Source organism: Triticum urartu, chromosome 5A (assembly GCF_056163025.1).
Source record: "Triticum urartu cultivar PI428250 chromosome 5A, HENAU_Tu73, whole genome shotgun sequence".
NCBI classification, from domain to species: Eukaryota; Viridiplantae; Streptophyta; class Magnoliopsida; order Poales; family Poaceae; genus Triticum; species Triticum urartu.
In genome coordinates this window covers 424,746,280-424,816,277 of record NC_141877.1, presented here as the reverse complement: position 1 = coordinate 424,816,277, position 69,998 = coordinate 424,746,280, and the positions used below count along the sequence as shown (strand labels likewise).

General features: G+C 46.8%; 6 protein-coding genes across 12 annotated transcripts; 4 read left to right on the top strand and 2 right to left on the bottom strand.

Moving 5' to 3' along the window:
* Nucleotides 1–27,008: 27,008 nt before the first annotated feature.
* Nucleotides 27,009–29,507, top strand: LOC125507074 (protein AUXIN RESPONSE 4). Its single transcript, XM_048671762.2, has 2 exons — nt 27,009–28,187; nt 28,846–29,507. The coding sequence occupies exons 1-2, from the start codon at nt 27,096–27,098 to the stop codon at nt 28,987–28,989; spliced, it is 1,236 nt and encodes a 411-aa protein (XP_048527719.2). The 5' UTR covers nt 27,009–27,095; the 3' UTR covers nt 28,990–29,507.
* A 2,123-nt stretch (nt 29,508–31,630) lies between these two features.
* On the top strand, nt 31,631–37,211 carry LOC125509393 (glutamate receptor 2.9-like). Of its 2 annotated transcripts, none has more exons than XM_087526291.1 (4): nt 31,631–32,047; nt 32,828–34,116; nt 34,987–35,694; nt 36,339–37,211. In XM_087526291.1, the coding sequence occupies exons 1-4, from the start codon at nt 31,726–31,728 to the stop codon at nt 36,951–36,953; spliced, it is 2,934 nt and encodes a 977-aa protein (XP_087382417.1). In that variant the 5' UTR covers nt 31,631–31,725; the 3' UTR covers nt 36,954–37,211. The 2 variants fall into 2 exon arrangements, with proteins under 2 accessions (XP_087382417.1, XP_087382418.1); XM_087526292.1 differs by lacking the exon at nt 31,631–32,047 and adding an exon at nt 32,198–32,382.
* A 387-nt stretch (nt 37,212–37,598) lies between these two features.
* LOC125509395 (glutamate receptor 2.8-like) lies at nt 37,599–41,796 on the top strand. The gene is made up of 3 exons (XM_048674361.2): nt 37,599–37,863; nt 37,960–39,269; nt 40,196–41,796. Exons 1-3 carry the CDS (start codon nt 37,599–37,601, stop codon nt 41,444–41,446), a joined length of 2,826 nt encoding a protein of 941 aa, XP_048530318.2. The 3' UTR covers nt 41,447–41,796.
* Nucleotides 41,797–44,911: 3,115 nt separating this feature from the next.
* Nucleotides 44,912–51,337, top strand: LOC125509391 (glutamate receptor 2.9). 3 transcript variants are annotated; one of them, XM_048674358.2, is made up of 4 exons: nt 44,912–45,467; nt 47,146–48,440; nt 49,296–49,997; nt 50,652–51,337. In XM_048674358.2, exons 1-4 carry the CDS (start codon nt 45,182–45,184, stop codon nt 50,994–50,996), a joined length of 2,628 nt encoding a protein of 875 aa, XP_048530315.2. In that variant the 5' UTR covers nt 44,912–45,181; the 3' UTR covers nt 50,997–51,337. The 3 variants fall into 3 exon arrangements, with proteins under 3 accessions (XP_048530315.2, XP_087382416.1, XP_087382415.1); XM_087526290.1 differs by lacking the exon at nt 44,912–45,467 and adding an exon at nt 46,068–46,806 and having other exon boundaries at nt 49,296–49,978; nt 50,652–50,807; XM_087526289.1 differs by lacking the exon at nt 44,912–45,467 and adding an exon at nt 46,275–46,806.
* Nucleotides 51,338–51,592: 255 nt separating this feature from the next.
* Nucleotides 51,593–53,011, bottom strand: LOC125556111 (transcription factor MYB36). Its single transcript, XM_048718901.2, has 2 exons — nt 52,647–53,011; nt 51,593–52,535 (listed from the first exon to the last, which is right to left on the bottom strand). Exons 1-2 carry the CDS (start codon nt 52,780–52,782, stop codon nt 51,742–51,744), a joined length of 930 nt encoding a protein of 309 aa, XP_048574858.1. The 5' UTR covers nt 52,783–53,011; the 3' UTR covers nt 51,593–51,741.
* Nucleotides 53,012–60,393: 7,382 nt separating this feature from the next.
* LOC125509388 (transcription initiation factor TFIID subunit 10) lies at nt 60,394–65,135 on the bottom strand. 4 transcript variants are annotated; one of them, XM_048674353.2, is made up of 7 exons: nt 64,804–65,131; nt 64,274–64,505; nt 64,137–64,201; nt 63,671–63,733; nt 63,471–63,528; nt 63,313–63,363; nt 60,394–60,676 (listed from the first exon to the last, which is right to left on the bottom strand). In XM_048674353.2, the coding sequence occupies exons 1-7, from the start codon at nt 65,118–65,120 to the stop codon at nt 60,596–60,598; spliced, it is 867 nt and encodes a 288-aa protein (XP_048530310.1). In that variant the 5' UTR covers nt 65,121–65,131; the 3' UTR covers nt 60,394–60,595. The 4 variants fall into 4 exon arrangements, with proteins under 4 accessions (XP_048530310.1, XP_048530312.1, XP_048530313.1 ...); XM_048674355.1 differs by having other exon boundaries at nt 64,274–64,479; nt 64,804–65,075; XM_048674356.1 differs by having other exon boundaries at nt 64,274–64,444; nt 64,804–65,067.
* Between the last annotated feature and the right edge of the window lie 4,863 nt (nt 65,136–69,998).

The following is a 69,998-nucleotide window of genomic DNA, read 5'->3' as shown; positions in this document are numbered from 1 at the left end:
CATGTCAAATATTTGCTTCTTCTTTCATGCAATCAAAATAGTTCACAATATGACCAATATTCACTAAGTATTTTTCATGTTAAAACCAAAATCTTTCGAGTACCCAAATTGCCTCTGGAAATTAATTAGTGTTCCAGCAGCATTTAAATATGCCATTCCCAATTTCCAAAATTCCTAGACAATTCCTCTTGCCTCCAAACTATTAGTGGTAATACCGAAAAAATGTCGAGGAATTAATGGGACAAGTTCCATATTTTTCCTAAATCCTTTTGAGGCTCAAATAAATCATTTCCTCTCTCTATTTTAATTTTAAAAAAGAGGAAAAGGTGAAAGAGGAAGAGGAAGAAGAGGTCCTAATCTATTGGCGCTATGGCCCATCTAGCAAAAGGGAAGGCTCAGCCCAACTCCCTTGACTCATCTCCCTCCTCGGTACAGGAGGCAGGGGTCGTGGCAGGCATCCCCCGGCCATGGTCGTGCCTTGCCACGCGTCGGCCATCCGCCAGCTCCTCCCCCTACATCTACCCAGACACCCCCCTCCCAGGAAACCCTAGTTCTCATCCCCTCCTTCATGCGCCGTTCTCTCGCGGACACACACACACGCACTGCCGACGCCATGGTCGATCTCGTCCTCATGGCCACCATGCTCCCCGACGCTTGGGAGGATGACCAGGAGCTTCACCGCCGTCATCTGCTTCGTCTACGTGCGTCGTATCGAGCGGGGCGTCCTCGTACGCTCGTCACAGCCGTCTTCTTCCCCGCCATGGCCACGGCGCCATCGCCGTCGATCTCCACCACCGGCGCCTCCCCGCGGTTCCGAGCACGTCCACGACCTCCCTCGTAGTGAGCCGCATCCATCCCCCTTCATTGCCGCTTTGATTTGTTGCCGTAGCCACCATCCCCGAGCTCGTCTCCCGTGTACGCGTACGTGCGTGCTTGGTGCCGCTGCTCTCTGTTTCTGTTGCTTCATGTTGCTACTGCTCTTGCGTTGGTCCTTGTGTTGCTGCTGCCCCGCTCGCCGCAAGATGCCGCCCTTACCCGCACCCAGCCCTGCGCACCTCGCCCCCGGTCACACTTGCCGTCGCCCCACGGCCTTCTACGCGTGCGTGCCCGCTGCGCCTGGCGCTGGCCGCCGCTCGCCCTGGCCGCGTCCAAGGCATGCCCCCGCAGCCGCTCGCGGCCCTACCTACTGCCTATAGCGCCACTGCTACTGCCGCTTATTGCTACCTGCTGCTCCCTGGCCATGGCCGATGCGGCCATGTGCTGCGCATGTGTGCGCACAAGCCGTGAGGCTGGTTGTGCCTCTGGCCGGCCATGTGCAAAGTAGTTTAGCGCTAATTGCTAGTTAGATTAGCTACTAGCCTATGGCAGGTGGACCCCCTCCTTTAAATATCCACTTAAAAAGAAAATGCTAAAATACGTGTGATGACACCTGGGTCCCACTGGTCCCATTGACCAGTCAAACTGCTGACTGGGATAACCCAGTCAATGACATTCGGGTCCCCTGGGCCTTTGACTAGTCAACTGTCTTAGTTGACTGCTGACTAGGCAGTCAACTGGACCCCACCTGCCAGCCACTAAAGCCGCTGCCGTGTACACTTCTCTGTGTACACTTAGCAATTACGTATTAATTTATTTTCGAATTAAAATAATTCCAGAAAATTAGAAAATCATTTAAAAATTTAAAAATTCATAGAGAATAATCCGTAAAAAGTTTTATACATGAAAGTTGCTCAGAGAAATCCAACGAATCCGAATACGCGGTCAGTTCATCTGTCACATGCCCCTAGCATGCTGAACATGGAACTTTCCCCCTCTTTTCCTCTATCCGGAATCCAACTAACGTTGGGAATTCATCCTCGGATGTTTATCCCCTCCGTCTGCAACGTGTAGTACTACGTTAGGGCAACCCTAGCTCTGCCTTTCGTCATGTTATGCCTTGTGATGCATTGTTTGCTCTGTATTTACTGTTTCTTCCCCCTCTTCTCTCTGGTAGACCCCGAGACAGATGTCGCCCCTGTGATCGACTACGTCGACGACGACCCCTCCTTGCCAGAGCAACCAGGCAAGCAAACCCTCCTTGAGCATTCCGATATCGCCCATTTCTTTCCCTCTCATGCTTGCATTAGAACTACTACTGCTTTATGTATGATCCTACTCTGATGCATAGCCTGTTTTTGTTACCTGCTTTCATACCTTGCTTATTCTAAACTGCTTAGTATATGTTGGTTAGAGATCCATCAGTGGCCCCCCACCTTGTCCTAGTTGCCCCGCTTTATGTTCGATGACTCGATCAACGTGATCGAAGACCAGGCCCCGACACTGCACATCACTTTCCCCTTAGTTGCTCGACACTACTGAGTTACTATCGAGTGCCGAGGGTGAGACCTCTTCAACACTTCTGATGTTAACCCTGTAGTGTAGCTATTTGGTCGTGGTCATCGAGGGTGATTTCCTCCTTAACCACTTCCGATACGACTCTGTCGTGCAACCCCTCAAGTGTGAACCTCGAGGGTGGTCCCTCTTACGTTCACCTTGATGATTACATTGAGTGTAATTCACCAGGGTGATTCCTCGGGTTTTCCCCTTGATGTGTGGACACACGGTTACTATGGTTACTATGACTTTATACTGAACCATGTTACTAAAGACGGGTCGACCCTGAGGGGTACCCGCGCGAGCTTAATTGCGAGTGATGTGGAGACGGGTTGACCTGGAGGGTGCCCGCGAGATAATTACGAGGCGTGGCCGGGCATTCCTAGCCCTTGCCGCAAGTCCTCGAGACGGGGCAACGGGGTCACATCTTTCGTGAGTCTCTGCTTGTTACCGCACGTTCCTAATCCACTACGGTTTGGATATTTGATCCGAGGGGCCTCTGGCCTGATAGCACTAACCATCACGTGGGCATAGTATGGGCGTTCTGCATCGTATGCATCAGCCGAAGCTTAATAGACATCAGCGACTGAGCGGCGCACGCCGGGTTGGACTGCATAAGAACTTGCCTTGTTGTAGGAGGTAGCTAGGTCTGCTCACCGGCCGCCCACGCAACGTGCAGGAGTTCCCGGGGAGCTGGCCCATGACCCCTGGGGGCATAGGTTTAGTCCGGCGTGCTGGCCTCTCTATTAAGCCTAGGTCGGGTTGCGGCGTATTGTTTGGCCGAGGCCGGGCATGACCCAGGAAAGTGTGTCCGGTCGGAGTTAATCGAGCGTGGTGGGTAAGTTGGTGCACCCTGCAGGGAAGAAAACATCTATGGATAGCCTGTCCTACGGCAACGGACACTTGGAGTTGTATCCCGATCGATACAACTAGAATTGGATACTTGAGATGAGACATGGAGATGAGACTTGGATATGAGATGATAACTGGATAGTATGGCTCTGGGATTGCTTTCTCGCAGGGAGTCGAGAAAGGATCTCTGGCCGAGGTTGATAACACTTCTACTACTTTACTTTATGCTACTCTACTCCCTCCTGTTGCTGCAAGATGGTGGTTTCCAGAAGATGCTAGTCTTCGATAGGTTAGGCTTTCCCCTTTCCTTCTGGCATTCTGCAGTTTAGTCCACAGATACAACCCTTTTCCTTTGATACATATGCATACTTAGTTTAGGTCTAATGTAAGTCTCGCGAGTACTTTGGATGAGTACTCACGGTTGCTTTGCTACCTCTTTTTCCCCATACCCGATTGTTGCGACTAGATGACGGATCCCAGGCGCCAGACGACACCACTGATGACTACTGCTATCCCGAGGATGCCTACTACTACGTGACGGCCGCTGACGACCTGGAGTAGTTAGGAGGCTCCCAGGCAGGAGGCCTTGCCTTTTCGATCGATGTTGTTTTTGTGCTAGCCTTCTTAAGGCAAACTTGTTTAACTCATGTCTGTACTCAGATATTATTGCTTCCGCTAACTCTTGTGTATTCAAGCTTATGTATTCGAGCCCTCGAGGCCCCTGGCTTGTAATATAAAGCTTGTATTTTTTTAATTTGTGTCTAGAGTTGTGTTGTGATATCTTCCCGTGAGTCCTTGATCTTGATCGTACACATTTGTGTGTATGATTAGTGTATGATTGAATCGAGGGCGTCACATCAATCCAGTAGGAGGCTACGCTCGAGTCCCTCGTACCTACACAAAAACAATAGCTCAATGCAACCAACACGCTTAGGGGTTGTCAATCCCTTCACGGTCACTTACGAAAGTGAGATTTGATAGAGTAAATAATATTTTTGGTATTTTTGGTATAAAGACGCAAAGTAAATAAAGTAAAATCAAAACAATAATAAAGTGATGGAGATTGATGAGAAAGAGACCCGGGGGCCATAGGTTTCACTAGTGGCTTCTCTCAAGAGCATAAGTATTCTACGGTGGGTGAACAAATTACTGTTGAGCAATTGAGAGAATTGAGCATAGTTATGAGAATATCTAGGTATGACCATGTATATAGGCATCACGTCCGAGACAAGTAGACCGAAACGATTCTGCATCTACTACTGTTACTCCACTCATCGACCGCTATCCAGCATATATCTAGAGTATTAAGTTAAAAACAGAGTAACGCCTTAAGCAAGATGACATGATGTAGAGGGATAATTTCATGCAATATGATAAAAAAACCATCTTATTATCCTTGATGGCAACAATACAATACGTGCCTTGCTGCCCCTTCTGTCACTGGGAAAGGACACCGCAAGATTGAACCCAAAGCTAAGCACTTCTCCCATGGCAAGAACAACCAATCTAGTAGGCCAAACCAAACTGATAATTCGAAGAGACTTGCAAAGATAACCAATCATACATAAAAGAATTCAGAGAAGATTCAAATATTATTCATAGATAGACTTGATCATAAACCCATAATTCATCGGTCTCAACAAACACACTGCAAAAAGAAGATTACATCAAATAGATCTCCACAAGAGAGGGGGAGAACATTGTATTGAGATTCAAAAAGAGAGAAGAAGCCATCTAGCTACTAGCTATGGACCCGTAGGTCTGAAGTAAACTACTCACACTTCATCGGAGGGCTTGGATGATGATGTAGAAGCACTCCGTGATCGATGCCCCCTCCGGCGGAGCTCCGGAACAGGCCCCAAGATGGGATCTCATGGATACAGAAAGTTGCGCGCGGTGGAATTAGGTTTTTGACTCCGTCCCCGATCGTTTTGGGGTACGTGGATATATATAGGAGGAAGAAGTACGTCGGTGGAGCTTCGAGGGGCCCACGAGGTAGGGCGCGCGCTAGAGGGGGCGCCCCTACCCTCGTGACCACCTCGTGGCTTCCTTGACGGAGGGTCCAAGTCTCCTGGATCTTATCTGATGAGAAAATCACATTTCCGAAGGTTTTATTCCGTTTGGACTCCGTTTGATATTCCTTTTCTTCGAAACCCTAAAACAGGCAAAAAACAGCAATTCTGGGCCGAGCCTCCTGTTAATAGGTTAGTCCCAAAAATAGTATAAAAGTAGAAAATAAAGCCCAATAATGTCTAAAACAGTAGATAATATAGCATGGAGCAATCAAAAATTATAGATACGTTGGAGACGTATCAAGATGCTGCAGCTGCACCCAGCTACACAGCCGAGGGATATTCTGAACACAAGTTTTGTGTCAAAACATATACGACAACAATGGCTGTCTCGGTGATGTGGGCTATTTGGTCTAATCGAAACAAGTATGACCATGAGGATATTAAGTATCAACCAGCGAAATCTATGCAAATCATCCATGAGGTGTTAGCAGTGCGAAATCAGATGCACTAGTTCAAAACTAGGTGCAAGCAAGATGGACTCCACCGGAAGCTGGATGGACGAAGATCAATGCTGATGGGGCCGTTGCAATGCACAACAGGGTAGCAGCCACAGTGGTGGCATGGGAAGATCATGGTTCAGTTCTAGTGGGAAGGGTAACGAAGTACGAATCTATAAAGAACCCGATGGTGATCGAGTCTTTGGCTTGTAGGGACGCCCTACCTCTTGCCTTAGCGAAGGGTCTCTCGCACGTGATCATAGAGATGGACTGCCAAAATTGTGCAATCAGTGAATAAAATGGAGGTGCTAAATCGGTAGTTGGTCAAGTGTTTAGGGAGATGAAAGTTGATCTCCATCGTTTACATGGGTTTAAGCTACAGTTTGTGAGTAGAGTAGCAAACTCGGTAGCTCATACTTGTGCTAGGGAGGCGCTGTCTTTGGAAGCGACCTCTTTGGATTTTGATGTAACTCATGTTTATCTTATTGACGTTGTACAATCGGATTTGATTCTACCTTCGTATGAATAAAGAGCCCTAAGGGTGGTTTCTCAAAAAGACTACTCTTGGAAGGATGCATTCTTCACGGAGCATGCTGCCCTCAAGCCCCCTGCCGGAACTCAATGGCTTACACTAAGAGGCTTCAACCAAATCTATCATGCCCCAGACAAAAATAATTTGTAGGTGCAATCTAGTGCCCCTTGAGTATTTTAGAAATTGTTGGACTAATCAATTGAGGGACTAATGTGTTTGCTAGTACACATAGAGTAAAATGGTCCTGGACTTATCGAGAAATTTGCTAAAACTTATGCAAAGGTTATCTGCGCTACAAAGAAGATTGTTGATCTATTGAGGAGCATAACGCCCTCCATGCGGCTATATCTCCCACGTGTCGAAGCACGACTTAGAGGCATAACCACATTGAAAGCAATGTCGCAAGTGAGGTAATCTTCACACAACCCATGTAATACAATAAGAGAAAGAGATACATAGTTGGCTTACAATCGCCACTTCACTCAATTACATGAATAAAGCATTACATCAACCAGATACAATCAAGGTCCGACTACGGAACCAAAATAAAAGAAGACTACCCCAAAAGCTACATAGATCCCCGATCGACCCCAACCGGGCTCCACTACTGATCAAATAGAACGAAACAACACAAAGGACAAGATCTTCATCGAACTCCTCCTTGAGCTTGGTTGCGTCACCTGCTCAGTAACATCGGCACCTGCAAACTGGTTTTGGAAGTAACTGTGAGTCACGGGGACTCAGCAATCTCACACCCTCGTGATCAAGACTATTTAAGCCTATAGGTAAGGTAAAGGTATGATGTGGAGCTGCAGCAAGCGACTAGCATATATGGTGGCTAAACATACGCAAATGAGAGCGAGAAGAGAAGGCAAAGCACGTTCGAGAAACTATGATCAAGAAGTGATCCTAAAACAACCTACGTCAAGCATAACTCCAACACCGTGTTCACTTCCCGGACTCCGCCGGAAAGAGACCATCATGGTTACACACGCGGTTGATGTATTTTAATTAAGGTCAACTTCAGGTTTTCTACAACCGGACATTAACAAATTCCCATCTGCCCATAACCGCGGGCACGGCTTTCGAAAGTTCAAACCCTACAGGGGTGTCCCAACTTAGCCCATCACAAGCTCTCACGGTCAATGAAGGATATTCTTCTAGCGGGAAGACTCGATCAGACTCGGAATCCTGGTTACAAGACATCCTCGACAATGGTAAAACAAGTCCAGCAAGACCACCCGATGCGCCGACATCCCGATAGGAGCTGCACATATCTCGTTCTCAGGGCACACCGGATAAGCTAAGCGTACAGGAGACAACGTAACCCAAGTTGCCAAGGGACGGCCCCGCACGGTGCTCTGGTTTGGACCAACACTTAGACAAGCACTGGCCCAGGGGTTTAAAAATAAAGATGACCCTCGGGATGCGCGACTCCCAAGGGAAAAAGGCTAGGTGGCGAATGGTAAAACCAAGGTTGGGCCTTGCTGGAGGAGTTTTATTCAAACCGAACTGTCAAGGGGTTCCCATTATAACCCAACCGCGTAAGGAACGCAAAATCCGGGAACATAACACCGATATGACGGAAACTAGGGCGGCAAGAGTGGAACAAAACACCAGGCATAAGGACGAGCCTTCAACCCTTTACCAAGTATATAGATGCATTAATTAAATAAGAGATATTGTGATATCCCAACAAAATATCCATGTTCCAACATGGAACAAGCTCCAATCTTCACCTGCAACTAACAACATTATAAGACGGGTTGAGCAAAGCGGTAACATAGCCAAACAATGGTTTGCTAGGACAAGGTGGATTAGAGGCTTGGTTTAACAATATGGGAGGCATGATAAGCAAGTGGTAGGTATCGTAGCATAGGCATAGCAAAAGAGCGAGCAACTAGCAAGCAAAGATAGAAGTGATTTCGAGGGTATGGTCATCTTGCCTGAAATCCTGCAAGGAAGAAGAACGAGTCCATGAAGAAGACAAACGGATGTAGTCGAACGGGTCCTCACAAACGCGACGTTACCGGAACCAACCCGAAGAAGCAACACCAGAAAGAAGCACACAACATAGTAAACAACCAACACATGAACATGGTATGATATGCGGGATGCGGTATGTGATGCATATGCATGATTTGCAAAGGAATGACTGAACCTGGCCTCAGCTTGGAAATCCAAGAGTGCCACTGTAAAGATGAGGTGATTTCGGTTGAAAACGATATAAAGATCACCGGAATCGGATGCACGGTTTGGAAATGACAAGCAAAACAAATATGGCACCGGTCTGTGATAAACAGCAAGTAGCCATCTAAATGCATCAAGATAAATATGCTACAGCACTCAAACATGGCAGGGATCCATTCAAGAAGCTTAACAAAAGATGTACACTGAGCTACGGCTAATTCGCTCAATAACAGGTTCAAACAAGCATGGCAAAAGTGCAAACGATAACAGATTTCAGACTTAGTGAAGTTAACACAAGTCTGGAATTTATCATCAGAAAAGCAATGTTTAGAGCACGAAAACTACATGCTACAGGAACTTAACATGGCAAAGCAAGGCATGGCATGAAGCTACTCAAAGAACTTAACAAAAGTCCCTTAGTGACCTTGAGCCAAAAGGGATCAGAGAATACAATTGCAAGCATGTGAACATAGCAAAAACATAAACAGATCTCAGACTTAGTGAAAAACTGGAGCATGCAAATCAGTTAACGAGTAGGCATGTTTAGGAGCTCGATGCACACACTACAGAGCATGGCATGACAAACTAAGCATACACCCATCAAGAAGACATGGCATAGAAGCTAGACATGTCAAGAACTACAACATAGCATGCACGGATCAATAGCAACATCCTCGGCAAAATCGCTAAACAAGTTAACAATCTGCCAGGAACATTTTATAGCAAAAGTAGAGCTTGTTTGACTCAAGCTAGGGTGCTCCATAAATGCAAACAAAGACATGGATGGATAGAGCATCACAATGTTAACAAAACATCCTTACTCATCATCCTCAAACGAGGCACGGATCACTAGGAAACAACATGAACATATGGCATAACGACAAAAACAGAACAAGGACTTAGTGAAATTCTAAGTCCCTGAAATCAGCATTACCGATTATGCTACTTTGCATGCTTGTGCTAGTCACCACAAATGTCACAAAAATACATGGAATACACCCCTGTAAAGATGGCATGGCATATAACAAAACACATGTAGAGCTCAGGATCAAATCATGCACACATTAAACATGGCAAAAATGACAAATAACTATTTGCTGAAACAGATCTGACAAATTCACCACATAGCCCTCTTCCAACAGCATTTCGGGCATCAATATGAGCTCAAATGAAAATGATGCAATAATATGAAATGATGTACTCGTCGAGACGTTTTCATATGCTACACGCGCAAATCGGAGTTACGGATGCAGAGATACAACATGATGAAGATTGCAAAAATTCTAGGGTTAGTAGGGAAAAAGTCAACCGTGGAGATTCTCAGATCCAGATGTGGATCTCGCCGTTAATGTAGCAGTTCGCCGGAGTTGGGTTGCCGGAGACGAGGGAGGTGGCCGGAGCAGTGAGGGAGAGGAAGGAGCTCGCCGGGGGGGCTCGGCGCCGGCGATGGCGGCGCATGGCGGCGACGGCGCCCGGCAGGGAGGCGTGGAGGTGCGGGACGGCGGTGGAGGACGGCGGACCGGCGTGGCGAGCCGGCGCGGTGGCGGTGGAAGGCGGACGACGACGGCGGCCGTCGCGGTGAGGAAGAGCGCGGGCGGCGCGGCCTCGGGCCTCGGGCGGCGGTGCGCTGGGCCGCGGGGGCCGGCTCCGGGCTCCCCGGGCCACGCGGTGAGAGAGGGCGTCCGAACCAATGGGAGGAGGACACATGGCGGCGGCGGGACAAGCCGGACATGTCCGGCGCCGGCGGGCGTTGTCCGGCGCGCCGAGGAAGAAGGAGGCTAGGGTTTCGTCCGCGGATTTTGGGGGAGGCCACATATTTATAGGTAGAGGGAGGTAGGAGAGTCCAAATGAGGTGCGGTTTTTGGCCACGTGATCGTGATCGAACGACCGAGATGATGGAGGAGGTTTAGGGTGGTTGTGGGCTAAATTGGAGGGGTGTTGGGCTGCAACACACACGAGGCCTTTTCGGTCCCCCGGTTAACCATTGGAGTATCAAACGAAGTCCAAATGGCGCGAAACTTGACAGGCGGTCTACCGGTAGTAAACCAAGGCCGCATGAAAAGTCTCGGTCCAATCCAGAAACGTTTAACACCCGCACACGAAAAGAGGTAGAAAGGGACACCGGGTGACATAGGAGCGCCGGATTGCAAAACGAACAACGGGGAAAATGCTCGGATGCATGGGACAAACATGTATGCAAATGAAATGCACATGATGGCATGATATGTAGTGCATGACATGCAAGCAATGACAACGCAACAACAGTGAATAACTGGAGGACACCTGGCACATCGGTCTCGGGGCGTTACAACACTCCACCACTACGAGAGGATCTCGTCCCGAGATCTAGAATGGCACCGGAGGAAAAAACGGAAGATAAAGAGAAGAGGTAAAACTAAGTTGCTTCTTTGACAAACGAGTGAAACCAAAGAACCTTGAAAAGGTTGAGCAAAATGAAAGAAAGAAAGCCATGGAGAAGAACAAAGTTGAAAGCACTCCGTTAAGACAGAGGAACAAGGAAGAACAAATTCGAACATCACTCCGGTTGAGAAGGGATGCAAGACTTGATAAAATGAAAAAGGTTGGGCAAAGGCGCACAACACTCCGGTTAAATGGATAAACCAGGAAAAGAACACGATCCTGACAGAACGAAAAGATGGGTTGAAGAGAGCAACATCACAAAGCCTCCGGAACAAAAGTAAGAATGGAATGGAATGAACTACGAGAAACAAGATCTTGAGGGAGCACGCTTACAACAAATGCTAGAACGGAGTTGTTGGAAAACCAACAACGAAAATAATAAGCTTGATATGGTCTTATGGAATACATCTCAAATTATGAGGTGACAACCTGCCACTCATGGGAAAAAGAATTGGATTGATAAGAACAAGGAGACGAGAAACTTATTCCACCGGGAGGATAAATGGAGAACTTGGATCATTTATAAGCACCATAATTAGCAACAATCCTTAGGGAAAGTTTTAGGTGAAATATAACCCAAGATAATTCCAATGAAGATATTGATGGATTTAAAATACCTCATTCTTAACAACGTGTGAATCATGAAACATGAACTCAAATTATCAAGAATGACATAATACCACCTCCAATGATACGGAAGAAAGAATTGCACTCCGGATAGCAAGATGAAGAAAACTTGAGCTTCTTAGCAAAGAATGTCGATGAACACTTCAAGAAGGAATTAAATCCTTGATGAATCCATCATGTAGAACCTTCATGAAGAACTCCGGTAATAAAAGAATGATCCAAAATAATTGAATGATGAAAAGAATAGGATTGAAGCCTTGCAATGATTTAGATAGAGATCTCCGTGATAATATAATTGAAAGAGGTTTGAACTCCGGGAAAAAGAGAAGATGAAACAAATGAAACCGAGAATTTGAAGGGCCTCCGAAATAAAGAATTAATCATTAGGATGAAACAAGAATAAGAATTAAATTATGCTTGTCCTTCATCAATTAAATTGATGATAAATAATGGATTTGGCACACTACTTATTCTCGTAGAAAGGATTAAGATAGATATAGCATAACTTGAGAACGTCTTTTTTTCAACAAGTTACCGGTAGGATTGGGAAGAACGAATGAATATATACGATAACGAATGACGAGAACTCTTGCACAAACCACCGTTAGGATTGACAACGAATAACTAGATGTTATAGCAAGGAAGAAAAATCCTGAATAGCCACCGTAAGAATTGGAAATGAACGAAGTAAAGGGGTGAATCACCGGTAAGAATTAGCAAATGAACGAAGATGTTTGAGAGAATTTAGATCCATGAGAACGAAGATATTACGAGCTGATTAGAGAGCGTAGTTGAATGACGCACCGGTAAGATTTTGAGTATGAGAGCTGAAAGCTGGAACGAATAAACCTGAATTTATGGACTCCGGATAATCAAACTGAGAAGACTCTTGAATTGCTCCGGATGGGTGAAAAGAATTCTCACAATCGAAAACAGTTATGAGAGGAAGGCAACAAGCTAGAATGACGAATCTTCGAGAGAACGGATAAGATATGGAGGAAAAACTCTTCTTCGGTCTTCAAAATCTGAGAATGACGACGAGAAACAGCACCATGAATTGTTGAGACACTCCGGAAGAATCAAAAGCAAAGAGGTTGAGCCACTGATGAAAGAATTTTGAAAGATCTTGGAGAAAGGCATTTGACTGATGATAATTCATACTTACGTCACACTTTAGAAGATTTGAGAAAAACTCCGGGAGAATAAGAAGAGTCAGGTAAGATCCTGGGAAAAGACCTGTGGGTTAGGGCCCACTCAAAAGATACACCGTAGAATGATTTAAAAGAGAGAAAGCACCGGTTGAATGGAACGAAAGCAGAGTCGAAACACGAATCTTCGAGATATCTTGAGCACTCCGGAACAAATGAATATCAAGCGGGGAATGATTATGAGGTGCACCGGCATAAGAAAAGCATTTGAAATACGGAAAAAGAATATGATCAACACTTAAATCTTGACTTGAATCCACCGGAGAAGAAAAGAATGAAGAATGACGAACGAGTAGAGCATCTTCAAGAGAACCACCGTGTAGGAACGTGAAGGAAAATTATGGAGAGACTTCCATCGATAGTTGGAAAAGAAATCTGGGTCCTCGAAGAAAAAGGGTGGGTGGGTGGGAAACCAAAGACAACTTGGAACGGATGAAGCAAACACCGTTGAGAAGAACTGATAATTGATGTTGCGAATGTTGAAGTGATCGGATCCACTAGAAGAGAAACACACCGGTGAAAAGGATTGACATGACAATCTCGATTGTCATGAAGGATTGGTATTCACATCGGAGTATGAGAACACCATTTGGGGAAGGTATGGAATCAACACTTGACATTGAAGCAACTCGAATACCACAACTCAAAACAAAACAAAGGATTGGCTTGCGGAATAAGCCGGAACAAACATATGATAGAGATTTCGTCCGAAGTTTTCATGGTGGGGCCTACACGGGCTCGATCGTACAGCACCATCATGTACAAGGCAGTGCACATGACATACGAAGCGTCCCTGAGTCGGCATAGCCAAGGACTCTTTAAGACACAACGAGACCACTGTAAAACCAACCGTGGATAGGCGGACCACTAGACGTCGAACCCCAATTTCATATCATACATCTGTCGGAAAGATATCATAAGAGCTACTTGAATTCCCACTTATAAACTCCCGAAATTTTCCGGTTATGCAATCAGGTGTTGGGGATACAGGGGAAGCATAATATCTCACCCAAAACTAACAAATCCTACATCCATTTGTATCCATCCTTCAACACATAACCAAGAAAACTTCGGAAATCATCAACCTCAACCTTCGAAAAGCATCCGTTATACGAGTTATGGCAATACTTCCGAACTCCCGCCCCAGTACTGGGTGGCGTCGAGGTTATCTCACCAACAACTGCATAAAAGAGATTTTCGATGTCGGCGAAACTAATCTCATGTATTCCAGAACTGCAACGATAAAATTGTGACGACAACACCTCGGAGCTCAACTCCCCGGGACGCTGCCACAACCCCTAAATGTCAGGAGGCACCAAGAACAATGTTCTCGTCACAAAACCATCGGAACGATTCCAAGATACCCACGTGATCCTAAATTTTTTTTAGTGAAATTTGAGAAGAGAAGAGTCAAAACTCTACGTCAGGATGCCTCACCAGAGCGACGAAGGGACTGAGGAGTAAAAAGAATTCCTAAACTCTCTGATGTATATAATTCCTAAATGACTCAAAACATTTCTAGACTCAATAATGCCAGCGATTCGATCAAGCAGGGGGCTCCTAAGGTCGGGGAAGGCTCTGATTACCAACTTATAACGCCCTCGATGTGGCTATATCTCCCACGTGTCGAAGCACGACTTAGAGGCATAACCGCATTGAAAGCAATGTCGCAAGTGAGGTAATCTTCACACAACCCATGTAATACAATAAGGGAAAGAGATACATAGTTGGCTTACAATCGCCACTTCACTCAATTACATGAATAAAGCATTACATCAACCAGACACAATCAAGGTCCGACTACGGAACCAAAATAAAAGAAGACTACCCCAAAAGCTACACAGATCCCCGATCGACCCCAACCGGGCTCCACTACTGATCAAATAGAACGAAACAACACAAAGGACAAGATCTTCATCGAGCTCCTTCTTGAGCTTGGTTGCGTCACCTTCTCGGTAACATCGGCACCTGCAAACTGGTTTTGGAAGTAACTGTGAGTCACGGGGACTCAGCAATCTCACACCCTCGCGATCAAGACTATTTAAGCCTATAGGTGAGGTAAAGGTATGATGTGGAGCTGCAGCAAGCGACTACCATATATGGTGGCTAAACATACGCAAATGAGAGCGAGAAGAGAAGGCAAAGCACGTTCGAGAAACTATGATCAAGAAGTGATCCTAAAACAACCTACGTCAAGCATAACTCCAACACCGTGTTCACTTCCCGGACTCCGCTGGAAAGAGACCATCACGGTTATACACGCGGTTGATGTATTTTAATTAAGGTCAACTTCAGGTTTTCTACAACCGGACATTAACAAATTCCCATCTGCCCATAACCGCGGGCACGGCTTTCGAAAGTTCAAACCCTGCAGGGGTGTCCCAACTTAGCCCATCACAAGCTCTCACGGTCAACGAAGGATATTCCTTCTAGCGGGAAGACCCGATCAGACTCGGAATCCCGGTTACAAGACATCCTCGACAATGGTAAAACAAGTCCAGCAAGACCACCCGATGCGCCGACATCCCGATAGGAGCTGCACATATCTCGTTCTCAGGGCACACCGGATAAGCTAAGCGTACGGGAGCCAACATAACCCAAGTTGCCAAGGGACAGCCCCGCACGGTGCTCTGGGTTGGACCAACACTTAGACAAGCACTGGCCCAGGGGTTTAAAACTAAAGATGACCCTCGGGATGCACGACTCCCAAGGGAAAAAGGCTAGGTGGCGAATGGTAAAACCAAGGTTGAGCCTTGCTGGAGGAGTTTTATTCAAAGCGAACTGTCAAGGGGTTCCCATTATAACCCAACCGCGTAAGGAACGCAAAATCCGGGAACATAACACCGATATGACGGAAACTAGGGCGGCAAGAGTGGAACAAAACACCAGGATAAGGCCGAGCCTTCCATCCTTTACTAAATATATAGATGCATTAATTAAATAAGAGATATTGTGATATCCCAACAAAATATCCATGTTCCAACATGGAACAAGCTCCAATCTTCACCTGCAACTAACAACGTTATAAGAGGGGCTGAGCAAAGTGGTAACATAGCCAAACAACGGTTTGCTAGGACAAGGTGGATTAGAGGCTTGGTTTAACAATATGGGAGGCATGATAAGCAAGTGGTAGGTATCGCAGCATAGGCATAGCAAAAGAGCGAGCAACTAGCAAGCAAAGATAGAAGTGATTTCGAGGGTATGGTCATCTTGCCTGAAATCCCGCAAGGAAGAAGAACGAGGCCATGAAGAAGACAAACAGACGTAGTCGAATGGGTCCTCACAAACGCGACGTTACCGGAACCAACCCGAAGAAGCAACACCGGAAATAAGCACACAACATAGTAAACAACCAACACATGAACATGGTATGATATGCGGGATGCGGTATGTGATGCATATGCATGATTTGCAAAGAAATGATTGAACCTGGCCTCAGCTTAGAAATCCAAGAGTGCCACTAGAAAGATGAGGTGATTTTGGTTGAAAACGATATAAAGATCACCGGAATCGGATGCACGGTTTGAAAATGGCAAGCAAAACAAATATGGCACCAGTCTGCGATAAACAGCAAGTAGCCATCTAAATGCATCAAGATAAATATGCTACAGCACTCAAACATGGCAGGGATCCATTCAAGAAGCTTAACAAAAGATGTACACTGTGCTACGGCTAATTCACTCAATAACAGGTTCAAACAAGCATGGCAAAAGTGCAAACGATAACAGATTTCAGACTTAGTGAAATTAACACAAGTCTGGAATTTATCATCAGAAAGCAATGTTTAGAGCATGAAAACTACATGCTACAGGAACTTAACATGGCAAAGCAAGGCATGGCATGAAGCTACTAAAAGCACTTAACAAAAGTCCCTTAGTGACCTTGAGCCAAAAGGGATCAGAGAATACAATTGCAAGCATGTGAACATAGCAAAAACATAAACAGATCTCAGACTTAGTGAAAAACTGGAGCATGCAAATCAATTAACGAGTAGGCATATTTACGAGCTCGATGCACACACTACAGAGCATGGCATGACAAACTAAGCATACACACATCAAGAAGACATGGCATAGAAGCTAGACATGGCAAAAACTACAACATAGCATGCACGGATCAATAGCAACATCCTCGGCAAAATCGCTAAACAAGTTAACAATCTGCCAGGAACATTTTATAGCAAAAGTAGAGCTCCATTTACTCAAGCTAGAGTGCTCCATAAATGCAAACAAAGACATGGATGGATAGAGCACCACAATGTTAACAAAACATCCTTACTGATCATCCACAAATGAGGCACGGATCACTAGGAAACAACATGAACATATGGCATAACGACAAAAACAGAACAAGGACTTAGTGAAATTCTAAGTCCCTGAAATCAGCATTACCGATTATGCTACTTTGCATGCTTGTGCTAGTCACCACAAATGTCACAAAAATACATGGCATAAACCCCTGTAAAGATGGCATGGCATATAACAAAACACATGTAGAGCTCAGGATCAAATCATGCACACATTAAACATGGCAAAAATGACAAATAGCTATTTGCTGAAACAGATCTGACAAATTCACCACATAGCCCTCTTCCAACAGCATTTCGGGCATCAAGATGAGCTCAAATAAAAATGATGCAATGAGATGAAATGATTTACTCATCGAGACGAACATTTTGATATGCTACACGCGTAAATCGGAGTTACGGATGCAGAGATACAACATGATGAAGATTGCAAAAATTCTAGGGTTAGTAGGGAAAAAGTCAACCGTGGAGATTCTCAGATCCAGATCTGGATCTCGCTGTTACTGTAGCAGTTTGCCGGAGTTGGGTTGCCGGAGACGAGGGAGGTGGCTGGAGCATTGAGGGAGAGGAAGGAGCTCGCCGGGGGGGCTCGGCGCCGGCGATGGCGGCGCATGGCGGCGGCGGCGCCCGGCAGGGAGGCGTGGAGGCGCGGGACGGCGGTGGAGGACGGCGGACCGGCGTGGCGAGCCGGCGCGGTGGCGGCGGAAGGCGGACGACGACGGTGGCCGTCGCGGTGAGGAAGAGCGCGGGCAGCGCGGCCTCGGGCGGCGGCGCGCTTGGCCGCGGGGGCCGGCTCCGGGCTCCCCGGGCCGCGCGGTGAGAGGGGGCGTCCGAACCAATGGGAGGAGGACACGTGGCTAATGTCTACTACACAACCTTCTTCTTGTAGACGTTGTTGGGCCTCCAAGTGCAGAGGTTTGTAGGACAGTAGCAAATTTCCCTCAAGTGGATGACCTAAGGTTTATCAATCCGTAGGAGGCATAGGATGAAGATGGTCTCTCTCAAGCAACCCTGCAACCAAATAACAAAGAGTCTCTTGTGTCCCCAACACACCCAATACAATGGTAAATTGTATAGGTGCAGCAGTTCGGCGAAGAGATAGTGAAACAAGTGGTATATGGATAGTAGATAAAGGTATTTGTAATCTGAAATAATAAGAACAGCAAGGTAGCAAGTGATAAACGTGAGCGTAAACGGTATTGCAATGTGTTGAAACAAGGCCTAGGGTTCATACTTTCGCTAGTGTAAGTTCCCTCAACAATACTAACATAATTGGATCATAAAACTATCCCTCAACATGCAACAAAGAGTCACTCCAAAGTCACTAATAGAGGAGAACGAACGAAGAGATTATGGTAGGGTACGAAACCACCTGAAAGTTATTCTTTCCAATCAATCCGTTGGGCTATTCATATAAGTATCAAAAACAGCCCTAGAGTTCGTACTAGAATAACACCTTAAGACACAAATCAACCAAAACCCTAATGTCACCTAGATACTCCAATGTCACCTCAAGTATCTGTGGGTATGATTATACGATATGCGTCACACAATCTCAGATTCATCTATTCAACCAACACAAAGGACCTCAAAGAGTGCCCCAAAGTTTCTACCGGAGAATCACGACAAAAACATGTGCCAACCCCTATGCATAGGTTCATGGGCGGAACCCGCAGGTTGATCACCAAAACATACATCAAGTGAATCACGTGATATCCCATTGTCACCACAGATATCCATGGCAAGACATACATCAAGTGTTCTCAAATCTTTAAAGACTCAATCCGATAAGATAACTTCAAAGGGGAAACTCAATTCATTACAAGAGAGAAGAGGGGGAGGAGAAACATAAGATCCAACTATAATAGCAAAGCTTGCGATACATCAAGATCATGCCAAATCAAGAACATGAGAGAGAGAGATCAAACACATAGCTACTGGTACATACCCTCAGCCCCGAGGGAGAACTACTCCCTCCTCGTCATGGAGAGCACCGGGATGATGAAGATGGCCACCGGTGAGGGATCCCCCCCTCCGGCAGGGTGCCGGATCAGGGTCCCGATTGACTTTTGGTGGCTACGGAGGCTTCTGGCGGCGGAACTCCCGATCTATTGTGTGTTCTGGAAGTTTTAGGGTATATGGAGTTATATAGGCAGAAGAAGCACGTCAGGGGAGCCACGGGGGCCCCACGAGGCAGGGGGCGCGCCCTAGGGGGGTGGGCGCGCCCCCCACCCTCGTGGTCAGCTCCCGTATCTTCTGACGTGGGGTCCAAGTCCATCAGGTGTGTTTCCTTCCAAAAATAACTTCTCTAGTTGATTTCGTTCCGTTTCGACTCCGTCTGATATTCCTTTTCTTCAAAACACTGAAATAGGCATAAAACAGCAAATCTGGGCTGGGCCTCCGGTTAATAGGTTAGTCCCAAAAATAATATAAAAGTGGATAATAAAGCCCAATATTGCCCAAAACAGTAGATAGTATAGCATGGAGCAATCAAAAATTATACATACGTTGGAGACGTATCAGTGGCGGCGGCAGGACAAGCCGGATATGTCCGGCGCCGGCGGACGTTGTCCGGCGCGCGGAGGAAGGAGGCTAGGGTTTCGTCCGCGAATTTCGGGGGAGGCCACATATTTATAGTAGAGGGAGGTAGGAGAGTCCAAATGAGGTGCGGTTTTCGGCCACGCGATCGTGATCGTACGACCGAGATGATGGAGGAGGTTTAGGTGGGTTTTGGGCCAAATTGGAGGGGTGTTGGGCTGCAACACACACGAGGCCTTTTCGGTCCCTCGGTTAACCGTTGGAGTATCAAACGAAGTCCAAATGGCGCGAAACTTGACAGGCGGTCTACCGGTAGTAAACCAAGGCCGCATGACAAGTCTCGGTCCAATCCGAAAACGTTTAACGCCCGCACACGAAAAGAGGTAGAAAGGGACACCGGGTGACATAGGAGCGCCGGATTGCAAAACGAACAACGGGGAAAATGCTCGGATGCATGGGACGAACATGTATGCAAATGAAATGCACATGATGACATGATATGCAGTGCATGACACGCAAGCAATGACAACGCAACAACAGCGAATAACTAGAGGACACCTGGCACATTGGTCTCGGGGCGTTACAACACTCCACCACTACGAGAGGATCTCGTCCCGAGATCTAGAATGGCACCGGAGGGAAAAACGGAAGATAAAGAGAAGAGGTAAAACTAAGTTGCTTCTTTGACAAACGAGTGAAACCAAAGAACCTTGAAAAGGTTGAGCAAAATGAAAGAAAGAAAGCCAGGCAGAAGAACAAAGTTGAAAGCACTCCGTTAAGACAGAGGAACAAGGAAGAACAAATTCGAACAGCACTCCGGTTGAGAAGGGATGCAAGACTTGATAAAATGAAAAAGGTTGGGCAAAGGCGCACAACACTCCGGTTAAATGGATAAACCAGGAAAAGAACACGATCCTGACAAAATGAAAAGATGGGTTGAAGAGAGCAACATCACAAAGCCTCCAGAACAAAAGTAAGAATGGAATGGAATGAACTACGAGAAACAAGATCTTGAGGGAGCACGCTTACAACAAATGCTAGAGCGGAGTCGTTGGAAAACCAACAACAAAAATAATAAGCTTGATATGGTCTTATGGAATACATCTCAAATTATGAGGTGACAACCTGCCACTCACGGGAAAAAGAATTGGATTGATAAGAACAAGGAGACGAGAAACTTATTCCACCGGGAGGATAAATGGAGAACTTGGATCATTTATAAGCACCATAATTAGCAACAATCCTTAGGGAAAGTTTTAGGTGAAATATAACCCAAGATAATTCCAATGAAGATATTGATGGATTTAAAATACCTCATTCTTAACAACGTGTGAATCATGAAACATGAACTCAAATTATCAAGAATGACATAATACCACCTCCAATGATACGGAAGAAAGAATTGCACTCCGGATAGCAAGATGAAGAAAACTTGAGCTTCTTAGCAAAGAATGTCGATGAACACTTCAAGAAGGAATTAAATCCTTGATGAATCCATCATGTAGAACCTTCATGAAGAACTCCGGTAATAAAAGAATGATCCAAAATAATTGAATGATGAAAAGAATAGGATTGAAGCCTTGCAATGATTTAGATAGAGATCTCCGTGATAATATAATTGAAAGAGGTTTGAACTCCGGGAAAAAGAGAAGATGAAACAAATGAAACCGAGAATTTGAAGGGCCTCCGAAATAAAGAATTAATCATTAGGATGAAACAAGAATAAGAATTAAATTATGCTTGTCCTTCATCAATTAAATTGATGATAAATAATGGATTTGGCACACTACTTATTCTCGTAGAAAGGATTAAGATAGATATAGCATAACTTGAGAACGTCTTTTTTTCAACAAGTTACCGGTAGGATTGGGAAGAACGAATGAATATATACGATAACGAATGACGAGAACTCTTGCACAAACCACCGTTAGGATTGACAACGAATAACTAGATGTTATAGCAAGGAAGAAAAATCCTGAATAGCCACCGTAAGAATTGGAAATGAACGAAGTAAAGGGGTGAATCACCGGTAAGAATTAGCAAATGAACGAAGATGTTTGAGAGAATTTAGATCCATGAGAACGAAGAGATTACGAGCTGATTAGAGAGCGTAGTTGAATGACGCACCGGTAAGATTTTGAGTATGAGAGCTGAAAGCTGGAATGAATAAACCTGAATTTATGGACTCCGGATAATCAAACTGAGAAGACTCTTGAATTGCTCCAGATGGGTGAAAAGAATTCTCACAATCGAAAACAGTTATGAGAGGAAGGCAACAAGCTAGAATGACGAATCTTCAAGAGAACGGATAAGATATGGAGGAAAAACTCTTCTTCGGTCTTCAAAATCTGAGAATGACGACGAGAAACAGCACCATGAATTGTTGAGACACTCCGGAAGAATCAAAAGCGAAGAGGTTGAGCCACTGATGAAAGAATTTTGAAAGATCTTGGAGAAAGGCATTTGACTGATGATAATTCATACTTACGTCACACTTTAGAAGATTTGAGAAAAACTCCGGGAGAATAAGAAGAGTTAGGTAAGATCCTGGGAAAAGACCTGTGGGTTAGGGCCCACTCAAAAGATACACCGTAGAACGATTTAAAAGAGAGAAAGCACCGGTTGAATGGAACGAAAGCAGAGTGGAAACACGAATCTTCGAGATATATTGAGCACTCCGGAACAAATGAATATCAAGCGGGGAATGATTATGAGGTGCACCGGCATAAGAAAAGCATTTGAAATACGGAAAAAGAATATGATCAACACTGAAATCTTGACTTGATTCCACCGGAGAAGAAAAGAATGAAGAATGACGAACGAGTAGAGCATCTTCAAGAGAACCACCGTGTAGGAACATGAAGGAAAAGAATGGAGAGACTTCCATCGATAAAATGGATAGTTGGAAAAGAAATCTGGGTCCTCGAAGAAAAAGGGTGGGTGGGTGGGAAAACAAAGACACCTTGGAACGGATGAAGGAAACACCGTTGAGAAGAAATGATAATTGATGTTGCGAATGTTGAAGTGATCGGATCTACTAGAAGAGAAACACACCGGTGAAAAGGATTGACATGGCAATCTCGATTATCATGAAGGATTGGTATTCACATCGGAGTATGAGAACACCATTTGGGGAAGGTATGGAATCAACACTTGACATTGAAGCAACTCGAATACCACAACTCAAAACAAAACAAAGGATTGGCTTGCGGAATAAGCCGGAACAAACATATGATAGAGATTTCGTCCGAAGTTTTCGTGGTGGGGCCTACACGGGCTCGATCGTACAACACCATCATGTACAAGGCAGTGCACATGACATACGAAGCGTCCCCGAGTCGGCATAGCCAAGGACTCTTTAAGACACAACGAGACCATTGTAAAACCAACCGTGGATAGGCGGACCACTAGACGTCGAACCCCAATTTCATATCATACATCTGTCGGAAAGATATCATAAGAGCTACTTGAATTCCCACTTATAAACTCCCGAAATTTTCCGGTTATGCAATCAGGTGTTGGGGATACAGGGGAAGCATAATATCTCACCCAAAACTAACAAATCCTACATCCAGCTGTATCCATCCTTCAACACATAACCAAGAAACCTTCGGAAATCATCTACCTCAACCTTCGAAAAGCATCTGTTAACCGTTGGAGTATCAAACGAAGTCCAAATGGCGCGAAACTTGACAGGCGGTCTACCGGTAGTAAACCAAGGCCGCATGACAAGTCTCGGTCCAATCCAAAAACGTTTAACGCCCGCACATGAAAAGAGGTAGAAAGGGACACCGGGTGACATAGGAGCGCCGGATTGCAAAACGAACAACGGGGAAAATGCTCGGATGCATGGGATGAACATGTATGCAAATGAAATGCACATGATGACATGATATGCAATGCATGACACACAAGCAATGACAACGCAACAACAACGAATAACTGGAGGACACCTGGCACATCGGTCTTGGGGCGTTACAAGGAGTTTGCTATTGAGAAGATTGCATGACGGAGACGGCCCCTAAAAATTATTGTGTGAGCAATTACTTTAGTGTGTTGTTCGAGGAACAATTAACGTAGTCCTTTTCGTAAATTCATTACTTTCTTTTGAGTCATAAGGCAACTGTACTATTAAGGAAGGTTCAAGATAGTCGAGATTTAGGTCTTTGTTGAATGTTCAATCATTAACCAATCTCCCAGTGAACTCAAGAGAAGTCTCTTAGTGTGTTGTGTTTTTTACTCGGAGTCAGAGACGATGTGTTTTCTGGGCTGCAAGAGAAAATCATGGGCAGTCGAGTCAACTTGTTTCTCAAGTAAAGTTGTCACGTGAGTTGAAATCCCCCCATTGGACACGTGTTGGTTGACCATTGTGTGGCGTAGGCCCCTATTGGTCATTTTACCCTCGTCATTGCTACGGCTATAAATAGCACCCCATCCCAACCTTCACTGGTTGGCTTCTCCATTTGAATTGACAAGAGTTTGTCTGAGTAACCCCTTTGTTGAGATATTTCGCCCAGAGAAAAAACCAGACCCCAAAGTGAAGTGATTGAACAATTGTAGAGAACTAAGTTTAGATTTAGCTTGTGCCTAATACTCTTGTGAGTTGCACACTCACTAGACAGTTAGGTATCAGGCTGAGCAACTGAGAGTTATAGTGGTGTGCCAAGGACTTTGTCTATGAAGGTTTGGAGATTGCCTTGAGGAATCTACCCGAGTAAATTGACTGGAGGTCGAGGAACTTACAGTCAAGGAGAATAAGATGGAGAGAGTTTTGCTCCTGTGTTCAATCACACGTCACTCCAACCAGACGTTGCACTTTGGCATAAGTGTAAACAGGTCAAACAAATAGCTTGTCGCCATCGAGCAACACTGGTTCTTTCTCTTTCTGTATTACTTTTGGTATGTACAGTTTGTTGGGTTATCCCTGTTGTGTTGTTTATCTGTGTTCAGTCCTTTGAGATAGAAGAACATTTACATTTGTGCCGCAATCATGTTTGTGTTTGTTTTCCATCTCATTGTACACAATGTGATGTGTCTCTATGTTCTCATGTTTTACATCTACTGCTACCTAATTATCCTTCTAGCTTTTGTTATGATAGATATCTCGTTGTAGTGCCTTTTTGTTTTTCATCTAGTCAATCCCTTCCTTTGTTATTCCTCTGCTTAGAATTGCCTTAGTCATTTTATTCTATTTGTGTTGTGTTGATAGATTTACTATCTCGGAGGAAATTACAAATATCCTACTCACCCCTCCTCTAGTCGATTCCTCATCCTACATAGTTACAACATCAATTGTAGCCGCCTCAATAGATTTAGATCCACCTCACACTACTACGAGCTCAAGGAAATCCACCTACAATACTACTGCTTCACTTGGTCTAATGAAAGGGTTAATCCAACCATTAGCAAGCTTGGCATCTTCTTTGCAATGAAGATCCATTGCCCCCTTCTCCTCACAAGCGTGCAACAAGGGGCCAAGGAAACCTAAATTCTTCAAGTTTGAAAATTTATTGATCAAGATGCCCGGCTTCTTGGACGTTGTCCAAAATGCTTGGAATGAGCCGTCGAGCCACATTGAGTCATGACAACTTCTCTTTCAAAGCTAGAACGACCGACAACTAAAAGCTCGAAGCAAAAACCCTTTTTCCAATGCCAAAGTTCATCTACATATGGCCCTTATGGCCATTCTTCATCTTGACATGTCAATGGTTACCGTTGTTTAATAACCATTTAGTATCTTCACCATCCACAAGGTTCACAACTTCATTAGAGACTATAACGATCCACTCAATAGCACATGACCTTATTTTTTTTATGCATAACAAGCTTGATGTCCTCAACTACAGAAGTGATTTAGTTCCCATGGTTTCGCTATCACTCTATGGTTTTTCTTTTTGTCTTTCTTCCACTTTTTACATTGCCACTTGATGTGTCCTTTTTCATGACATTGATCACACTCATTATCAACATACTTTCCTCGTAATTTGCTACTGCCTCTTTCTGCTCCTTTACTTGAAAACCTGCTCTTGCTTCTCCCCTGGATTGAGTGACTAACACTTATTAATGTGAGGAATAACTAGCTTCAGCTAACTTTCTAGAATCTTTATTTTGTATCCTTGTTACATTCATGAGATAATCTAGTTTATCTCATGATTTCCAAGTGAAAACTCCATTAGGCGCTGAATTGCAAAATATGGCGCTAAAGGTCTCCCGGTTGTCCGACAATGAGCTTAGTAGCAGCAAGGCCTCACTTTAACTTTAAGCGTAACTCATAGTAAAGAAAGTGGATTTTTAATTTTCTTGGTTGCTGAAAGGATCGATATGGTTGACTAGAGGGGGGATGAATAGGCAACTAGCAATTTTTAGCTTTTCTTTACCAAATTAAAGTTAGCATCAAAATAGATTGTCTAGATATGCAACTAGGTGAGCAACCTATATGATGCAACAACAACAAGCACACAAGCAAACAAGGGATATAACACAAGGTAAGCTTGCACAAGTAAAGGTAAGAGATAACCAAGAGTAGAGCCGGTGGAGACGAGGATGTGTTACCGAAGTACCTTCCCTTTGAGAGGAAGTACGTCTCCGTTGGAGCAGTGTGGAGGCAGAGTGCTCCCCAAGAAGCCACTAGGGCCACCGTATTCTCCTCACGCCCTCACACAATGCGAGATGCCGTGATTCCACTATTGGTTCCCTTGAAGGCGGCGACCGAATCTTTACAAACAAGGTTGGGGCTATCTCCACAACTTAATTGGAGGCTCCCAACGACACCCCGAAGCTTCACCACAATGGAATATGGTTTCGCGGTGACCTCAACCGTCTAGGGTGCTCAAACACCCGAGAGTAACAAGATCCGCAAGGAATTAGTGGTGAAACTTGGCGATGAAGTGCTTTTCACTGATCTTAACTAATGCCCTACGACATCATAGTGGTGAACACGGGCTTCTAGTACTTTTGAAACGTAGCACTCCATCTTGCCCTTTGAGATCTAATAATCTGCACCATTCGAAGATACCTTTCAGCTTGTATTCAGTTTCATCTTTCACCATATATTTTTTTAGCAAAACACAAATAAACCTTGCTCTGATATTACTTTGATAAACACAAATAAACACAAATAGGCACAACACAACTCCCTTAACTTATAGTGAACTTTGAGGATAGTTTCAACCAACAACTACAGCAACAAAATGAGCATAAACATCATGCAAAATAAGACGAGATTTAACCTCCCCCAACACATTTAATTTCTTCTCCTCCTATATAGTACAAAAACTAGGTTGTCCAGAAAATAGCAAAGCGTCGCCGATTGGCATCCATCTAGTACGAGCAAAGTTGCTTTGCTGTCCATGTGAAGTGCCTGCTATCCTGGCTTGGATGGCAAACCGGCGACATCATCGCGCGCACCCAAAAGCAGGGACAAAACCCTGCTTTCCCAAGCAAACCCAACAGCTTTCCCCACTCCCCGTCCCCAACTCCCCACTCCTCCCTCTCAAAAAAAAAAAAAAAACTCCCCACTCCTCACTCCAGCCAGCAATGACAGGCGATCCCGCCGCCGCGGGGCCCGGCCGAGAAGCGCCGCCGCCGGCCCGGCCGCCGAGGCCGCTCTCCGTCGTCTCCGCCCTCCCCTTCTGGTTCTACCTCACCGCCGCGGTCTCCCTCCTCGCGCTCCTCCTCCCTCACCTCCTCTCCCCCCACCACCCCCCTCCCCTCCCGCCTCTCCTCCGCCGCCACCTCTCCGACGGCCGCCTCCTCAAGCTCCACCCAGGCCCGGACCTCTTTGCCTCCACCTCCCGCCCCGCCGCCCACTCCGCCGCGCACCACCACCCCGTGCTCGTCCTCCCGGGCCTCGCCGCCGGATCCTTTTCCTTCCGCCGCCTCCTCTCCTCCCTCTCGTCCCGGGGCCTCGTCGCCGCGGCCGTCGACCTCCCTGGCCAGGGCCTCTCGCCGCCTCCGGCCGCCCCTCCCGCCCGCACGAACCCGCTCCGGGAGATCATGGACCGCGGCATCTTCCACGCGTTCGAGCACCTCGTCGAGACCGGCGAGGTCCCGTTCCAGGAGACGGCCCCCGAGCCGTCCCGCTCCTTCTACGCGGCCAGCGAGGCGGCCGCGGCCGTGGCCCGTGCCGTGGACGCGCTCGGCCTCGCGCCTGTCCACCTCGTGCTCCACGACTCCGCCCTCGCCGCCGGCGCCGCCTTCGTGTCGGCCAACCCGGCGGCCGTGCAGAGCGTCACTCTGATCGACGCCACCACCACCTTGCCGGCCTTCCCGGCGGCCGTTCTCGGCGTGCCGGCGCTGGGAAGGCTGGTGCTGCGGGTGCCGGCATTGTTCAAGGGGCTGGTGCGTCTGTCCTGCGCTCGGGGGATGGATGCAGAGGAGGCCGACGCGCACAGGGCGGCGGTGCGGGGGCAGGGGAAGAGGGATGCAGTGTTTGAGGCCTGGAAGGCCATGAACCATAGTTTTGACCTGAGAGAGTGGAGGAGCTCTTCAGAGGAGGTGAAGAGGCTGCCGATGATGGTTCTGTGGTCGGGTTCTTGGTCGGATATGTGGATCGATGAGGGGAAGAAGGTGACCAAGGCGTTGCCGGACGCCAAATTCATCTACCATTACGGCGGCCGATGGCCTCAGGTCAGTCTGTTTGTCAGTGTCTACCCATGTTTACCAATTTCATTTTTGGGGAGTATGCGTTGTAGTCATGGATGGACCGATTGTCTTTTTTGTGTTAGCTTTGTTGATTGATATTGAGATACAGACATAATCATGATTGGTCCTCTGCCTCTATGTAGATCACTATTTCTCTGCATCATTGTTTCAAAGAGTTGAGTTAGAACTGAACCAAATTAGTACGTACTTGCTCAAAGTGAGACTTCTAGAGATTTCAGAATGAGATGATGTCGATCAAACTGCTAAATGGTATAGGATGATATCCATTTGGTAGTATAGCACAATGCACACTCTGTAACATACTAATATACCGGCCTGAACTGTTTCTACTAGCATTGTTATCATGTTTTCAGTTGGCATTTTGAGAAACGAGTTAGTAACCCCAATCTCATTCCTGTATTTTATAGGAAACCAACCAACTAAAGAGCTCCCCTTATAAGCTATAACTGATATATGACTGTCTCTAGTCTCCCCTTATAGCTAAAGAGCTTAACTAGGGTCATCTTGCCGTCATCGTGGTGGTATTTTTAATTAGCCTTTGGTTTGCAACGTACTACTGTATTATATAGCAAAGAAGCAAGCTGAGATTATGGCTGGTTTTTCCCTTATTTTGCAATTTCAGGTGGATGCATATGAGGAAATCTCAAAGTTGATAGCAGAGTTTGTGACCATGTTACCAACAACTGCGACAGAGCACGGGTCGGAGAATATGGACCAATCATCCGGCGAATCAGCAGATGCTCACAGCGATCATCCAGTTTCATGAAAACCAGAACTATCTGATTCATGGTTAAGAAATGCCTTGCGAGCATCCATATGACCAAGCGATGTTCTTCTGCCTTGGACAAGTCTTAGCTTGTTCTGCTAGAAGGGGATGATGGTCTCTTCCTTACAATCGCCCCATTGCTATCTGTTTCCCCCTTCATGTAAAATGATATCTCCCGGTGAAAGTTTGAAAAAACTTCACCTGTAGGGCCTCTTCTATTCCTCTTTCAGGTGATGCTGTCAAAATGTAACTTGAGACTGTTTTGCCTCAGGGAAGTAGGTATTCTGTAATGAGGCTGCGCTCGCATAACCTGATTTAGTGTAACGTTGTTTTGTTGCCATGGATAAATTGTACTCCTGTACTAACCAGTGCATTGTACGCTCAGATAAGTTTTACTTGCACTTGTAATCAGTGCTGCGATGCGATGCAGAGTACACTGTATTCTCTAGCTGGCCACCAGGCAGTTGGAAATTGTAGCCGAGTATCAAAAATAGTTCATTTTGTTAAGTTGGAGAAAATTACCGTGTCCCAAACATGTTTGAATCCACATTCTTCTCCTATCTTTTAAGTTGGTTTATGCTAAACATGTCCAAGCTATTTTCTTGCTGCTGTATATCCATCAGTATCTCTGCGGCTCTTCAGATTAGTAGTCTGATCAAACTGGAACCAATGTTCATAGAATATTGAGAAGCTTTATACATAAGGGGTTTTACCATACTATTCAGTTTTGCCTCTAATATTTCAAAATGCTAAAAAAATGCCATCATTGCGTTAGACGCGTACTATGATGGTATGCTTTGTTCCACCATTATCTTCGGGCCAAAACCCATTGACCATGTTATATGATTAAAATACCCTTATCGTCAGACCCTTGTTTCTTCCTCTTTTCTAGTGTAGGAGATAGAGTTTGCAGCACTGGCAGCGGCTGCCGGTGGTCGTTCCTTTGCATCAGAGTTGTGGGATTCACGGCCGACTTGTATGTCAGACCTGATCCTGCGTGGCTGCAATGACTCCTATGCGTCTTAATTAACATACACTCACCCTGTCCCTAAATAGACGACGAATGAATGCAATTTAAAATTCAACTGTTTGTAAGTTTGACCAAATAAATAGAAGAAAGTATCAACAATTATAATTTAAAATGAATACATTATGAAAATATATCTAATGGTGGATATGTTGCTATTGCTTATCTTCATATTTATTTGACTCAGACTCAAAAAGGTTTCTTTGACTCAGTTCATAGTTCATACCCCATTTATTTGGGAACGGATGAGCAAAAAAATTGGTCTTCTCTTTAGCCTCACGACTAAAGTTTGACTGTTCGTCCACACGACCGGGAGGCAGGACTAGAAAATCCCATGTCCAACCCACCGCGTGATAGGATATATAGCTTCCTTCTCCTCCACACACTCCCTGCTCTGAAATCCTCTATCTGTGACCATTAATTCCCCGTCGTTCGACCTTGAGCTTGTTCCCTTGAAAAAGAAAGTCGAGCTTATCTCTGGCTCGTTACCCGCTGACTTTGATTTAGCGCGTAAACGGCCTTGAATTCTCATCAGCAGATTAATCGCTGCTGCAGAAAACTCCAGCGGTATGAACAGTATACGTAGTGCCGTGAGCTGAATATTTCAACGGCGAACCCCGGCGATTTGGCAATCTTGGGGTGGTCCTTGATGTTGAGGGGCAGACCCAGACCATCGGTATGGTCAGCAACTTAATTTGACCCAACACGCTCCACACGCAGCTCCCACGTCGCAACGGCCACGCACCCCTGGTCCTGGGAACGCCATGGACTGCATTTGTTTATCGTCGCACTTTTGTTCATTACATACTACTTCCGCCGGTCCTTTTTACTCTGAATATAAAAATTGTCTAAAGTCAAACTTAACAAAATTTAATCATGTTTTTATAAAAAAAACATTAATATCTACTATGCTAAAGTTATATTACAATACAAAAATTTAAGTCATGACACATCTACTAATATTGATTTCATATTGTGAATGCTGGTATTTTTTCTATAAAATTGGTCAAACTTTACGAAACCTTATATATATTCTTTAGAAAAGAAGGATGACCCCCGACCTCTGCATCTGCAAGATACATGCGGTCATTTTATTGATTATTATTGAGGACCTTACAAAGTAGTACGACAATCTGCCTGAATCCGTCATCTTGGCATCACCTGCCGCTACTCCTATCCATATGATGAAGGGGTGCAAGCTGGACCAAATACCCAGACCTCTCACCTAAGTCTAACATCTAAAACCGGAGGCCTCGACCGAGCCACATACCGAGTCCGGGGTACAATCCGGTCCGAGTACTCACATATGTCGTCGCCGCCTTCTCTCACTGATTCATCTTCAAAACAGACAAATCTTACATGCGAACTAAAAAGAACCGGAGGAAGTACTTTCAAAATTCCCCGAAGAACTTCTTGACCACGCCATCGTTCTGAACTTCTCAGCCAATCAAAAGTGCGACAAGTATGATTGGAGAATTCCATGGCCGGCAGCAACGGTATCAACTCACATTAATCTGTCCGTACCTATCAACCTGTCGCTCACACGCAGCCAACGGAGTGTCAGCTTGGGAGACAAGCGCGTGGCGGTCAATGGCCGATGGAGGAAACGAATTGGCTGGCGTGGGCATGTAAACGAAAAAGGGAGCCACAGAAGCCACCGCTTCACCAAAAATACTACCTAGTGACACACCAGCGCTAGCGTAGCATCCATGACGACGGCGCCGGCGCTTCTCCGGGCCTCCACGCCGGCCCTCCGGCGCCACGGCCTCCTCGTCCTCTTGCTTCTGCTCATCGGCGCTTCCGGTGTCGCGGCGCAGGGGGGTGGTGTGGTTCCTCCGCGGCGGCGGCGGCAGGTGGTGGACGTGGGGGTGATCTTGGACACGAAGACGTGGGTGGGGAACATGAGCTGGACGTGCATGGAGCTGGCCCTCCAAGACTTCTACGCCGACGCTGGCCACGCCGGCTACCGCACCAGGCTGAAGCTCCACCTCCGGGACACCGGCCCCGGCGCCGTCGACGCCGCGTCCTCAGGTACTTGCGCCGTCTCTCAGACGGAGTAAGTTTTTTTTTTAGATTATCAGACGGAGTAAGCTAAGGAGGAAGACGGAGTGGAGTGGGCTGAGAAATGGGCCGAATCTTCTGCCGTGGGCCGAGCATGGGTGTTTTCTTTAGAATCCTCTTCCTCTCTCTCTTTCCGAGCCCTCCGTATCTCGTTTGGCCCATCGGCTCATCGGCGTGGCGGCGGCGCGGTTGCCATTTTCCCCGTCGGCGGCCGGGGTGGCTCTGCTAGCCTCGCCCTCGGCTAATCGGCTCTTGTCTTGCTTCTCGCCACACCGTCACGCCGCCCGCTCCGGCATAGAGAGAAGGTACCCCTTCTTCCCCGTGGCCCCCAGCTCGTCGCGCCAAGTAATTTGGCAACCCTCGACCTCGAGCCCCAGCTAGAAGACTGTTGTGAACTCGCGGTTCCGGTTTAAATCCATGCCAGGGAGACATTAGATCTGGAGCTGGAGTATAATATGAGTTTGCCGGTCTCCTGATTTTATGGGCACTTGAAAAGCTAGGGCCGTCAACCAAGAATGATCTTTATTTTTTCAACGGATAATGCACCCGTGAATTTGTTATTAGTTGTGCTGTTAGTTAGGGTACATCTGACATTGCTATTCTGAGAGATTTTTTTAATCAATTTATCATTTGTTATGAATGAGAACCATTCAAAAAGCTGATATGTATAGATGCTTCTTCCTTGCAGTTGTTTGATAGAAAGCCTTAATTTGTTGTGAAATCTCTTTCTAAGTTATATAAGGATTGCAGGTCTTGATCTACTGAAAAATGTCCGAGTGCAAGCGATTGTTGGGCCACAGACGTCAACTCAGTCTAAATTTCTTGCGGAGCTTGGGAACAAATCAATGGTTCCAGTCATTTCATTCTCTGCAGATTGCCCGTCACGATCCGGACTAACTCCATACTTCATCCGGACTGCATGGAATGACTCCTCTCAAGCAGAAGCTATCGCCTCACTTGTTCAGAAATACAACTGGAGGGAAGTCGTCCCTGTCTATGAGGATGATGATGATACCAATATCAAATTCATTCCCGACCTTGTTGATGCCCTCAAACAAGTCGACACTCGTGTTTCATACAGGTGCAAGATTCATCCTTCAGCTACAGAGGATGATATGAAGACAGCTATCTCAAACTTGAAACAGAATTGGACAAGCGTATTTGTTGTGCGTATGTCGCATGCTTTGGCTCAAAAGTTTTTCCAGCTTGCCAAAGATGAAGGGATGATGACCCAGGGCTTTGTCTGGATTACCGCGTATGGCTTGACAGATATCTTTGATGTGGTTGGTTCACCGGCACTTGATGTGATGCAAGGAGTTCTTGGGGTGAAACCTCATGTTCAAGATACCGTGGAACTTCAAAACTTTAGACAGAGATGGCGCAAGAAGTACCGATTACAAAATCCAGGCACCTCATTAAGTGGGCCCACAGTATCTGGCCTCTATGCTTATGATACCATATGGGCGTTAGCATTAGCAGCAGAGAAGGCTGGATTTGTGAATTCAGACTTTAGGCCGTCTTTAACAAAGAATGGTTCCACTGACTTTGACAGAATAGGTACTTCAAAAGCTGCTGAAAAACTGCGAGGTGCACTCTTAAAGGTCCTTTTTTTTGGCATCAGCGGGAAATTTCACATTCAAGACATGCAGTTAGTATCATCAAACTACACAATAATCAACGTTGTTGGTCAGGAGAGAAGAGAAGTTGGTTTTTGGACTCCAGGATCTGGCATCTCTGGTAGTCCAAAAATGAAGTCTGATCTTAACACCATCGTATGGCCAGGATATAATGAAACTGCACCCAGAGGCTGGCTATTTCCAACGAATAAAAATCTCACAATAGGCATGCCTGTGAAACCTGGGTTTGAAGAATTTGTAAGGTTTGACAATGGTACTGCCACGGGGTTCTGCGTCGATGTATTTGAGGCGGTAGTTAATGACTTACCCTATCATGTACCCCGTCACTATCGGGAGTTTGGAGACGGGAAAGGATCGAGTAATGGAACTTATGATGAGCTTGTCTATGAAGTTTATCTTAAGGTATGCATGGACTGTTTTCTGTTTCATTCTGCTTCATTGATCATTGGTCTTTAGTATGCAGACATGTAAGACTGTATCTCTGCACATGTTCGCATTTAAAACAAAATCAATTCGTGATCATCCCGTCTTTCCCTATTTTTGCATTTCATTCTCTATTTAGCCCACCTCATGAAAAATGATAGGCCTATTGATTTGAAGCAAGTACAAGAGGGGCGGTCAGTAGCATATCTCTTTTTTCCGCTACTCTCAAAACTAAACAAGCAGCATTGCGGTTGCTATCGAGCTATATTCCCATTCAATGGAACCCATCTTTCCAGTCAACCAGGAAGATCAGGACAAATAGACCAGTAGGGTATCATTACACTCCTTCTGACAAGGTATGATGACATATAGGCATATAGACCATACTTCCTAAATAGGTAAAGTCACCACCATAAGCTGAGGTGAGGGCCTGAGAGGGTGGGGATCGAGCTTCATGGAATTGTGTATGGTCTTTTCAATACACATATGTATAACTTCCCTGGAATTTCAGTTGCGCTTCTATCCATCACTATAGGACTTGGGTTCAAGCAGCTTTCTTTGTTATGAACTTGTTTAAGCCATGTACAATAGTGAAACAGTCTACATTGATAAGTTTGACTCTTAAGTACCAAGTTACCAGTTCCACAGCAAAAGCTACAGTACCACCTTTTATTGTGTTCTAAAAAGATAATCATTACCCACTCTTAATCTGTAGAATATACTTGTGTATGACTTGCCTCCTCCGGTGATTAATGGTTTAGCCTGACTGTAATTTTTTTATATACACTTGTAAAGGCGTATAGCCTGTACTTCGAAGTTTCCCACTTACTTTTTATATGTTGGTGGCAGAATTATGATGCAGTTGTAGGTGATATAACAATCTTGGCCAACCGTTCTTCGTATGTGGACTTCACTCTTCCTTACACAGAATCAGGGGTACGCATGCTGGTTCCAGTCCAGGACCGGCGACAGAAGACTGCATGGACATTCCTCAGGCCTTTGACAGCTGACCTATGGTTAGGAACTGGGGCCTTCTTTGTCTTCACAGGTTTTGTAGTCTGGAGTATTGAGCATAGAATAAATCAAGACTTCCGAGGTTCCCCAGCCAGTCAAATCGGATCAGTCTTCTACTTCTCCTTCTCAACACTAGTATTTGCTCACAGGGAGCAGATCCTGAACAACTTCTCAAGAATTGCAATAGTTGTTTGGCTTTTCGTTGTGCTAATAGTGCAGCAGAGTTATACTGCAAGCTTAAGCTCGATCCTTACGGTGGAGCAACTTCAGCCAACAGTCACAAATTTAGAAGAAGTTGTCAGAAATGGGGGCAATGTTGGCTACCTCAATGATTCTTTCTTGCCTGGGCTTTTGAAAAGGTTGAAAATTGATGAATCAAAGATGATTGCCTTTGACTCCCCTGTGGAATACGATGAAGCGTTATCAAGTGGAAAAGTTGCCGTCATTGTTGATGAGATACCATACCTTAAGGTGTTCCTCTCAAAGTATTGCCAGAAGTACACTATGGTTGGACCAACCTACAAGTTTGATGGATTTGGTTATGTGAGTGCCATTTTTCCAGTCAGTAGCCCATTTTTAATACGGTCAAATCCTATATGCTGAATCAATTTTCGATGCTAAGTTGTTGCAGGATCCTGCTAGTAACTCAAATTTGCATATTAATATACCATCAGTTTAAACTTTTGATTAAGATTACAGTTTCAGCTCATGTTTGAGTTGTACTTCGAGATTCCTAAATTTTTCGTATGTGAACATGCTAAAGCCTAAAGGACAACTGCAAGATTATACTTGTTTTGTCAAGAATCTAAAATGCGCGATCAGGTTCTGGGGAAGTAGTGCTGATTCTATGGTTATCTATTGGGAACTACAAGACTTGCTTGCTTATTCAAGTATCCAGTAACGTGATAAGTCTATCTACTTGATCAGGTTTTCATCTAGTTTACTTAAACGGTTAAACCTTATCCTTATATTAGACTTTCTGAAGTTCATTCAGAACGATGGAATATTATGATCAATATGATTGTCTCACCTTACCAAGGGCTTGCATGAGTGATTAAGATAACTGCCTCCGGTTATTTTGGGCTGGTTTAAATTAATAATAATATGACTGGCTCAGCATTTTGCCAGACCTGTACTATATCACCACTGAAGCCTTTTCTGATCCTCATCGTGTGCTAACTCTGCAGGCATTCCCTCGAGGCTCGCCACTCACACCTGATATTTCGAGGGGAATACTGAAATTCGCATCGGATGACCGAATGGTTAAGATGCAGAAAGACTTGTATGGCGAGACTTCATGCCCCGACAAAGATGACTCCCAGACTTCAAGCAGCCTTACATTGCAGAGCTTCCAGGGGCTGTTCATCATCAGCGGAGCATCTTCAGTGCTGGCATTAATCCTGCACGCTGTCATAACCATTTATAACAACCGACACGAATTCAACAGTGACGGCAGTCAGAGTCCATGGCGCAGATGGCCTGCCATTCTCTCCAAGCTCTTCCACGGGGACGACAGTCCTTCTAACACTCCAGATAAAGATGAAGCCGCAGCGGAAAATGCTGGTAGTGCGGTTGAGACCCCACTAAGCATACGCATACCTAGTCACATCGTCGAGCACATGTCAGACACGGACACAGGAAGCCCACCAGAAGGGGAAGGAACACCAGGCAGGGAGCTCTCAGTTCAGGACACGGAACCGCTGTCGTTTGCTTACATGCATTCTGAGAGGGGGCAAAATAGAGCAGCTTCCTTGTCTCGGAGTGGGAGCTCGATCCGCAGGAGACAGATTAGCATGGAATGAACTACTGTACTTGACGAGTGCATAGCTTACTGATCGCTGGGATTTAGTTATTCATTTAGCTGTCTGTACATGTTTGCAGTTTATCTCTTTTGAAACGCAATGCTTGATGTGCATTGCCACATTGGCGATTGTTGGTAGCTGCGAGGATCAAGCGGTTCTGATGCGTGTGGTTTCTGAAAAAACTGTAAAGTGCTAGCCTGTATGCTGGTTTTCTCACCCCCCTCAAATTCGAAGAAATTATCGAATGACGTTGTGCCACCTGATGCTGTTTTCCAGTACTGGTTTTACTTATTTTGTTTTTATCAAATGCAAAGTATACAAAAATATGCAACGAGCATTCTGGCACTGTCACTGCTTGCTTTTGCTGACAGTAACTGATGAGCTGATGAGACGTCACATTTGTCTCTGATTCCCACACACACATGTACCTTGAGGAAAGAAACTACTGAAACGAATGCAAAACCCGCACGTTCTCGCGCGCGCGCGGTTCTGCAAACAGTAGGGAGGTCAAACCCGCACGCGACAAATCAAATTCGTAGAAAAAGAGAGGAAGAATGACAAAGTCAGTATGCGACCAAGCTCTGGTGGTTGTCTTGCCCAAGCAATTGAATGCCCTGCTCTCTCCCGCCCCTCCTCCATCTCGCCATGGCCGGGCACGCGCGCGCTCGTCCCTACCTACCATTCATCCTGGTCGGCCTCGCCGCCTCCTTCACCGTGACCTCGCGGGCGCAGCCGACGGAGGTCAAGGTGGGCCTCATCATCGACGCCGAATCGCCGGTCGGCAAGGTCGCCAGAACCACCATCCCCATGGCCCTCGAGGACTTCTACGCCGCCTTCCCCAACTCCTCCGCTCGGGTTCGGATCCTGCAGCGCGACTCCGGCGGGGACGTCGTCGTCGCCGCGTCCGCCGGTATGTATGACCGACAGCCTCTTCGGCGGCTCGTTTCATTTGACGTCACGTGCATCGGTGCATGGTCGTGATTGGTTGCCTTCGCGTCGCGTGCAGCGCTGCAGCTGATGACGAGCCAGGGAGCGCGCGCCATCCTCGGCCCGCAGTCGTCCGTCGAGGCGGCCTTCGTCGCCGACCTCGCCACGCGGGCCGAGGTCCCCGTCGTCTCCTTCTCGGCCACCAGCCCGTCGGTGTCGCCCGCCTTGGCGGGCTTCTTCGTCCGCGCCGCGCTGAGCGACGCGGCGCAGGCCGGCGCCGTCGCCGCGCTCGCCACGCACTTCGGGTGGCGCCGCGTCGTGCCCATCTACCAGGACGACGACTACGGCGCCGCCTTCGTGCCCTTCCTCGTGGACGCCCTCGCCGACGCGCGCGCCGAGGTCCCCTACCGCTGCGCGCTCCCGGAAGGGGCGGCCCACGACGCCATCGCCGCGGAGCTGTACCGCATGGAGTCCGAGCAGACGCGCGTCTTTGTGCTGCACACGCGCCCCGGGCTCGCGAAGAAGGTGTTCGCCGCCGCCGCGGAGGCCGGCATGACGGGCGCCGGCTACGCGTGGATCATCACCGACGGGCTCACGGGCCTCGTCGGCTTCGTCGACCCGCCGCAGGGCGTCATCGGGCTCGCGCCCTACGTGCCGACCACGCCGCGGCTGCGCGAGGTCAAGAGGCGGTGGGTGCGCCGGTACATGCGTGACCATCCGCAGGACGAGCCGGAGCACGCCGTGGTGGGCTGCTACGCCGTGTGGGCGTACGACGCCGCATGGGCCGTCGCGTCCGCGGCAGAGCGACTCAGCTCCGGCGACCTATCATCGCCGCCGGGGCTGGTGGGCGGCAAGGGCGGCCCCACCGACATCTCCGGGCTCGGCAAGTCAAGATCGGGCGAGAAGCTCCTCCGAGCTATCAACGACACGACGTTCGAGGGCCTCGGCGGCAGGTTTGAGCTCATCGACGGCGAGCTCGCGGTGCCGGCGTTCCGCGTGTTAAACATCGACGATGGGAAAGCCAAGGGCATCGGGTTCTGGACGCCGCGGCACGGGCTGAGCCGGCATGTCGGTCGCGGTTCCAGCAAAGCGGGCGGCGAGCTCTCGCCGTTCATCTGGCCGGGAGAGTCGACGGTCCGGCCAAGTGGGTGGGCGCAGCCGACGAGCGCCGCGAAGCTGCGGGTGGCGGTGCCGGGGAGGATCCCGCGCAGCTATCGGGCGATCATGCACATTGACGTGGACCCGGTGACGAACCGGACAACGGCCGGCGGGTTCGTGATCGAGGCGTTCGAGGCGGCGGTGCGGCTGCTTCCGTACGCTCTGCCGTTCGACTACGTGAAGGCGGACCCCATGCCCTACGACCACTTGGCCCAGGCGGTTAACAATGGGGTAAGTCATTTCTTCCATCGCAAACCATGCCTCCTCGTCAAATCATGCATGTCGTTTTTCTTCAAGTCATGCATGCATTCATTTGCATTTTGCATTTTTTTTGCAAATCATTTACATTTTGCATTAATCTATCAATTCAAAGTTTCAAACTAAGCCACCTCATCAACTCTAATCATGTCTTCTTCTTTTTTAAAATAAAGTTTTTCCCTCTTAAAGTAAGATCCAAGATCCTAACATCGACTGAGACTTAACAAAGTCTCAATCAACTAAGACTTAGCAAGACTGTTGTTCTTTTCCTCAATATTCATAGCCAGTTCATCACTATGAATTGAGAGGAGAGCGTCATCCTTACCAAATTGGCTATAATCGTAGACCATAGACCAGTCAACCTCATTCGCAAAAAAGAAGACCGGTCAATCTGCAGTGTGTTTTTTCCAACCACTCGATCGAGGCCTGACCTAGCGCATATCAATATGACGCGAATGAAGATGAACAATAACCTACTCCCTTCGTTCTGAATTACTTGTCACGGGTATAGATGTATCTAGATGTATTTTAGTTCTAGATACATCCATTTCTGCGACGAGTAATTTGGAACGAAGGGAGTAGGCTGTTGGGGAGAAAGATGAATGCCAGCTGTTGGATTTCAATTCATCGGTTCGAAATTCGACTGACCCTATTTTTTAGGCATCCTATGTATAGTCGGCCCCTGAATTCCCAGTTACAGCCTAATAGCAATGCTTATAGAGGGTCTACCTTTGGGCTTCTCTTCATACATTACGTACTTGGTTACACACTATTCATGTGTTTTTTTTAAAAGGGGTTTTATCCCAGCCTCTGCATCAGAAAGATGCATACAGCTCAAAGTATTTCAGTTGAGCAAAATTTGGATAAATAAACCTTTGTGGCCTTGCCCTTTGCTGCAGACATACGACGCGCTGGTGGCGGACATGACCATCACGGCGAAGCGGTCGGAGCACGTGGACTTCACGATGCCTTTCATCGCCACGTCGATCACCATGATAGTACCGCTACACGACCAACGGAGCAGCAACAAGTGGACGTGGGTCTTCCTCAAGCCGCTTCGCTATGACCTCTGGCTCGTCAGCGCCGCCTTCTTCATCTTCACCGGTTTCGTGGTCTGGGCCATCGAGCGCCGTGACAATGAGAGGTTCGGCGGGACGCAGTCGAACCAAGCGGGCACCATGCTCTACTTTGGCTTCTCCACCCTCGTCTTCACCCACAACGAGAAGGTTAAAAGCAACCTATCGAGGCTGGTCGTGGTAGTGTGGGTCTTCGTGGTGCTCATCCTGCAGTCCAGCTACACCGCCAGCCTCACCTCCCTGCTCACGGTGCCGCAGATCGGGCCAACCATCGTGGACTACCGCACGCTGTTGCTAGGCACGGAGAAGGTGGGGATCCTCAACAACTCCTTCACACCGCAAGTCATAAACCAGTCTGGGCTCCCGCAGGATAGGGTGGTGCGGTACCCGAAGGCGGAGAGCTTTCAAGAGGCACTGTTGAACGGCAGCATCGGCGCCGTCATTGACGAGACGCCTTACCTCAACATCTTCCTCCAGACCTACCGGGACAACTTCACCGTGACTGGCCAACCCAACATGACCGGCGGCTTCGCGTTCGCGTTCCCCAGGGGGTCACCGTACGTGAAAGACCTGTCGCAGGCGATCTTGAACCTCACCGAGAGCGGCGAGATGAACAGGATCGAGCGCAAGTGGCTCAGCGACCAGGATGACCACAGGTCACAGGGCGGCGGACCGTTCACGACGAACCATCTCAACTTCAGCAGCTTCCGAAGCCTGTTTGTCATCACCGGCGCCACCTCGCTCATTTGCCTCACCATCCACCTTGCTTTCTTCCATAAGGAGGGCTACTGGTTACCCCTCCCGCAGATCATGTCACGCCCATCGTGGAAGGTCAGGCTTCGGATGTTGGTCAAGCACTTTGACAGAAAGGTCTACAGTGAAACTATGCCCGGTCGGAACCAGAATGATGTAGGAGCGGTTGCCTCCCCTCATACCTCGGACCATGTGAGCATCGTCGGTAGACTGCCCTGTGCGCCACACACCAACGAGGGGTCTGTTGAGATGGCAACCCAGACAACCAGTGCGATCGAGCCGGTCGCCGACGGAGGAGGTAGATCGTGCTCGTCACGCTAACCGGCTAACGTCTATGGAAAGAAAGACTGAGCAACTACTTCAAACTGCCATAGTCCAAAATACTTCCACTAGTGTCAAAATACGTCTTACACTATGGGACGGATGGAAGTATATCCCTTGTAGTAAACGACAAACGAGAACTATTACTTGATGCCCTGTGAACACGTATTAAAGACTTTGTACAAAGTTTTTCTTTTGCTAACCTGTAAGAAGAAGAAATTAGTTGTGGGGAGTTTTCTTTTAGGTGGATTCGTATTGTCGTATCATTGTACTTATCCCCTTTGTTTCAAATTAGTTGAAAATATTTGATGTTGTAAATATTACTCGCTCCGTTTCTAAATAGAAGTCTTTGTAGAGATTTTACTATGGACTACATACGGAGCAAAATGAATGAATCTACACTCTAAAATGCATCTATATACATCTGTATGTGGTTCATAGTGGAATCTATACAACAACTTATATTTAGGAATGGAGGGAGTACAAATTTAGGGAATGAGATCCAATGCCTTGCTGTGAGCAAGGCACCGATGAACAGTACGATGACTGGCTCTCCTCTCCACACCGTCCGAGCCAGAATCAACGGCCAGATCTGCGTGAACAGTGGCAGTTCTACAATGTTCGGTTTATAGTACCCCACCTACAGTGTTCGGTCTACAGTCCCCCGTAGTGTTCTGCGCTACAGTATTCGATGTGAGCCCCCTCCCCCCCCTACACTCTAAAATGCATCTATATACATCCGTATGTGGTTCATAGTGGAATCTCTACAACAACTTATATTTAGGAATGGAGGGAGTACAAATTTAGGGAATGAGATCCAGTGCCTTGCTGTGAGCAAGGCACCGATGAACAGTACGGTGACTGGCCCCCTTCTCCACACTGTCCGAGCCAGAATCAACGGCCAGATCTGCGTGAACAGTGGCAGTTCTACAATGTTCGGTCTATAGTACCCCACCTACAGTGTTCGGTCTACAGTCCCCCGTACAGTGTTCTGCACTACAGTATTCGGTGTGAGCCCCCCCCCCCCCCCAAACCTTGATCCAACGGCTGGCTGGCCGCCAGTTAAGTCGTGGGATCTCTGTCCCAAATTTAGTTCCATACTTTCCTCTACGAGCAATGCTACACTCACAGAGAGATCTATTATGGGGTTCATGGACTAGCTGGCGTGGGTGATTGGGATTGGATACAAGAGGAGGATGGGCCCCACCCTCACTGAAAATAAGGGGGGGCTGATAGATTAGTTAGAAGGAAATTAAGTAAAAGCCCGTAATGGCTCCGTGTGTGTAGGATTATTGTTCCTCTACCAAGTCATAGAAATTTAGTTATTGAGTAGTCCGCCCCGAAAGAGAAAATTCACGTGCCACTTAGGGCGGACCCTAGGCAACTATCAATTCCGCAACATTTTTGTCCCTTGATTTCTTCTTCTAAGTTTGTACTCACTCTGTTATGAAATATATAATGTTTAAGCAGCTTAAATTGAATTGTTTAAACGTCATATATTTCGTAACAGAGGGAGTAATACATTACAACAAAAATGAAAATTTTATAAATATACTCCGTGGAAGGAGTTCCTACAAGTTCGCCTACAAAACTACTCAAAGATTTTCTCGATGGTGTGGTTGATTGCTGATGCTGCTGCAAAAAAGGCTGACTATTAAATTCACAGCCAACCATTGCAGTCATCCGCTGTTGGATGCTTGGATGGAGGAGAGGGGGCGGACTACTGGTCGGCTCAGCAAACTTAATTTGAACGCCCACGCGGCTTCTGTGCCGCTGCAGCCACACCGGATTATGGGTAGTAATCTGCGTCGGCGCACCGGCGGAACGTTTCGCCCGGTCAAACCCGAACCGCTCGATCTAGACGCGCGTAACCGTCAGATCTGCCTCGCATCTGCTATCGTCATCCTCCCCACGGAAAAACAGAGGAGAAATAAAAAAAAGCAAGCGCCGCCGCCGCTTGCAGGATCCCGCACGCTGGCATGCGCTGCTCTCGCTTGGACCACTGCTGCCCCTGCTCGTCGCCGGCGCTCGTAGCCTCATCGCCGCCGCCGAACCAAAACACCACCCGCCTTCACCGCCGACACCGAAGCAAAAAATGCCGGTTCCAGCAAAATCAAAAGACGCTTGTAGCAAATTTTTAGGATGGTTCCAGCAAAAACGAAACAAAAACAAAAGGTGGTAGCAAAAACTACTGATGCTTCTAGGAAGACTCTGGTAGTAGAAAAACTCCAGTGGTAGCAAAATGGCATCTCCGGTAGTAGCAAAAATCAGAGACGGTTGTAGCAAAAAAAAAAAAACCATCGCCGCCGTTGAGCAAGACCACCGTGGGTGGATGTAGCAAAAAATGTCTTCAATTCCAGCAAAATCAAAAAATGGTTGTAGCAAAAAAGTCAGGAAAAACAGAAAATGGATGTAGCAAAAATCGACAAACACCGGTAGTAACAAAAAATCAAAACGGTTGTAGCAAAAATGGTTCATCGGTTGCAGTGAAAATCACCTGGTAGCAAAATTTTGGGCGGGTGGGTGGTAGCAAAAGCATGGGCCAGTTCCAGCAAAAATAAAACATAGTTGTAGCAAAAAAAAAGAAGCAAGTTCCAGCAAAAAATGAAGCTGGTTCCAGCACCCGACATAGCCGGTAGTAGCATCGGAGATCGCAGGTTCCAGCACTTGACGCAACCGGGGTTGCAGCTTGCTGTCGTGTTGGTTCCAGCATCACTGCAGCCGGTGGTAGCATCAGGACTCACTGGCTCCAGCACCAGATGCAGACCGTTGCAGCTTGGGTCGAAGATGTCGATCGATGCTGGAGAAGCCCGTCGCAGCTCGGCCACCGGAGGTCCAACACCTCCCGCTGCCCGTCGCAGCACGGCACCCCGGGGTCCCGCAGCTAGCACGGCTTTAGGTGGACGGAGGGGAGAGGTGGGAGCGCCCATGGCGAAGGAGCCGGAAGAAGGAGAGGGAGAGGTAGGCAGCACCAATGGGGAGGGGAGGTGGAAGAAGGAGAGGGAGAGGTGGGTAGTCCCGTTGGGGATTTGTGGCCCATGGAAATTTGTGGCCAGAAAAATCTGGAACGAAGGAAGAAGATAAGGAAGGAAAAGGGATAGAGCGGTGCAGGGCTTCACTGGACGCGTGGGTTTGTTGGAAACGTTTACCCCGGATTATTTCATCACCTTTGGTGCAACGTGTGAATTACCTATTACAGTATATTTCTACTAGCGTGTTATATCAAAAAGACCAGAAACAATTATGTTTTAAAAAGTTACAATTTGCACTTTTTTGAAATATATCATGAGTTTTTCCTCAAACTAAAAATAGGCTTTTCTTAACTGATTGAGACTTGAGAAAATGTTGACTGGGGCGTAGACGGACGACCGTGGATAACTAACCCGAGCACGCCATCGATGTTGGCCGAGCAAAAGTACGACAAGTATACCCACGCCGAGTTCCACGATGCATGGCCGGCGGCAATAGTGCCATTGTCACACACAAACACAAGAGATAACCGATTGAGAGCGATGGAGCTTGGAGGGAGGAAGATGCTGCATAGTACTGTAGGATCGAGCAGCGCGGGTCAACCGCACGCACGCGCTCGATCAACAAGCAACCGTCACCGTGGCGCGTACGTACGTACGTGCATGTAAAGGCAGCCACGAAGCAACCCTAAATGGAAAAGTCGATCGTTTGGTTCATCAAACGTACTAGCAGCGAAGCCTTGTTCGGCTAGGCATCGATCGATCCATGAAGGCAGCGACGACGACGCTTCTCCGGGTCCTCCGCCGCCGCCACGGCCTCCTCCTCGCTCTCGTGCTTCTCGTCGGCGCTGCTTCCGGTGCCGCGGCGCAGCGGACGGTGGACGTGGGGGTGATCCTGGACAGGTCGACATGGGTGGGGAACATGAGCTGGACGTGCATGGAGCTGGCCCTCGACGACTTCTACGCCGACGATAGCCATGCCCGGTACCTCACCAGGCTGAAGCTCCACCTCAGGGACACCGGCCCCAACGCTGTCGACGCCGCTGCCGCAGGTACGTGCGTGCGCGCCGCGCCTCCCTGCTCAACCCGATCGAACATCAACTAAGCTAGCTGCTGCTAGTACCTGGGGAGATTTGGCTAATTAAGCTCATGCCTAGCCTAGGTTTCCCTTGTGTTTCGCCACCATTTGTATGTATTTGTTGCTGTTTTCTCATTGGATCAAAGCAAAAGCACTGTACCTAGCTAGGACCCATGTTTTTTTTAAGTGAGACGTGAGTAGTTTCATATCCCAAAAGATTGGATGCGGTCAACGATTAGACCTATGCTTCGTGCACGCAAATGTTTCTCCATGTTTAGTCCCTTCATCTAGTCTACCGATCTCAATCGAGTCTTGGTTCACTCCCTCAAGTGAAACCATATACCGCTGTTAGAGCATCTAGTACTCCCTGTGTAAAGAAATATAACAGCATGTAGGTCACTTATATTTTTTTTACAGAGGGAGTAGATTAATAAATCCCGTAAAAATGGTCAAACATTTAAACTGAAAAAGCATAGTATAGATCCTATAAAAAAATTACATGTCCCCATGTATTATTCCGTATATACCTCATATTTGTAGGTTTGCGGGTTGTTTTGAAGGGAAACCGTAAATCGGTCAATGCCGGAGCAAGCGGCCTAGCTTGGCTGACACCGCGCGAGTAGCAAGCAGGCGGAGGAGCTCGACAGCTGCCGGCCAAAGCATCGCCGGAGCAAGCGGCCTAGCACGGGGCCACTGGTGGCATGTGTGTGTGTTACAGCCGGCCAATAGCTGCATGCGTGCGTTTCAGTCGACCAGAGTTCGATTTCATCCATGTGTGCTATCCGGGGAACAAGCATGGGGAGAAAAAGGAGAACAAAAATTAGGGTTTACGGAATTTGTTTCGCCCCATACCGTGTGGTGCCACAAATTCATTTTAGAGAAACTTGTATACTATTTTTGCGGGACGCGTTTTCGCTGGGGTTGCTCTATTTTGCTGGGATTGCTCTATTTTTTTTAGGGTTGCTAGAGTTGCTCTGGTGGCTCCCCCTCCCCGCAAGAAAAGGAAACTTCTGACTGCCTTGGTGTTATGGGCTGGATATGGGCCAAATCTTCTGCGTGTGTTCAGCGCTTAGAGATTCACCCCACAATCTGGCCTAGAGAGCTATCCGACCCTTGTCTCTCTCTCTCTCTCTCAAAAAAAAAACCTATCTTACCCGGCGACTGCAAGTCCGGCGGCGGCGCTCGCCTCAGCCGTTGCATTTTTCTAGTATTTTCTCCCCATCCCGCCGGCGGTCCGAGCTCCGCTGCTAGTCTCGCCCGGGGCTCCTGCCTCCTTCTCGTCCTGATTCCACCCCCGGCGGCGCACAGTTACGGTACTCTACTCTTTCTTCTCCCGACCTCCATCTCCAATCGATTTAGAAAGCGCTGTAGCCCTTGAATCCCAATTCGAAGGCCTTCTTGATGTTCCAAATCGTACCCATGCGGTGGATGGCAGACATTGGAGTTCGGCGTTTGAACACTTGCAACATTAGAGCCGTTTCGCCAACCGAGCTCTCTCCAACTTTTGATTATTATTAGTGCGCCGTTAGTGCGGGTAAATCCTGCATTGCGTGTTCTTTTCCACCGCGGATTTGCAACAAATTTATTAATCATGTATTATGAACGAGAGCCACTGCTGTGAAATCTCTTTCTAAGCAATATCAGCACTGCAGGTGTTGATCTACTGAAAAATGTGGGCGTGCAAGCGATCGTTGGGCCGCAGACGTCGACTCAGGCTAAATTTCTTGCGCGGCTCGGGAACAAATCATCGGTTCCGATCATTTCGTTCTCCGCAGATTGCCCGTCACGAGCCGGACTAACTCCATACTTCATCCGGACCGCATGGAACGACTCCTCTCAAGCAGAAGCTATCGCCTCGCTTGTTCAGAAACACAATTGGAGAGAAGTCGTCCCTGTCTTTGAGGACGATGATACTAATACCAAGTTCATTCCCGACCTCGTTGATGCCCTCAAACAAGTTGACACGCGTGTCTCTTACAGGTGCAAGATCCATCCTTCAGCTACAGAGGATGCTATGAAGGCAGCTATCTCAAGCTTAAGACACAATTGGACAAGTGTATTTATTGTGCGTATGTCGCATGCGCTAGCCCTCAAGTTTTTCCAGCTTGCTAAGGACGAAGGGATGATGGGCCAGGGATTTGTCTGGATCACCGCGTACGGCTTGACAGATATCTTTGATGTGGTTGGTTCTCCGGCTCTAGATGTGATGCAAGGAGTTCTTGGGGTGAAACCTCATGTTCAAGATACTGTGAAACTTCAAAACTTTGCACAGAAATGGCACAGCAAGTACCGATTAGAAAATCCAGGCACCTCGTTGAGTGAACCCACAGTGTCCGGTCTCTATGCTTATGATACCATATGGGCGTTAGCATCAGCAGCAGAGAATGCTACATATGTGAATTTAGACTTTGGGCCGTCTGTAACAAAGAATGGGTCCACTGACTTTGACAGAATAGATACTTCAAAGGCTGCTGAAAAACTGCGAGGTGCACTACTGAAGGTCAACTTTTCGGGCATGAGCGGGAAATTTCGTATTGAAAACACACAGTTAGCATCATCATATTATATGATAATCAACATTGTTGGTCAGGAGAGAAGAGAAGTCGGGTTTTGGACTCCAGAATTTGGCATCTCTGGTAGTCTAAATATGAAGTCTGATATTAACACCATCATATGGCCAGGAGGAGATCATGAAACTGTGCCTAGAGGCTGGCTGTTGCCGAGGAATAAAAGACTCCAAATAGGTGTACCTGCAAATCCTGGGTTTGGCCAACTTGTAAGATATGAAAATGGCCCCGAAGGCCAAAAAGGGTTCTGCATCAAAGTTTTTGATGAAGTAGTTGATAATTTACCCTACCAAGTACTATATGACTACCATGGATTTGATGACGGGCACGGAAATAGTAATGGAACATATGATGAACTTATCTACAAGCTTTATCTTAAGGTATGTACTCTTCTGTCTTCTCTTTGCTCTGTTTTGTGCTTCGACACAATCTCTCCTAGACAGGGCAGCTAAAGCTTGGAAATAATAATTGAGAAGATCAGAAATAACTATTCACTTTGTGTTTTTCTTGTTGTTTTCTCAAGTATACAAAACTAATAGTTTACTCCCAATCAATTATTCGTCTTTAGTGTGCAAACATGTATGATTACATCTGGGTACTTGTTAGAGAGAGCCTACCATACAATGTGTTTAGTCCATGTGCATCAAATATCAGTGTACCGTGCCAATTTTACTGATATTATATCGCATTGGGTCAGGTTCCTTCTTTTGTACACTTAAGTTACATGAGAGGACTTAAAAGCATCCGCCTTCTCTTCTAGGGAACTTATTGGCGTAAATGCGTACATTTGAAACAGATCTGCATCATTATGCGTGGTGGTTTTATTTGAATGTTCCAAGCAGAGCGCAGTTTCCTGGGTTTTTACTTCATCAACTAGTCCCTCCAATCCATATTAATTGTCGCTGATTTAGTACCAAGTTGTACAAAATCAGCGACAGTTAGTATGGATCGGAGGGAGTACTAATTTTTTAATTACAAGCTCCAATCAGAAAGAAGCATATAATTCCTCCTTGTACGGATTATTTTTCTCTCGGACATGACACAAGTGCATGCAGTAAAGAAAACATAACCAATAGAATAATCAGCACCCCTCTTAATTTGTGAGACAAATGCTTTTGAATTATGATGATTAATTGTTTAGCCTAACTATATATATTTCTATTGCATAAACTTGTAGATCCATATACCCTTGTGCTCGAAAGTTTCTCAACCCACATTATATCTGTTCCTGACAGGGATTCGATGCAGTGGTAGGTGATGTAACAATCTTGGCCAACCGCTCTTTATATGTGGACTTTACTCTTCCCTATACAAAGTCAGGGGTGCGCATGCTGGTTCCGGTCCTGGACCGGAGACAGAAAACTGCATGGACATTCCTAAAGCCTTTGACAGCTGACCTTTGGTTAGGAACTGGGGCCTTTGTTGTTTTCACTGGTTTTGTAGTCTGGTGTATTGAGAATCACGAAGATTTCAAAGGTACCCCAGCTAATCAAATTGGATCAGTCTTCTACTTTTCCTTTTCAACACTTGTATTTGCACACAGGGAGAAGATTAAGAACAACTTGTCAAGAATTGTTGTAGTTGTTTGGCTTTTTGTGGTGCTGATAGTGCAGCAGAGTTATACTGCAAGTTTAAGCTCAATTCTCACAGTGGAACAACTTCAACCAGCAGTTACCAATTTAGATGAGGTTATCAGGAAAGGGAGCTATGTCGGCTACCTCAATGATTCATTCTTGCCTGGGCTTTTGAAAAGTTTGAAAATTGATGAATCAAAGATGATTGCGCTCAACTCTGCCGAGGAATACAATGACGCCTTGTCAACTGGAAAAGTTGCCGTCATTGTTGATGAGATACCATACCTTAAGTTGTTCCTTTCAAAATATTGCCACAACTACACTATGACAGGACCAATCTACAGGTTCGATGGATTTGGTTATGTGAGTACCATCTTTCCAGCTGGTTGTACAGTAGCACATTTCTGGCACTGTTAAATCCTATATGATGAATCAGTTTCCACCGCTATTTTCTAGTAGGATCGTCCTAGTAGCTCAAATTTCTATATTTGTAATTTCACATACCATCAAAATATCTCTCAAACAAACAAAAAATCAGAGTAATTTTTTTATTAAGATTATAGTTTCAGCCAATCTATGAATTGTACTTTGAAATTTCTGAACTTGTCGGATGTGCACATGCTAAAGGACGAATGCAAGATTAAATTTGTTCGTCAGGAACCTAAACTGCATCATCATGTTTGTGCGGAAAGTGGTGGAAATATTATTGGTTTTATGTTGGGAAATAGAATGCTTTCTTGCTCCTTGAAGTATTAAATAACATGATAAATCTACTTGATCAGGTTTTCAACTGGTTTGCTTGAATTTTATCTTTGTATTAGACTAAACTGTCTGAAGTTCGTCAAGTATGATCCATATGATTGCCTCACTTTACCAAGCTGCTTGCATGAATGACTATTATAACTGCCTCACCGTTAGTTATCCTGGGCTGGTATAAATGTTTATATAACTGGATATCAGTGTTATACCAGGCTTTTATTTCACCGCTGATGCCTTTTCCGATCCTCATTTGTGCAGGCGTTCCCTCTAGGCTCTCCACTCACAGCTGATATCACGAGGGGCATACTGAAGCTCGCATCGAATGGCAAAATGGCTGAGCTTCAGAAAGACTTGTATGGTGATAAGTCATGCCCCGACAAAGATGACTCCCAAACTTCGAGCAGCCTTACGTTGCACAGCTTTCAGGGGTTGTTCAGCATCTCCGGAGCATGTTCAATCCTGGCATTAATCCTGCATGCTCTCATAACCGATAAAGGTGTATTCAGCAGATGGCTTGCCGCCATTTGGTCCAAGCTCTTCCGCAAGAGTAATACACTCCAAATAATGATGAGGCCAGTGGAAGGACAAGGATCACGAGTGTGAAGAGCAAAACCACCTTTGTTTGTAGTTGTACGCATGCAGCCTGGCTCCTCCCGAGAGGGGGCATGATTGATCAGTGCCTTGTTTGTCTCGCTGTGGGAGCTGAAAATGCCCGGGACAGATAAGCGTGTAATACTACACGGTTAACGTTTTAGCTACTGATGGTCGCAATTCTTTATTCGTTTGTCTGTTGATTTGCATTTATGTTTAGGTCTTTTAACACATAGATAGACTGATGCAAGAACATTTAATCTGGCATCCAGATCTGTATTATAAGGTGCCACCTGATGCTGGTTTTCAGATATGTTACATATCACATATGGAATGCAATGTGTACTTAGATATGTATGCAAGCTGTTGAACTTTTAATCTTGCAATGGAGCTGCTGTTGTTACCTCTTGAACTTTTTGTCGATCTTTCTACCATTGTCACCGCATGCGTGCTTGGTGATGGTAACTGATGAGGTACTTAACTATCAGTACCTCTGTGATAGGAATGAAACGAAGCATCCCCTATGGACAGGCAGCTTAGCCAAAGAAGCATCCCCTGGCTTTAAACTGATGCGGTGAGCATGAGTTTCATGGATGAGGGCAATCAACTGATATCCCATATGTATACTGTATATTTGTTCTGCATTTACGATACACTCGTATCAATCCAGATCTTGAAAAAAGAAGCTAGCATACATATTTACATGCCTATAGACTATGGTATGCGGATCATATTCAGGTCTGAAATGCATATAATTCTACTGCCCGTGCCCTTGTACATAGCCCTGGAACACTGAGTCCACTCCTGGGGTAGAGCAGGAGCTCCAAGAACCAGCGCTGCCCGCCTCGCCGCCGATCAGCAGGCGGCTGTCTTCCTCCTCCAAGCACCCTATCTGCTGGAGCAGCATCTCGATCTCGTCCTCCATGTCTCCGTCGAAAGTCACGGAGCTCGCTGCCGGTGTCGAGCTCGAGCTCCCTACGCCCACCGCTGTCTCGCCGGTGGGACTCGTGGACAGCGGCGTGGTGCCGCCGCTGCCCCAGGCGCGCTGATGATCTTGCACGTTAACGCGGCCCGGGTAGGTACTGATTTGGATATGAGACCAGAACCCGGAGTAGCCAGCGGCAGGAGAGAGTACAGACTGCTGGGCTGGCCAGAGGTTGCTGTAGAAGGGGAGCCCCGGCGTGTCTTGGAGGCCGACGTGGCGCCGCTGCACGCTTAGCTGCATCCGCTCCAGCGCCGTCGAGGCGGCGCCGCCACCCGTGGGGCTCATGAGGAGGAGGCGCGGCTGCTGCGGCAGCGGCAGCGCGTACCTGATGGGGCGGCGGCCGCCGCCGAGCAGGCGCCTCTTGAGCTTGGTGTTCCAGTAGTTCTTGACGTCGTTGTCCGTCCTCCCCGGCAGCTGCGCGGCGATGGTGGACCACCTGCTCCCGATGCTGGCGTAGAGGCTGCAGATGAGCCGGTCCTCCTCGCCGGTGAAGCCGCCGTGCCGGATGTTGGGGCGGAGGTAGTTGAGCCACCGCAGCCGGCAGCTCTTGCCGCACCTGTTGAGCCCTGCACCCAGCATCAACGTGTTCAGTTCATATCATACCTAACCCTTGATCGCCCCGGTGACAGAAAGGGATATATAGGCCGCGGCCGGGAAGCACGGCAGTAGGTACGTACCGATCTTGCGGGGGAGCGCGATCCAGTTGCCGGCGGTGCCGTGCTCGGCGACGTAGGCCCTGAGCACGGCGTCCTCCTCCGCCGCCCACGGGCCCTTCTTCACGCTCGCCTTGTCGCAGCACGGCGCCCTGCCCATCTCGACGCCCAGCTCGAGCTGGATCTCTTCCGCTCTGGCCGCCGGCCGCCTCCAGTTCGGTTCACCTCCGGCTAGAGCACCTCCAGCTAGCAGCGGAGTGACTGAGCCGACGGCGATGGATGGCTGGTGAGGTTGTGCCGCGAGGACCGGGCATTTTATAGCGAGGGCATAGGATCTAGCCCTCACGACGTGGGAGGAGAAAGTACCAGTAGTACTGTACTGTACTGTGCTCTTGACTTCTGCATCTCATGTGCTTCATTTTTTTTCGCCGGCCAAATTAAGTACCGTCGTAAGTCGGAACAAAGTGGTTTTCTAGTCTTTTACAAGGGTCTTACCCCTAACAAAACTGTAACACATGATTAGGAAAAGGCTAAAAGATCTATGTATGTTTTATATTAAAAAAACCGGAAAGATTAATCCCGAATATTTGGATTTTAAATGGCAACCCGAAAGTTTTTCATGGCAACTTTTTAGTTGACGCAGGTGGCAAGTTTTAGTTGAACGTTCAGATTTATCGGGGTCCAAAAAATTCAGTTTTCATGCACATATTTTCTAAGGGGGAGAATGTTTTTTTTCAACTATCGGCATAGTTAGTCGGCGACCTCTGGCGCACCAGGCTGCCACTCAAGGAAAAACTCTATTTTTTGCTCTCCCAACTCAATATCACAAATTTTTGGTCTCTCAAGTGCCTAATATCCTCTTAGAGAAAAAATTGCCTAATATTAACGTGCATTGCACGTACACGATTATTAGTTTTATAAATAATAACTCAACTAACTTGAACATGGGAAAAAAAGGAAATGTCTTTTAGGAAACAGAAATTTTGTTTCCAATGTAGCTTCTCTCCAGTGAAGGTTTTTTTGCGAGATTTTCCAGTGAAGGGTTTTAAGATAAAGTTCAAGAATGGCAAATTAAATTAGTATTCGAAATAAACATTGATTGACAGCCTTTTTGATTTGTTGATGGACTGCATTCAATATTAATGCATTCCTGGGATTTAATGTCTCTTCTTAAGAAAATTAGCTTAAAATGTTGTTTTCTTTCATCAATGGAAAACCGGCAGAGTCGGTAGTCCGATCGGTGAACCAGTTAGTTGTCCAAGCGGTTCATTCATTGGTTTGGGTTTGTAAACTACGCAATGTACTGGCCATCTGGTTACCAGAATATAATCGCTTGGTTGTTGCACGACACTCTCCACCCATGTAACACTTGTATGATAATACTTCTATGGTTCGATATAATCTCTTATTTGCTGATGTCTCTTTAGTACTTACTCTCTGGACTTGCATAGCAATGAAATGCCTAATCACACATGAATTTTTAACTAGTGGACATCATACTGTTAGGGTGGTAACCGTTTATATTACTGAAAATATGATGGACGCCATCACTAGCGGAGCTAGGCAACTTCTTTTGGGGGGGCCAAACATAAATGTGGACGTTTGGGGGGCCAAAAAACTCTTCTTGTCCTCATTTTCTCTCCAAAAAAAATTTCCTTCACATATTTTACAAAAGCTGGGGGGGGGCCATGGCCCCTGTAGTTTACAACATAGCTCCGCCACTGGACGGCATACTAGCTATAAGATGGTAGTTGGTGGTGACATAACAAATTTCATGGAAACATAATACAATGTGATCTTGGTTTAAAGCCCTCGTTGAGGTAAACTAAACAATGAAGAAAAATAGCAAATTAGATTAAAGGTTTGGTAGATAAATCATACCAAAGACTTTCTACATGCATGCACACCTCAAACCCCATTAATTAGGATGGGGCCCTTTTAGCGGCGCGAGATGAAAATACTAATCTTGGCAATGCGGCCAGATTAGATTTACAAACACCCCCTGTTTGAATGTTCTTCTCATACACTTGTTTGTGTAACAACTGTATTTGCATGTCTGCAAGTGTTCTCTTTTTCTTTAAAAGGTTGATTCATTCGGATAGGAATTGTGGCTTTACGTAAAGGGCTCCGCAAGACAGTAAAACCATAACCCTTTTAACTTTCGCGAGTTGTCGTTGATGAGAACCACCCACACCGGAAGGACTTCACAACAACACGGAATCATCATGAGGTACTCCCTCCATTCCACAATGTAGTGCTTCATCTATTCACGTGCTTCAGTTTTGACCGTAAATTCAACTACCAAGACCGATTGCGGCGGTAGCAAAAATTATATCAGTGAATTCGTATTCGAAAGAAGTTTTCAATTATATAATTTTGGCAAAAATTTGTTTTTGCCACTCTAAAATTTGCCAATTTTCCTTATGCCACTCTAGATTTTGACATTTCACTTTTGCCACTCTTAGTTTTTGACAATTTTCATAATTGCCATTTTCGTGGCAAAACCAAAATTTTCAGAGTGGCAATTGTGATACATTTCAAAAGCTGAGAGTGGCAAAAATGAAATAAAATTATTTTGCTTTTGCCATAGAATGAAAATTATGATAATTATCAAAAGCTATGAGTGGCAAAAGTGAAATGTCAAAATCTAGAATGGCATAAGAAAAATTGGCAAAAACTAGAGTGGCAAAAACAAAATTTTCCCTATAATTTTTTTCTTCCGTCGCAGTTGGTCTCGTTGGTTAAATTTATGGTCAAAATTGAACCTCGAAAAACGCGAACCCATTATATTTTGGAATGGAGGGAGTATATATTTGTTCTGACGACCAAAGAGGCCATTCCTCATGTGGGCAGTAGTTTTGAGTAAAACAAATACCCCACACCTTACCAAGTGGTACGAACGCCCACATCTGGAAACAATTTGGATTACATTACATAGTCTACCATCATTTTTCTAGAAAAAAACATAAGGCCGGTGCTGGGATCAGCTATTAACTACGGAGTATTAAGAAAACTAATAGAGTAGCATTTCCCATGCCAAACAGCGTACGTACAGGCACCGAGCAAAAGTCAGCTGCGTCCGTACGCCAATAACGCATCGACAACAGTATAAAATTATATTATCGACGACGCGTCTAATAACCAAAACCAAATTAATCCCTATGATTGGGAGACATCATGATACACGCACCGATTGTGATGGCCGCGGCGGTTTTAGCTAACCATTTTCTTATAATTGAGAGAGCATCCATCACACTGGGTGGTACTGCAGAGCACTGGCACGTACGTACAGAGACAATGTTTTTTTTCTCATCATTTGCAGTGGCGAACTCAGCAGAGAGAATATTTTATTAATTTCTCAAGTGTATAAGCAAGAATATTTCGGCACGCACGCCAAGTTTCAACGAGCCCTGGAATCGCTTTCTTCTTTCTCCCTTGTGCTAAACGAAAGTCCGGCGAAAACCTTCCCCTGATCGGCCAGAGATACTCGCCGCGGAAGATGCGGTGAGAAAACGTCGTCCGGCGCACAAAGTTGCTGCGGCGTCGACGACCTCTTTTCCCTGTTGATTTTGACCGTTTCGCCGACGACGACGGGACGTCGGGGAGGTATATAGTCGCAAAGTACGTGCTTAGTGGAGCCGGCGGCCATTACCGGCCAGGCTATGGATAGAGCTCGATCAATCTGCGTTGTTAATCTGGTGGCTCGTGGCGTAACGATTTATATTCCGTTGAGCTGAGGTTTCACAACCCGTTGTTCTTCGCCGGTACGGTTGGGTACGGTCGATCCAGCTAACGAGCACTTCTTGTCCATTATCATATTTTCTGATGTGATTTTTACAAAAGTATGCGCTCCCTCCAATCCATATTGATTGCCACTAGTTTAGTGTACAGTTGATATTAGCTGATATTAATTGACATTGGTTACAAAGTTACAACTTTATACTAAACCAGTGTCAACTTTATACTGACACTGAAAATATGCCAGACATGATGTTGTAGCACAGATAGATGTTTGCACGTATACCAGCTATATTATTTTATTTTACTTTTTTGCGGAAAAAACTTCCGATGTATTCATCAACATTATGGCACTACAAAGAAAATAAGAAGTAAGAAAAAATTACATCCAAATCCGTAGACCATCCAGTGATGACTATAATAACTAGAACCAGCTGAAGGCGCGCAGTCGTCATCACCCCTCTCTCACATAGCCGGGCATACCTTGTTGTAGTAAACAGTCAGGAAATCATCCTGCTAAGGCCCCAAAGAACCAGCGCACCAGCAACCGTCACTGATAAAGAGAAGCGTAAATCGAAAGGATCCAACATGTAGACACACGAACGCAAACGGAGAAAGACCGGATCCAAGGAGATCCACCGAAGAGAAACGTCAACCGAATCTCGCGAGATCCGACAGAGACACACCTCCACATGCCCTCCAACGATGCTTGATGCATCATCGGAACGGGGGCTGGACGGGAGAACCTTATTTCATCTTCAGAAAACCGCCACCGCCTCGTCGTTCTGGGCAAGACACGAACCCTAAACAGACTTGAAAAGACATCTAAAAACGAAGGAGGGGCCTTCCCACCGGCAAGGACCAAGATCCATCACGCACCCATGGCCGTAAGGCCACAGGAGGCAAGGCAGATCCAGCAGCGGCGGGAGGCGGCAGGGAACCCTCCGCTAGGAGCTCTCGTCCATAGGAGTTGTAGGGGTATATAAACAGGAAGGGAAGATACTGGAAAATTAAATAGAGAAAAAAGTTTACGGGATTTTTAGTACGCTTCTGTCCGCATAGTTGGTACATCACATGTACTAGTGCAGGCCTGATTATTGGCCATGCATGTGAAAACTTTCTCAAGTTGTTTTCACCTTTAGAAATGAGAGGATCGGACAAGATCACTATCACTTTCTCCTCTTTTCTTTTTAGAGAACACTAGCTAGTATCACTTTCTCCAACGATACTAACCCAAGTAATACGCCGTGACAAATGTGTCACCAAAGTGTTGTAATCGCTGTCATTGACAGCTTTGCATAATTTCCACTATGCCAATCAAATCCAAGTCAACATGCATGAAAGTTGTAGCAAACATGCATAGTTTCCACTATGCCAATCGCTAGTAGCAAGCATGCGTGTCACAGAGTAGGACGCTTGCTTGTTATATATGGTGATTTCTTTTGGGTATATATGACGAATTTTTGTTGTGGTAAAAGTAAATCCTCATTCCACTCACAACAGGATGCATGTTTTCCCGTTGTGAGTTGAATGGCTCCCCAAGTGATGAAAGGGGATGCATGCATGATGTGTCCTATTGTGGGACACAAGGGGTGAAATCTCTCGAGAAGACACCAGAGCCGGATAATAATCATACGATGTGGCTAGATATCAGTGGGACTTAACAAAGTCTCAGTCAAGTGACAAAACATATAAATAAAAAGAAAAAAAAACCTTTTGCACAGATCTTCACGTAAGATCTCACGGATGTAAACTCAACTGAGACTTGTCAATTGAGATTTAGCAACCCGATAACCATAACACTTTGGAGGGCAAAAAGGAGGATCTAGAATGCAGGTGGAGGTGGCAGTACCGGTACTTCCACACCAAATGAAAGGCAACAACCACAACAAACACCAGATGAGAACACCCTGCGCTTTTCCCCGATGCCGGCCCCGGCCGGCACAAAAGGAGCCACGCCCACATTGACCTGGTCCGGTTCCCGGGCTTGAAAGAATGAAAGTGGCGCCGGAGAAAGGCGGGGATCATTGCTGGAAATCTTCTTTCCACAAAGGAATGTGGCCGGACCGCGAGCGATCCGCCTTCCCGCGCGCCGTGTTGTTTACTCCAAAGCGATCGAGCAAAGCGGCAACGACTTGGCCAAGCCGATGCATGGATCGTATCACAGGGTGGCTAGCTAAAGTGGCTGCGGATGTGGGTGTTTTCCTCTCCTTGTCTTGTCTCCGCATGGATCCATGGATAGGCGTCTGATTAGTTTCGGTTATTTGATTAGTTTCCGTCCTCTCATCATCATGCCGTCATGGATGTTAGAATAGTCGAGGTGTACGTGGATCCATCGAGGACAAGCAATCACACGGCACGAACAACGGACGTCGATACTTGTTAACAAGGTTCACCAACATGTATGGTTACATCCCTGAGGCATGATTATAAACGCACCTCTCCATATAGCAAATCACATGATCCACGGACGCCCGGACCGTCCCTCTCATGATCTCTATCTCAACCTGTAACTTATGATGTCTAGTCTATTTTGCCTACTCGCAGTGACCTTGTATAATAGTTCTAAATTACACGTTTCCGACTCAAACAGCTAACCCTCCGTTAATTACATGTCCAACTACAGCACAACTTGTACACATAAATTTGACATATATTTTAACAATGGCTTGATTAGCACGCGGACAAGGAAAGTGCTCGCATGCAGAGGCTGCTGCACCTTCATGCATGACTTCATGGCATAAGGCCATGTCATCATCTCTTGCCAAGTGATGAATATGACAGTAAAGTCAAAAGCTCTTAATCCACTTGCTAGCCTCTTGTTGAATACAATACTGTTAGATGGTCAGTGTTCATGCATGCATCTTAATCAGGGTAATTTCTTAAGAGGTTAACCATGAGGATCTAAGTGTTTTAACTCATTCCGACATGACACTTGAGGTTAAACCAACTGATCTTTTTTCCTTCTGACCTCGCAAAGCTACAAAACATGACATGGCTCCTTTTGTTTTGTTCTGTCAAATCATGACGTGATTAGTGAATTTGTTTTGTATTCAAACAATTATAATACCTTATATAGTACACGTAAGTTACCATGTTATTGATGTCTTAAATGATATCATTGCGCCGGCCATCTTTTGTTAAGTCTCCTCTGTATCATCAATGCAGAAATACCCGTGATTAAGTCAAGAATTTATCTACTTTTTTAAGTCCACACAAGCGATAACATCAATGACTTGATTCAGTAGAAATTGTAAATGAAACCGGGGCGTGACCAGCATATAAAATATGTTGGCTTTGTAATAATGCATGATAGTTGGCTGGTGGCCTAATTATGATATTAGGGCTGGTCGCTTTCAAAAATCCAGCTGCACTGAAAACACTAGTACTATTTTTTCTGAATATATGAATAAGATAATTTTACTTGTTGAAACAGTAAGAAATTTGCTTCCTGCTTGACGAATTAACAACTCAAGGTCAACCATGTATGAACGATTGATAGAAGTATGAGGCGACCTTTGAAGTGTTGGAGGTGCTGTTGTATGGACAAACTGACAAATCAAGTGTACGTCCAATAGCTTAGCCATGACAAGTACACACTAATCAATCATTCAATGATTGATGAATAAGAACTATATAAACTTGGAAACCCTCCAAAAGAGCCGGTGCTTGGATTGTATCCTTGCAGCGATAATTTTCATTTAAACGCACGCAATTTGTTTTACAATTAGACAGTCTTTGTCATGGCAATATGGAGGTGACAGTTGATGCAATAGTTGCTTCTGGATAAGAAGTCAACAACAAAATATGCCTTGTTCCTTTCAGTGTGTTGCCATATTTTATTGATGCTTTTCATGGAGCGTTGTATCTCGAAATTCAGATGGCATCCTGAATATGACTTCTTTTATAGGACACAGTATGCAATTTTGACTTATGTTCTTGCAATTAGATGCTGAAGACAAGCTAGGTCTATCTGATCTCCAGTTTCCATGGGTGCCATACTAGCCAACCATCAGGAATCAAACTTACCTGCTACACAAAGCCAATTTCATGTAATCGACAGTTTCAAGATGCAATCAAATCCAACATAGGTGGTGACTTGGAGAATATGATCAGCAATACTATACATACGCATCAAAATGGTGGCAACCACACACTGCTGGTCCATAATACACGATGGCTGCAACGGTACATAAAGTTGTAAGGGCATGTCCTGGTACGGGAAGTGATTGATTCTACTCCTCTCTTGTTGAAGGGCCCATCCCTGCTGATGGGCTGTCCGCAAAATACTCCGGATGTTTCAGGTTAACACCATGCTGCAAGAAATTTGTACAAAAGCATAAAATCAAAAGAAAATGAAGCATATGCTCGCACGTACACAGAAACTCTAGGCTTGGTCGTTGGGGAAATAACACCCAGGGCAAACAAAGTGCGGGTGAGATTTTTTCTGGTCATTCAATAACCTAGGGGGAGAAAACCACATCGAAGATCCATTCCCTGTCATCGTTTGGCAGAGGGGGGAGACCCCTACTCCGTACTACAGCGAATACTTCGCCAAAAAAATTAAGAAAAAAAGAGAAGGTGCCATGAACTGGGGCAGCTCGCCCTCAACAACTGGCAAAGCGTCAGCATGCGAGGAGCCTGCTTCAGCATCTCCAACAAGATGGCGCGGCTCGCCGTCGCCATGTTCGAGCTCGTTGTAGTCTACTGCATTGTTGCTGCTCTGGCGAAACCTCCCTCACATTCTCTGGTTCATCGCCGGATCTGGAACACCTCATCACGGAAAATTTGTCGGGGAAGACATCGGAAGTGGAACCCTCCCGTGGAACAACACTGAAGACGTGGTGGAGGTCAATTAAGAGAGAAGCAGACACATGTACACAGAACAGCAGCGGCGGCGCCGGCACTAGAGAGAGGGAAACTAAGCAGACTCATGTGGAAGGGAAGGTAGAGGCGTCCGACTCGGGCAAAAGACGAGGAATTTTTGCCGGATGTACCGAGACGTGGGAATCTTCCCTGGGATATGACGCGGACTGGGCCGGGGAAAACCCCATCTAGTTGGCCACCAGATGGCCATATAGATTTCCAGGGTTAATGTGTCTCGTGGGTTTTTTTGTGCCCAGGGATAAAGTCTGGGATCCCGGAGGGATCCCGTGCAATCAAATGAGGCCTAAAGGTGTTAGGCACTCGGTGGGGGTTGGGGTGGCACCTAGAGGCTAGAGTCTCCTCACCTACTAGTCGGCTACCTACGTAGGCTGAACATGTGAGGTGAGAGTGTGTTCCACTAGTCGGACATCTTTTAGAACAGTGCTCTGTGGTGCACATTTCTCAGTAGCACAGGCTGGTGCACCACCTTGTTCTTTGTACAGACAACAGTTGCAAACATATGATACATGAATGCGGTGGATTTTAGCATGGTATGCGTCAGTGATAACCACCAAATAACTGGGGTTTTAGCCTAAACAGGTCATGTTTGTGACAAAGTATGAGTATATTGATGACCTGTATCGGTATGGTATTTTAGTATTTGCGAGTCATAAATGCCTTTTCTTTAAAATGTATCAGATCACCAGACTAGGGTGCTGTTTGTGGACTAGTGGGTCAGCTAAGCCGAAACAGGATAAAGATTTTAAGAGCCTAAATGCTTGGTAGCATTCACTAACAATGATGAGCTGCTGGCAGCAGGCGTTGTTGAGAGAGAGAATAACAATGAATTTCTCCAATCAGAGGCATGTTGCACTTGCAACAGCATGTCTGGTGGAAATTAGAGTTTTTAATATCAAGCTAAAATTTTCAGGAGGATGTCTGACAAGTGGCTGGAAGATATTTCCATGTCTAACATCTTGAGCAGGCATGAGCAGAATGCCCTGTTATGTGAGGTTTGGGTTGAAGGTATATTGATAACCTGAAGATTACCTGACTACTTGCATGCAACTGAACATAACTAGAACTTGATTACCAAAGAACTAGCAACCCACGAAGGTGTGCACAGAAGATATACTTTGGCGAATATATGCTTGTAGAAAATTGGATAATACCATTTTAAGTTTGCAACTTCGTCCGACAAATGAGCAATTGCTTGAAAATAATGGTTTGGCGGGTTTTCATAAGCATGAGCATTCTCACTAAAGATGATAAGAAAATGGTGGTTAGATTAGACATGTGTAGACTGCTTTTTCTGCTCATGTCATCTTTAGTGATTGCGCCATTCCCCGTGTTACTTGGGAGATGAACATGATTTAAACCTTTGTAGTATCACTCAGATTCCCTTTCTTTTAACTGCTTTTCTAATTAGGGCGGAAATAAACAATTGAGTCCATCTGTTCAGGACAGAGAACATGATATATATATTTATTGTTATCTCTTCATACCCTTGTATGCTTTGGCTGCTTTGGAGCATGTGCAATATCCATAATAGTAGATGTCTGTGTGGTTCGTTCTTTCTACATATACAGACCCTATAACTCAATGTTAAGGAGCTGCCACCAGTATGGCCTCCAAAACATGGTTAGAAGGCAAAACTGTAGGAAATCGTTTGTCAATTAGACATGTAAGTGTCAGGAGCTTAAATGCTGATTTCATGTAAGGTGCCTTTGTACTGGTATGCTGGTAAGATGTTCCTAGCTGCCACCGATTGGTCAGTTTGTTAGTATGAACTTTGGTGAGCTGTGAGAAGCTTGGCACATGTAAAACTGAATCCATATGAATTTGGTTTTGCCTCTTAGAAAAAACCCGCATCAAGCAATCCGCTTGGTCTACAAGGATCAACTAAAGCCTTTCAACGGATTTATCAGTGCAGGGATTCAACTAAGAATGTAACTGGCTGAGTGTTATTCTGCGTTCAAACAAAATAATGTGGGCTTCAAACATGAGAAATAAAGAAGTAAATGGTGTGCTGTTTCATATATTAAAAAAAAAACAAAAACTCAGATGTAATAGAAAAATGGTTTACCTCACACAGGGCTTTTGAAAGATCATCCATTGTCAATACAAGACGTCTATCCTGAAGTACAATAAAGCATGTCATCAGTAAGCCATAAGAAGTAAGAATGGCATGCCAGGTTTCATGGTAGAAGTAACATGGAATTTTTAATTAAGAAGTAAATTCACCTTCGGTTGTTTGCTCTTGTTGTCTTTGATAGGTGCTGCAACCCTGGCTTTGCAATGCCTAATTCAAGGGAAAGGATAGTGCAATATCAAATTGGTGTGAAAGATATACTACAATTGCTATATGTTATGTCATGCTGACACCAATAGACGAATTGCATTGAGGTGAAAAAACAAACTAGTGCAGTTGTGGGTTCACGTACTGAAGGGAGTCACTTGCGACGTCTGAAATGAACTTTTGAGTAGCTACAGCAACCAACCTTGTACTGCATACCACAAAATTAGGAAAGAAAACAAAAAAAAAACATGTCATTCATGTGGACAAATAATCACCTGAGTTGAAGATTTCTCTCAGACTATGCTTAGCAATTTCTTTCAGACTAAAACAACAACGTGCTAAAAATCCTCTATGTGGCTCCATATATCACTATGCTTAGCAAACTTCAGTTTGAGATTACCGAAAAAGGCTTTCGCCCCGCTTTATAAATAAAGCAAACCGCCACAGAGCACCCAAACATGAACCCACAACTGATTCAGCATGGTACCCAAACATGTTATAAATAAAGCAAACCACCACAGAGCACCCAAACAAAGGGGGTCTCAGCGTAACTACCGATTCAGACATGAAGTCTTCTCGGGAGAGGAATTGGAGGTGTAAGGAATACTCACAGGCGTAGGTCAGGGCAGTGGAAGCCGCTGCGGCCGAGGTAGTGCTCCACGAGCTCGTCCGGAATCTGCCACGCCACCGAGTCAAACACGGAACTCAGCATAACAAAAGGGGATTAGGGCAGGCAGCGGCGGCGTACCATGGGGTTGTAGTCCATGAGGGAGGAGAGGAACTCAGTGAGTACGGCCTCGTCATCGTGCCGCCCGTCGCTGCTGCCCGCTCCCATGCCCGGAGCCATCCCTCCGCCTGCGCCGCCGGGGTTGTTGCTTCCCATCATCCTCCCGTCCGCTTCCTTGCTGCTATGCTGGGTCTGAGTGGTGGAGAGGAGTGACGACAGTGGCAGATCTAGAATTTGAAAACAGGGGATTTTCCTAAAAAACATTGACAATAAATATGACATGTGGACGTTGTAACTAACTACCAATACCACATAGAAATAGATCAATATGGTCTTACAAGCATACTAAAATTCTCAATTGAGTCTCGGTTTTGCACCAAAGAAGGCTTATAAACGTTCTAACTAATTTACTTTCTATCAATCATAAATTCATACAATGACATAACTGAACACAAATTACGTACTGGATGGTGGGTAGCACAGGGAAGAGCAAACCCTAAATCCAAAATTGGGGAATGGCCGAATGGGCAGTGGACGAGCTGAACTGGTACCTCAAATCAATAAGGATGGTTGCTGGCTTCCTGCTGCCTGCCGGCCGAGAGCCGGTGTGCGGAGTGGGCGGCGTGCGCCGGCTTGCAGGGGCGCCTGGCGGCCAGAGGCAGGGGCACGGCCCGCACAGTTGCGGTGGCGCGGCTGCTGCCGAGCCCCAAACGCCGAGCGGGCGGGACGGAGAGGCTGCGGCTCTGGGCGTCCGGCGAGCGGGGAGACGGGAGGTCGGGATGGGAAGCGAGCGGCTGGCTCGATGTGTCTCGGCGGTAGGGGCTAGCTGCGGTGAGTTTTTTCTCGGCCTATGCAGGAACGAGGGCATCTCCAGCAGTTGGCCCCGGGAGCGCCTAAAATCGCAGCTTGGGATGAGCCGGCGTAAAAATTGGGCATGGGTGAGTTGGTCCCCAGCTGCCGGTCCCAGGGCCGCCCTAGGCATATTTAAAAATAAAAAAAGTTCGGCGAAATTCGGGTTAAACACGATAAATTTCGGCCAAACATGATAAATTTCGGCTAAACACGATAAATTTCGGCACATTTTGACGAAGTTTGCGAATTTTTATTACATAGCACATATACATAAACTAATATAAAAGAAAAACTGGCTGAAGTCGCCGCCATCGTCGTCGTCGACCTTCTCCTCCTTGACGCGGGCGCCCCTGCTGAACCCCTGCCCGGCGTTGCCATGGCGGACTGGTGGCGGCGCATCGTCGTCGTCATCGTCGCTGTCGCAGATGACGACGACTCCGCCTTCATCACGGCCGCGTCGATGCTCCGCGAAGTGAAGCAGGGCGGCGCGCTGGCGCTCCTTCGCCTTCTCCAGGCGCTTCTTCTCCATCGCTATGGAGTCCCTGCGCGCCCATTCCAGGGCCGCGTCGTCGTCGTCGAGCTCCGTCGTCACCGGCGCGGCCGGCTCCTTCACCGGCGCGAGCCCCGGCTCCGTCTTCACCGGCGCGAGCCCCGGCTCCGTCTTTGGCTTAAGGAAGCGCGGAGGAGGAGCCGACGAGTAGGCGCGCCGGCCGCCCTCGTTGATGACGATGCCGACGCTGCGAGTGCGCCGGCCGAGCGGCATCTCCGCCGCGGGCTCGGCCTTGACGCCGAGCAGGGCCGGAGTGCCGGAGGAGTGCGATCAAGATCGGGAGGAGGAAGAAGAGGAGGAGGACCCGAACCTCCTTGGCGCCCATGGCCCGGCGCGTCGGTGCTGCGCCGGGGCGGCCATCCTCGCCGGGTACGCCAACGGCGGGTCGTTGCCGCCCTCGAGGTACGTCAGCACGCCCTCGAGTGTGCGGCCAGGGACGCCCCACCACAGGTGGTGCCCCTCGCTGTTCTGCCGGCCGCCGACTACCGGTGCGCCGTTGGTGGACGCCAAGCGCTGCTGCTGGCGGCGCTCGAAATACGCCGCCCAAGCCGCGTGGTTGTCGGCGGCGTACTGGGGGAGGGAGAGTTGGGCGTCAGTGAGTGAGGCGCGCACGACCTCGACTTCCTCGGCGAAGTACTTCGGCTTCGCCACGGCGTCGGGCAACGGGGGAATGGGCACTCCCCCGGCGCTGAGCCTCCACCCCGTCGGCCCGGCGCGCATGTCCGGCGGCGCCAGGATGTTCGCCTGGAACAGGAGCCAGGACTCCTGTTCGCGGAGCGAACGGCGGCCGAAGCCGTTGGCCGCCGCCTCGTCTCCGGGGTAGCGTTCCGCCATGGTGACGGGCTCGGGAGAGGTAGAGAGATAGAGGGAGGGGCTGGGCGGCGGCGTTCGGGAGAGGTAGGAAGAGGGAGGAGCTGGGCGGCGGCGAGGGGCGGGGCTGGTGTGGGCACAAGCGAGTGCAGGCCACCGGCTATATAGCCGCGCCACACCCGTGTGTACGCGTGCGAGGGAGGGGAGGCGTCGGCGCGTCATCCCATGACGTGCCGCCCGTGAAGGAATCAATGGCAAGGCTGACCGGCGGCAGCCTTGCCATTGATTCCTCGCGGGAACCGAGGCCGTTGGGGGAAGACGAGGCGCCGTACGTGGCGGGCCCGCGGCTGTTTCGCGCTAAAACAGTTCGCCCTGGCAGCCCCGGACGCCCCCAGCGCGCCGGGTTCGGCCTGAGTCCGCCGACGCTGTTTTCCGCCCAGACCGGCGAAAATCGGGCTCCTGGAGACGCGACTGGGCCGTTTTTTGGCGCCGGCGTGAAAAAAACGCTTGGGAAGGCCTTCTTGGGGCGCGGCTGGAGATGCCCTGACTATTGTCTTTTAGGTCACTAGTAAGTGTGCACTGTAATGCACTTTTTAAGTAATATACTGTCACACCCTCGATGCGACTATAGCTCCCACGTGTCGAGGCACGACTTAGAGACATAATCGTATTGAAGGCATATGTCGCAAGTTAGGCTATCTTCACAACATCCCATGTAATATGATCATAAAAGAGAGATAACATAGTTGGCTTACACTCGCCACATCAATCAAGTACATAAATAACATTACAACATCCAAACACTCATGGCCCGACTACGGCGCCAAAATAAAAGAGAACCCAACATGCGACATGGTCCCAATCACCCCCAACTGGGCACCACTACTGATCATCGGGAAAGGAAACATAGTATCGTTGAGAGTCTTCGTCGAACTCCCACTTGAGCTCATACGCGTCTCCTGGAGCGGAATCATCAGGCCCTGCATCTGGTGTAATGGTAATCTGTGAGCCACAGGGACTCAGCAATCTCGCACCCTCGCGATCAAGACTATTTGAGCTTATAGGTATGGCAAGGTAAAATATGAGTGGAGATGCAGCAAGCGACTAGCAAGTATGGTGGCTAACTTATTCGCAAAGGAGAGCGAGAAGAGGAGGCAAAGTGCGAGCGAGAAACTAAAGAGCAACCTGCGCAAACATTACTCCAACACCGTGTCCACTTCCCGGACTCCGCCGGGAAGAGGCCATCACGGCAACACACTCAGTTGATTCATTTTAATTAAGTTAAGGTTCAAGTTATCTACAACCGGACATTAACAAATTCCCATCTGCCCATAACCGCGGGCACGGCTTTCGAAAGTTCAAATCCCTGCAGGGGAGTCCCAACTTAAACCATGACAAGCTCTCACGGTCAACGAAGGAATAGACCTCCTCCCAAGACGTTCCGATCAGACTCGGTATCTCGGTAACTCAAGACACTTCGACAGGTTAAAACAAGACCAGCAACACCGCCCGAATGTGCCGACAAATCCCGATAGGAGCTGCACATATCTCTTTCTCAGGGCACACTCAGATTGTTTTAGGTACGGGTAGGCCAGCCCAGAGTTGCCCCTGGTGGCCACCGACAGCTGACAGGTGGACCAACACTCAGAGGAGCACTGGCCCGGGGGGGTTAAAATAAGATGACCCTTGAGTCTGCAGAACCCAAGGAAAAGAAAAGGCTAAGTGGCAAATGGTAAAGCCAAGGTTGGGCATTGCTGGAAAAGCTTTAATCAAGGCGAACTATCAAGGGGTTCTCATTATAACCCAACCGCGTAAGGAACGCAAAATCCGGGAACATAACACCGATATGACGGAAACTAGGGCGGCAAGAGTGGAACAAAACACTAGGCGAGAGGCCGAGCCTTCCACCCTTTACCAAGTATATAGATGCATTAAGATAACATGGCAATATAATGATATCCCAACAAGTAAATAAAAGATGTTCCAACAAGGAACGGCCTCCAATCTTCACATGCAACTAGCAACGCTATAAGAGTGGCTGAGCAAAGCGGTAACATAGCCAATCAACGGTTTGCTAGGACAATGGTGGGTTAGAGGTTTGACATGGCAATTTAGGAGGCTAGCAAGCAAGTGGTAGGCATCGTAGCAATGGCATAGCAAAAGAGCGAGCAAACTAGCATAGCAAAGATAGTAGTGATTTCGAGGGTATGATCATCTTGCCTGCACAGTTGTCAGAGTTGACTGGATCCTCAAAAGCAAACTCAACGGGCTCCTCGTTAGCGAACTCGTCTCCTGGCTCTACCCAAACAAGACAAACAAGCAACAAGGATACAATCAACCACGTGCAAACTCAAACAACAAGATGCAAAGATGATATGCTATGCGGGATGCGATGCGGGATGCAAAATACAAGATATGACAGGAAATGCATGAACCTGGCCTCAACTTGGAATTCCAAGGGTGCCACTGGAAAGATGAGATGAAATCGCTTGAAAACGATATAAAGAACGCCGGAATCGGAGTTACGGTTTGGAAATGGCAAGCGTTTCAAAAATGACACCGGTCTGCAATTTACAGCAAGTAGGCATCTAAATGCAATGAGATGAGCATGCTACAGCACCCAAACATGACAACAAAATACATGGCAGGGATGCACACAAGATGCTTAACAAAAGTCTAGCACTGAGATACGGCCAAATCATCCATTAGGAGGTTCAAACAAGTATGGCAAAAACGCAAATGGTAAAACAGATCTCAGACTTAATGAAATTAACACTTGTCTGAAATTTCAGATCATATAGCCCTCTTCGGACCAACAAAACAATATGCTACAGGACCTGAACATGACAAAGAAAGACATAGCAAGGAGCTACTCAACAAGCTTAACAAAAGGTCCCTAGTGACCTTGAGCCAAAAGGGATCACAAAATATACTAACAAGCACACGAACATAGCAAAAACATAATCAATTTTCAGACTTAGTGAAAACTGGGACATGCTGAAACATAACTCACGAAGGCATGTTTACGAGCTCGATGCACTCACCATGGTGCAAGTCATGGCAAGACAAGCATACATCCATCAAGAAGGCACAAAATACAAGCTAGAAATGGCAAGAACAATAGCATAGCATGCACTGTTCAACTACAATAACATCGGCAAAATCGCAAACAAGTTGACAATCTGCCCAGATTCACAACGAAGCAAAAGTAGAGCTCGATTGACTCAAGCTAGGGTGCTCCATAATTGCAAACAAAGACATGGATGAATAGAGCACTACAATATTAACAAAACTCCCTTACTGATCATTCTCAAAAGGGGCACGGATCACTAGGAAACAACATGAACATATGGCATCGTGAGATAAACAATCCCAGGACTTGGTGAAATCACTAAGTCCATGAAAACAGAATTAGCAAGTGCACCTCTTTGCAAGCTTGCACAAGTCACCACACACATCCTAAAAATACATGGGTTGCACCTCTGGATAGATGACAAAACCCTTAACAAAACATATGAAGAAGTCACGGGCATA

Bases quoted from the DNA above. Each gene is read 5' to 3' on its own strand.
- LOC125507074 (XM_048671762.2), top strand. From the start codon at position 27,096: ATGACAGGCGATCCCGCCGCCGCGGGGCCCGGCCGAGAAGCGCCGCCG. The intron at 28,188-28,845 runs GTCAGTCTGTTT...TTGCAATTTCAG, and splicing joins ACGGCGGCCGATGGCCTCAG to GTGGATGCATATGAGGAAAT.
- LOC125509393 (XM_087526291.1), top strand. From the start codon at position 31,726: ATGACGACGGCGCCGGCGCTTCTCCGGGCCTCCACGCCGGCCCTCCGG. The intron at 32,048-32,827 runs GTACTTGCGCCG...TAAGGATTGCAG, and splicing joins CGTCGACGCCGCGTCCTCAG to GTCTTGATCTACTGAAAAAT. The intron at 35,695-36,338 runs GTGAGTGCCATT...CTAACTCTGCAG, and splicing joins AGTTTGATGGATTTGGTTAT to GCATTCCCTCGAGGCTCGCC.
- LOC125509395 (XM_048674361.2), top strand. From the start codon at position 37,599: ATGGCCGGGCACGCGCGCGCTCGTCCCTACCTACCATTCATCCTGGTC. The intron at 37,864-37,959 runs GTATGTATGACC...CGTCGCGTGCAG, and splicing joins CGTCGTCGCCGCGTCCGCCG to CGCTGCAGCTGATGACGAGC. The intron at 39,270-40,195 runs GTAAGTCATTTC...CCTTTGCTGCAG, and splicing joins CCCAGGCGGTTAACAATGGG to ACATACGACGCGCTGGTGGC.
- LOC125509391 (XM_048674358.2), top strand. From the start codon at position 45,182: ATGAAGGCAGCGACGACGACGCTTCTCCGGGTCCTCCGCCGCCGCCAC. The intron at 48,441-49,295 runs GTATGTACTCTT...TGTTCCTGACAG, and splicing joins TCTACAAGCTTTATCTTAAG to GGATTCGATGCAGTGGTAGG. The intron at 49,998-50,651 runs GTGAGTACCATC...TCATTTGTGCAG, and splicing joins GGTTCGATGGATTTGGTTAT to GCGTTCCCTCTAGGCTCTCC.
- LOC125556111 (XM_048718901.2), bottom strand. From the start codon at position 52,782: ATGGGCAGGGCGCCGTGCTGCGACAAGGCGAGCGTGAAGAAGGGCCCG. The intron at 52,536-52,646 runs GTACGTACCTAC...TGCTGGGTGCAG, and splicing joins CGCGCTCCCCCGCAAGATCG to GGCTCAACAGGTGCGGCAAG.
- LOC125509388 (XM_048674353.2), bottom strand. From the start codon at position 65,120: ATGCCCTCGTTCCTGCATAGGCCGAGAAAAAACTCACCGCAGCTAGCC. The intron at 63,734-64,136 runs GTGAGTATTCCT...TGTGGTATGCAG, and splicing joins CACTGCCCTGACCTACGCCT to TACAAGGTTGGTTGCTGTAG. The intron at 60,677-63,312 runs GTAAACCATTTT...AATTTCTTGCAG, and splicing joins TTTCAAAAGCCCTGTGTGAG to CATGGTGTTAACCTGAAACA.